The sequence below is a fragment of the Pinus tabuliformis genome, chromosome 3_2, assembly GCF_031772625.1.
Source record: "Pinus tabuliformis cultivar Carrire ecotype Pingquan chromosome 3_2, CPIR1, whole genome shotgun sequence".
Taxonomy (NCBI): Eukaryota; Viridiplantae; Streptophyta; class Pinopsida; order Pinales; family Pinaceae; genus Pinus; species Pinus tabuliformis.
Window position 1 is genome coordinate 8825205 of NC_142302.1, and position 72089 is coordinate 8897293.

The window sequence follows — 72089 nt, forward strand, 5'->3', positions numbered from 1 at the left end:
GCTTTTTCCCTCTGCGTCAGTTTTCCCGCCTGTTCTGGCAGTTTTGGCAATTCCAGCTATTCCCTACAGTTTCGACAATTTCGGCTATTCCCGACAGTTCCCGCAATTTCGGCAATTCCGACAATTCCAGCTATTCCCAGAAATTTGGACAGTTTCGGCAGTTCCGGCTATTCCCGGCAATTCCGGCTTTTCCCGACAGTTCTGGCAATTTCGGTTATTCCCAGTAGTTCTAGTAGTTCTCGGCAGTTCCAGCAATTCCGGCTATTCTCGACAGTTCCAGACAGCGTTATCCATTAGGATCTCTCCTCCTACTAAAACCCAAAGACAAGTAGAGAGGAAGAGATCCCAAGTGTGTTGAAATTACTTGAAGGCCACCTCTATTTATACTAAAACGTTGAGCAAAAGTGGGGTTATTTGGTTGCTGGCCAACCTTGACGAATTGTCCCATAACACAAATAAATTCATATGTCCATGAATACTTATCGAAATTGGATGATATTTAGATCAATCCTACACCTCTCAATGAGAGGGATCCAAGAAAAATATCAACTTCCATTAATAAGATGACCCACATGGAGTTTGGCCCTAGTTTCCAATTTTAACATTAACACTAGATTGGCTGAGAAATATAGCGGGAAGGATGATCAACATGATCACCTAACGAAATGGACTAAAGCTTATGGAACGGAGCCGCATCCGGAGTGGGTACACCTGTTTTTCCATACTTTGGATACAATTCCCATGAACTGGTACCTAGAAACGGAGCTCCACAATGGCATCGCAGAGTGGGATATATTGAGGGAAGGGTTCTTTTTTACCTTTACTTTTGCAGACAGCTTTGCGAGCATCGATGAAGCCCTATAGGAGATTAAGGAATTTATCTTCAGAATGCCGCAAGAACCATTGGAGTGGGTCCAACCTGATTGGAGCACCTAGCTCCACCATGCGTTGGAATGTTATAATGTGACTGCCAAAGAAGATGATGAGGATCCAAGGAACATTAATATCCCATAGGTAGAAGGGCATCGCGAAGTTGAAGGTCCACAAATAGAGAACTCAAACATCAGCCCGTCGTTGAAGAGAAAGCAAGTAAACATTGGTACTGAAGCAGAATCGAAGTTTGCAAAGGTTGGGGATTATTGGCACGATGCCACTGTGGATAAAGTTGCTGAGCTACTCTGCGAGTACTGGGATATTTTTCCTACCAAGTTTTCAAACCTGAAGGGCATAATAGGAAACTTAGGTGTCATGAAGATTACTCTGAATTCAGATGTGAAGCTTATTAAGCAGAGGCCATATCATCTTAATCCTAAATACAGGGAAAAGGTTCATCAAGAGTTGGATAAGATGTTGGAGGTGGGCATCATAGAACCTGTGGAGGAATCTAATTGGGTGAGCCCGATGGTGGTTTAGGAGAAGAAACAAAAGGGTGAAATAAGGATTTGCATAGATCTGAGGAAGCTTAATGATGCCTGTGTCCATGATCCATTCCCGACGTCATTTACTGATGAAGTATTAGACAATGTTGGAGGGCAGGAGGCCTACTCATTCACTGATGGGTTTTCAGGGTATCATCAAATCAAGATCGCACCAGAGGATAGGAGAAAAACAACCTTCGCGATGGAATGGGGTTGTTTCCAGTATACTGTGATGCTGTTTGGACTCAAGAATGTGCCTGCAATATTCTCTCACGTAGTTATAACAACGTTTAAGGAGTTCATCCATAAGTTCTTGGAAGTATACTTTGATGATTGGACGATGTTCGGTTTAGTGAAGCGCCATGTAGCAAGTTTGTGCCTGATGTTGGATACGTGTCACAGATATCAGATCGCGTTAAATTTGAAGAAATTTTTATTCTGTGTCCCCTTTGGAATTTTGTTGGTTCATGTGGTGTGCAAGCAAGGGTTGATGGTGGACCCTGCCAAGATTTTCTTGATAGTGAATCTAGAGGCCCTGAGAAGTGTTAAGCAGTTGCACATGACGCTAGGACATACGGGATATTACAAAAAATTTATCAAAGCATATGCTCAGATTACTGCGCCTATGGAGAAAATATTGAAGAAGGACTCAACATTTTGTCGGGATGAAGAATGTCAGTGCAGCTTAGATGTCTTGAAAGAAAAGACAATCACTGCGTCGATCTTAGTATTCCTGGATTGGAAGATGAAATTTCATGTCCATGTGGATGCCTCCTACATTGCGTTGGGTGCAATGTTAATGCAAGCCAGTGAAGGAGAAATGGACCATCCTATAGCCTTTGTGAGTAGTAAATTATCTAAGGCCAAGAAGAATTACTCAACAACTGAGCACGAAGGATTGACCATGGTTTACGCGCTACAGAAGTTCGGGCATTATCTATTAGGAGGGAATTTCAAGATGTACACAACTTGAAATACCTGTTCAATAAGCCTGTGTTGGGGGGAAAGATCTACATATGGTTTCCACTATTCCAGGAATACGACTTTTAAGTAATTGTAAAACCAGGAAGGTTAAATGCGGGACCTGATCATCTATCATGGATCGAAACAGGGGAGGAACCTAATAATTTGGAGGAAGGATTTCCAGATGCACAGCTCTTCGTGGTGGGCATAGCAGATAATCACTTTGCAGAAATTATTCATTTTTTTACTACGGGGATGGCACTGGAAGGGTATACAATTCAGCAAAAGAAGGAACACATAGTGCACGCGGCAGACATTTAAGTGATTGCGATACATTTGCACAAGATGGGTGCCGATGAAATATTGCAAAGATATGTGCCAGATTTTGAGAGAAATAGCATTCCCACTGAAGCTCGTGGAGGGGCTGCAGGAAGACATTATGCAAGAAAGGCGACTACGTAGAAGATTTTGCGTGCAGGTTTATGGTGGAAAACACTGCACAAAGATTCCAAAGCGTATTGTAAGGCATGTGATGCATGTCAAAGAATGGGTAGACCATTGCGAAGGGATGAATTTTCATTACAACCTCAAGTATCGTTGCAACCATTTGAAAAATGTGCGATTGATTTTTTTGGGCCAATTCAACCCCCAAGGAAGAAAACTAGTGCGCACTATATCATCACCACGACAGAGTATCTAACCAGATGGGCAGAGGCACAACAGGTTAAGGATTGTATAGGGGCTGCAACAACGAAGTTTTTGTTTGAGTATGTCTTAACCAGATTTGGTTGTCCGAAAGTGTTCATGAGCGACAGAGGTACACACTTTCTGAATGAAACAATCAAAACTTTAACAAAGGAATTCTATGTCTACGATCATAAGAGTACACCATATCACCCACAGGTCAATGGAACTATTGAGGCCTTCAACAAGATTTTGGAGAAGACGCTGACCAAGATCTGCAACACGCAAGGAAATGATTAGGATGTGCACGTACCTGCAGTACTATGGGTGTATAGGACTGCTTGCGAGAAGCTAACAGGACAAACACCATTCAGGTTGGTCTATGGGGTAGAAGTTGTAATGCCAATGGAGTATATTTTTCCTAGTCTGTGCATAGCAGCTCTCATAGGTATGGAAGATTGCGAAGCCTTAGAGGAACGGCTCGCACAGATGATGGAGCTTGAAGAGGACCGATTCTTGGCTGGATTCCATCAATAAGTACAGAAGTAACGTGAAAAGGCTTGGCACGATCACCACATCAAGCTCCGCATGTTCAAGGTAAATGATCTTGTCTTGTTATACAATAGTAAATTCACTAAGTTTTCAAGGAAATTTCATATGCATTGGCTACGACCATATATCTTCAAAAAATTACAGATGGAGGCACAGTTCAGCTCGCAAAGCTAAATGGAGAACCTTTTCCGGGAAGAGTGAATGGTAGTCGATTGAAGCTATATACAGGAGATCCTGCGCAATGACTATATGGCGGTAGGACAGTCTTAGTGCTCTAGGCAATTGCAATGGAGCATGGAACTATAAACTACACTGCCAGGGTTGGAGGACTACGCAACAGGTGGGCTACATGGAAGATGATGAAGATGCAACCTTTGAAGCCGCGCGTAGGAAGTTGCACTAGGGAGGGAAGTGTCGCGCAACACAGTGCAGCAGAAAAGTGACCGTTGGAGTCATTATTCATGACTTGACAACCATAAGATAGTTAAGAGGAGCAGGCTAGTGACATTTAAGGAACAAATATTTGAATATCTACTGCTAAAAAAACATTAATTGTTAGTATATGGGGGGAACGGCCACATTCAAATTCAAAAACCCCTATAAATTACGTATGTCGGTCCAACAGAGAACACTTTGCGCCCTTAGAGTTTTTGTTGAGTTGTGCTGTCTGTCGCCTATGAACTGGTCGTATTGGGAGGATTTAGTTGTGAGCCCTGTGTTTACTAAGTTGTTTGAGTTGAATCAGAAGCTCATTATGGAAAAGATGCTTGGACCAAGCCCTACAGAAACCATGAGTACTGGTGGCGATGTTGCCTTTGAGGGAGCTGCCCTAGAAGTTGTGAGTATGGAAGCTCCAGCTCTTGTGCCTACCGTGCCGAGGATGCCTAGGCCGAAGCCTACCCCTGCCAAAGAAACCCAGATAGATAAACCAAATAAGGATAAGTAGAAAAATATGGTACCAGTGCTCGAATCCCCTAGGAAGCATTTTGTAGCACAAAAACAAAAGAAAGACAAGCAGCCCAAGAAGGTAGTTGACTTGGAGGCGAAGGAAGGCCAGGGCACATAAGACATAGATGCTGAGGCAGTGGAGCCCATCACAAAGCTACCTGAATATATATATCTGTGCAAGGGGAAGGCGAAGGTCAAAAAGGACCCAGATTCAAACAAGTTTTCCATTTCTACGCCCCTGCTACCTGAGCAGGTTCCCTTTGAAGATCCACAGCTTGCGCGGATCCCACTTGCTAAAGATGGAATATTGGGAACTCACAGATCATGCTAGGTTTCCACACTTAGCAACAGATAAATATATGAAGTGTGTCTACTACGCGAAGTCAGGTGTTACCGCACTAGAGACGGTGGAATGGATCCGCGATGTGGAGAATTCGGGGTTAGTTAATCGATTGTGGGTGCCCCACTGTCACCGCACCCCTATCAACACAATTTATGTGTGCCAGCTGCTCACTTTGGTGCACGATGGGTGCTTATGGCTAGAGGGCCTATACCCATCACTAACATGTTCATTAACTATATCACACACCTGCCATATGGGGGACTGAATCCAGCCAAGTATTTTGGCGGAAAGAGAGGAGAAAAGGATCTAGCCGAAAAATGAAGAAAGAGTTCGACCTTGTGAAGAAGGCACGAGGATATTCCATCACCTCAATAAACGACCCAACAGTGCAAATTGCCACACAAATCTTAGTAGGGAAGGTAATGAGAAAGTGTCATGCAGATGAACTTCCGGTGCCTGTAGTGCCCTTAGCTACTCAGTGCGCAAAAGGCGTACAATTCAACTAGTTCAGGTACTTGTGCTAGGAATTCCTCGCGAATTGTCGCGAGGCTCGGGATGAAACCAAGTCATTTCATTGCACCTGGTTACTGCTTTCTATTATGTTGGTTATGTGGGAACTGCCCAAGGATAGCCAGTTTCCTCCACTTGAAGAAGGATTACTAGACGCAGCGCAGTTTGTATCTCTATGGGCTACAAAGGACCCCGCGCAGATCACAAAGACAAAGATATTTTGGGTCCTGATGGAAATGAGTCTCAGCATGGCCATCAATCAGCGGCCAAGGTTGTCCCCGATATTGTACACACAATTGTTAGCCTATGCAACATTGATGGTTAACTTCCACCGAGTTTACATTCAAGCATGGAAGGCAATAGAAATGGCATGACTTTCAATATCTGGTGATGGCAACAGATGTGAAGGAGGTGATCTCGCGATGGTCGGTAGAGTGGTGCGCCCCCTTAGACATAGATGTTGGAACAAGAAAGGGCATAGGACGTTCGATAGCGCAGAAGAGAAAGGAAGCAACTAGGCAGGCTCTACAGAACTTGGCTACACAGAGAAAGAAGGAAGTCGTCGAGAAGCCTCGAATGGAGACACAGCATGCTGCCAAGAAGCAGGCAAAACAAGAGTAGCGTGAGTCAGAAAGAAGTGACAAATCACCTTCGCTAGAGACCGAGGAGGAAGAAATGTCTGAATAAGGTGGTAGAGGAGATGAGGGGCAGAGCACCCCCTTCATTTTGAAGAAGTGCAGAAAGGGGCAACAGGAAGGTCCTTGGAAAAAGAAAAAATTGGACAAGTCGTAGAGTGATCCCATGGTCTTGCTGGAGGGCGATCTTGATGAGATTGAGGATAAAATAAGGGACACTATGTCTGAAGTGTTGTAGGAATTCGAGCAACAATATATGTAGACAATGGGGAGCTTCCAAAAGGATATGCGCAAGCTGCAAATCCAGGCAAATAGGATATAGGTGGGCACTAGTCAAGCGAGCACAGAACAGGCGAGCCTGGCACCTGGGACAAGTCAAGTAGCGAAATTGGTAAGGACCCTAGATCTTAGGACTGTTGCATTGCTAGTTGGGTCCCTTTGTGTGGAATCATCTGATGATCGCATCATCTTAAGCACACTCAAGAACATCAGGCTGAACATAGTAGCGCTCCCTAACGACATCCTCCATGCGCTGCATGCAGGAGTGACAGAGGAATTGAGAGCTCGAGAGCAGCGCGCTCTCAACCTCATCAGCGAATACAGGGTGAACAATGAGCATATGTTCGCTGAGAAGATGCAGGCCTTGAAAGAAAAGGAGATGTTGTAGGCACAGAGTTCCCAACTTGAGTCTACAGTCACAGAGGCATGCAGAACAATGCCTGAGCTTCACATCCTTGAAGATGCATAGCCAAAAGCGAAGATCCAGAAGTTAGTTGCTAGTGTGCATGAAGCCAAGGCATAGGTTGGATGATTTCAATTTGAACTCAATTTGAAAATTACCAAGTTGCAGTTAAAATTGCAGGCCACAACTCCACTTGAGGTCTGGGAGCAGCGCAGAGCCGCCATCAGAGAAGGAATTGCCACCCTGGATGCCACAATCGCTGACTATTCGACATTATTTGAGTAAGAAATGGAGTTGGTGACAACTCTGCAGGAAGATCCAAACCTACAGACACTGAATACAGATATTAGGGAGCTACAAAGGCAGTATGACGAAGTCAGGGCAACAGAACACTCCATTGCACCAGGGAAACGCCTAGCCAAATTGCAGGAGGGGAAGCAGCTCCTTGCACAGGTAGAGGTGGCACAGAAGAAGGAGGCCTTGCTTAAGGCCAGGTTGTAGCCTTGGTTAGAGGAGGCTTACCAGGTCATGACCAATATTCAGGAGAAGCTAACGGGCTTACAGCAGACACAACATACAATGAGGTTGGTCGCAGAAGGACCAGATACGGAGAAGTTAGTTAAGGAGGTTTAGCAGGAAGCCACTCAAAGCAATGCCAAAGTTGTCATGATCCAGGTAGAGCTAGGGGATCTTCGTAGCAAGATCACAGCACCAGGCGAGTGACTCGAGGGCAATTTGTGATCTTTGTGTTGGGGGCTTGTTGGGATGTGGTCGCCTCAGTCATTTTTTTGTTAAAATAACCCAACTTTTGATGTATTTTTGGTAAATGATGTAAAGTCTCCATGATTTGTGGATGTGGAGTGCGTAGATGGCTAGGATTCAAAGGGATATTAGCCCCTTTTTTATGTAAAGTTAGAGTTGACTTTGAGACCCACCCATGGTCCGCAGACCATGGGATTGTATGAAAAAGGACATAAATAGGTGCATCTTAGAGAGTCTAAGGCAGATGTACATGTCTTAAGAGAAGAGAAGGGCAAGTAAGAAGTAGGTAGCTAGAAGGAAGAAGGCTCTGCAGCTGAGTGCGCAGAGGTCTAAAGTAGAGTCCGCACCTGAGTGCGCGAACCCCTGCAGCTAAGTGCGCAAGGTAGTTTTGAGTCTGTAAAGTTGAACTGAAGATCAATAAATAAAGTTACTGAAGGAATATTGTGCATATATGTTTATCTTTGTTTACTTGTATTTACGATATACGTTGTGGATGAATAATGTGTTTATGAAATATTGATCTAATGATGCGCAATCCTAGTGAATAAATGTTAAATGATGTACACAAGTATGTCTATGTAATTTCGCGAAGACTCTCATGAATTATTTGATGTTTATTAATAACGTAAGCTTATGTGCATGAACACTAATTTAGGATTGTTCTCTAATGCGCATAAGTGGATAAATCGACAGTTAAAGGTCCATAAAGGTTGATCGTAGACCTTCACGAAGGTCTAAAGGTTGTCATAGTAGAGTTGCACTACCGAGCCCTAGGGGCTTATAGATCTGCAAAGAGGCAAATCTAGGGCACTAAAAGACATCGCACTCCTCTCTGGATGCAGAAACTTGGTTCTAACATCCCCCCATACTGCTACGGTTGAGAGTGCAGCCTGCGCTACACGAGTTGTTTCCGAAAGGGCCAGTAGTGTAGGGATTTGTTGGTTGGTGCAATTAACTCTCAACCTGGGTCAGGACCCCCTAAGAAAACAATATTTGTATGTTGGATCACATCAAAGAAGATTCATATGGCTAACATTCCACGGTGGCTTCAAGAGATAGTTGAGATTGTTTGTATGTTTAAGAAGGAGTTTTCAACGAGTTTCATGGACTTCCAAGTTCATTTTTTAATTCACCTAGTATATGAGGTTGAACTAGTTGGGGTTGTTTCTTGTCGTTGGATGTTCTTCTTAGAGAAATACATGAAGAAATTGAAAGGTTTTATTTGACAAAGAGAAAAACACGAGGGGTATATATCATATGAGTCTTTCTATTATGCCAGCAAGTACATCAAGAAGATCGAAAACACACTAGGCATAGTGATTTGGGACAATGAAAGGGATGAAGACAAAAGAGAAGGGGAGCTTCACGAAATGAATGGAAAGAGGCACATGATAAAGAGTAAGTGCGCGCTTATCATTTTTCAAATTACTCCACAGTAACTATTCACATTGAACTTCATATTAATGCATATTTTGATCTCATATGTACTATATATATATATATATATATATATATATATATATATATATATATATATATCATTTGGTTTGATTTCATCAACGAATTCAGAAACTGAAGCCACCAACAAATTCATTCTTTACAATATGGAAGAGACACAATTGTGGGACAGTGACAAGAAAGAATTCGAACGATTGAATGGTAGAAGTGTGCCTTATCATTATCATTTCAAAGAAAATATGCTAATGACATGCTCTAACAGTTGGGTTGTTGATCAAGTCAGAGAGAAATACGATGCATCTGGTAGTTACCCGTGTGATGAAGAAGATGCGCTAAACATATGGATTGGGTGCAGCAACTTGGTAATTATAATCTCTTTATGTACATTTTTAACTTCATACTACACCTTTGAATTGTAACATTTATATATATTTATACTTTTAATTGTGCTTGGGTTATTAGACACGACATTGTGAATTTTTCATTTTTTTTATAGGCACATTTGTTCCCATCTATGTGGGCATATGGATATTATTTTCACACAGAGGATGTCGACGATGGATACATGACGCAAGGCTATGGAGTGGAAGTCAAGTTCGGCCAATCTAGTCGTACTGGTAACCGCGATCAAAACCTCATGTCAGGGACATTAGGTTACGTTGGAAATATACAATATATCATTCAAGTGGGCTTCTCTTCTTTCCAATGTGTTATTTTTAGGTGCAAGTGGTGGGACACGTTTGAGCGGAATAATGGAAAGGAAGATCACGATAGTGGGGTGATATCTATCAACTCTAGAAAGATGTGGCATGAAGCTAGGGAGTTGTTACACAAAAATATCGTCACCATGATTATTCGCAATCAGTATGGGTCTATCATCACTTGTACTGTCCTCCTAGGCAATTCTCAGACCTCAGCTCTTCAAGTCAAGCTTTGAAAATAAGAGAAAGACATTAAAAATCAATGAAACTCTGGTTCCGCACTTTCTCTCACTGTTACCTGCGGTCCCGCACCTTCTGTTTACAAAAACTGCGGACCTGGCCGCTCTGTCCCTAAAGGTGTGGGTGCGGATCCCTGTGAAAGTCAAAAAGGCGCAAGTTTATTCTAAAAAACTCACTCTGGGTTAATTCTAGATGATTCTAGAAGGAATTTTGACGTGGATTTGCCGCTATTAGGTGGTTCATGCACCCCAAAAGAGAAGGAGCTAATCCCTTGATGAGAGGAGCTATCCCTTTGAAGGAGGGCTTTATCCCTTTGAAGGAGGACCTAGTAACCTCCCTCCATTGCACTATAAATTCAGGCATTGGGCTGGTTGCTGAGGAGGTTAGAAGCTGAACATTTTTGAGGGTAAATGCTAGTGAAATTAAGACTTCCTAGTTGAGCTTAAGAGGAGAGATCACATACCTTTTTGGCTTCATTGGGGAGTGAGTGAAACTTGTCAAAGTAGAGGAGACTTCTTGCTGGACCCTGGGAGGAGCTTGTACAGTGTCAAGGCACAGGTTGTAAAGTTCTTCTTCTTTTGAATTAATACAATCAAACTCATTTTTCTCAACAAGTATCTCATGTTATTTGTTTCATGAACTCCTTGACTTTCATGTTAAATATGTTTTATGATATTGGCTTTTCAGGTGCTATTTAATTTGTTTGCTTGTTTGTGTTTTCAGATTCGTGACAAAGGAGCTCATTTGGATCGAAGGAGCGAGGGCATCCACAAACTTGCGTTGGACCTAAGGTAGGCCCTAAAAACACTTGTTTGCCTTTATTTATTAAAGCATATTTAGAGAAAGATAGTGTCTGGTTGGTTTGCTTGTCATTAGGTCTTCTTTAGATTCTAGGAAGGTCTATCTTGTCCGCAAGATCGACTTATTCCGTGTGACAAAATGGCGACTCCACTGGGGAACTTGATTGTTTTCCTTGTTTTTACTTTGACCTGAGAAACTGTGTTTTTGTTTCTGTTTTTGGCTTGTTGTGTGTAAAATTGGGTAGAGTTTGTAGATCCAGGGTTATTTTTCGTTTTTCATAGCTTTGGGAGAGGACCGCACCCTAGCCTTTTGACACAGTGCGTACCTATCCACACCTTTGCTTTTAGCACAGAGCAGGACCGCACCTGTGTTAACTGTGGGCCTACGGACCCTGTCAAAATTTTGAAAAACCTAAGATTTCTTCTGTTAGTCAGCTTAGTTTTTGTTTAGAAATTGTTATCCACTACCCAAACCTGCATATAACTTGTCAGAAGCTTTCCTTAGGTTGATTTCATTAGTGTTAGGGTTTTAGGTGAAATTCCTAGGAGTTTTGCTTGTTGGGCTTGTTTTTCATTTTGGTTGTGTAGTGGCTCTGAGCTTAGAAGTTGTAGGGACTTCAGATCACCTTGGTGTCTACCAGCCTTCTTATGAGTCTGACCATTTATGAAATCTCCCCTTGTTGAGGAATCCGCTTTGAGTTTTCTCTTTACAAAACTTCGAAAAGCTTGTGTTTAAAAGTTTGGATTTTCATTTTCAAAAAGAAAACAAAATTGGTTGTTCTTGACTGATTTGTGATTCTGCATAAATTGGTCCTTAGCTTACATCTAGCTAAGTAAAACATCCTTAAAAAAGACATCTTGTAGGCTTTGACTTCAAATAGGTTTTTATAGTTTATAGATCTCAAAGTTAGTCATTTCCATAGTTTTGAGTGTTTTATAAAAAATATAAAAAATCTCTTTTGAAAAAAGTTTGTTTTTGTAGTGGTTGAGTGCTTTGAAACGAAAAAGGGAAATTTTTGTGAAATAACTAGTTGTCTCGTTTTGAGTGCATTGGAAAGGACAAAAGCTCTTCTTTTAATTTGTTTCTTAAGAAGGATTTGTGTTTACAAAATATTTGCATTCTCAAACTCTTTCTTAGTTTAGAAGTTCATCGAAGAGAAAAAGATTGTTTAAATCATCTTAGGTGCATTTTTAGTGATTTTGAGTCGAGTCTTCATACCACGAGTTTCATCTCCGCACCTTTTGACTTAAACAAAAACCAATAAAAATAAACGCTTAAAGTAAAATTCATCTAGTAACATTTTTATTTCTAGGGCTCTGATACACCAACTTAGCTTAGGCTAGTGTCTTGGAGTAGGAGAGTAATTAACTCTCCAAGACAGTAAAAAACAAACAAGTAGTTGTATCTTGTGGTAGGGAAGAAATCCAATTGTTGCATTTATGCTCTGGGAAAGCTCCTCTTAAAGGAGAAGCACGAGATCGTGTCCGAACCAGTGTGGGAATCAATCCTTCCTCATTGGGAACGACACCAGATATTCACGTATTAAAAACGGTTAACCTTGGATTAACCATTGTCGAGGAGCCTGGGGTCACTTGTTGGTAAACCTTGGATTATGTCAAGGAGCCTTCAAGGGGATTGAGCTTGCTACTCTGCCCTTGCATGCGTATCGGATCGTAGACTGTTTCCCCAAGTATAATTGTTTCAGTTGGTAACCTTAGTAGCCATATTCTTTAGGATTCTTCCTGAGGTGACAATGGTGGGAAGATCCCACTGTACCTGGAGCAGACGTCAGCTAGACTCACTTGGATTTTCTGGGGGGTTCCCTTCACTCGAGACGGTTAAGTGGAGGAACTTGTGCCAGTGTATTCATTAAGCAGGTTGTCGAGGTAACTGTTCCAACCGCCATTTCTGTATTGAACTTTGCGACGTTGGATTTTATCACCAACTAGTGTTTTCGGTACGGAAAGTTATTGTTTTTGTGTGTTTGATCTCCTAAATTCTTTAGGCGTGTGATTCAAATTTGTTTGGTTCTTTAGAGACTTTAGGTGGTTTTCATTGAGATTTTACTTTGTTTGCGTGTGAAGTAGTTAAAAGTTTTTAACCATGGCTGAATTACCGAGGAAGTCCCGTAGACTTCGGGGCCAACCTCCTGAGTTTTCACCGAGCCAGCTTGAAGGCTTGAAAGTCCTCGTAACTCCTAGAGACAGTAGAGTTGGGTCACCTGAAGAAGGAGAATCTTCTTTGATAGTACACCCTGATTTTCAAGCGTTAGTAGCAAATTATAATCCACGGTCAGTGTCTGTTTCTGAAGTTACTGGTAGCTTTTCATCTACTAGTGATATAGGTGAGGAACCTGAAATATCCGAGCCTGAAAGTGAATTTGCTGCTACTCCAACATCGGGGTTTGCTTCTCCAGCTTCTAGTGGTCCTGGTTCACCTAGGGTAGAAAGAGTAATCACCCAAGATCTTCCTTCTGGACTTATTGCTATTGAAGAACTTGCTACTCCGGAAGAAGAAGTAGGCATCCCTATCCCTGAAAATCAACCTGTTATTGAACTAAGGGAGCGTGAATCAATTTTTTACAGTCCACCTAGGAGCAGTACTTGGTATCTTTCTTTGACTAATTTCTTAGAAAACCCAGGGTTAAGTTTTTCACCACCTCGCGTTCCTTATCACCCAACACCTAGAGGTTATTATCCTCCGTTAAATATGTCAAGGCAGTCGTCCACGTTTACTCAATCGCCCGAATCCTTATTGTACGGCAGTCCTTCTATTCCCTTTGGGTATCAGTCACTTTCTGGTACTTTTTCGGGAGCATCTCCTCAACCCATTGAGCAAGGGTTATTAACTGGAAGCAATGGTACTAAGCCATTGAGCGTAGAAGACATTCTCATGATGTCAGGTTCTATTCCCAATCCTCAACCTCAAGGTGGCCAGTTACCGCCTGGGGGGCAGCCTCAATTATCACCTGGGGGGCAACCTCAAGGTACCCAATTTGCATTTGGGGGGCAACCTCAAGGACAGTACATACCTACGGGACAGTACGTTCCTCAAGGTCAACCCCAAACTCAATATGTACCCCAAGGTCAACCCCAGTATCAATTTATACCTCAAGGTCAACCCCAGTATCAGTACGTGCCTCAAGGGTATCAACCCCAAGGTCAGTACTCGAACCAAGGTTTCCAACCACCCTCCGGTCAAACGTATGTTCAAGGAACTAGAAATGTACCTTTAAATTATCAATCTTACCCTCAACCCGGTTATGGTCCTCAATATTCTCAACCTGTTATGGGTCAGTACCCCAGAATGAATATAGTGTGGGATCCATCGCAAACTCAACAGGTGTTGCAGCCAAATGTACAGTTGTCATCTCAAACTGGACAATCCTTAGTTTCTGATACACCCCAGCAACCAGTCCAGTCTAACATTCAAACTTCTGTACCTTCGGTAGTTTCTCAGCCTAGGCCTATTACACCTCGTACTTCGCCTCAAACGACTGCTACAACTGCCGCAACATCTGTTCAATCTACCCCACCTACTTCTGGAATATCGACAGCTCCGATTTCTACTATTCCTGTATCTATTCCTCAGATATCTTTGCCACCGTCTGGATCTACGATTCAAACTTCGGTTCAGATGCCTATAGGACAACCTGGTTCAAGTACGGTTGTCACAAGTCAACCACAATTTACTTATCAACCGTACCAGGGACAATACCAATTCGGTCCTACTGTGCAGCAGCCAGCCTATCAGTATCAACCATACCCTGGGTACACTTATCAACAACCTCAACAACCCTAGTACAGTCCGGTTAATCCTGGTTTTCTGGGAGGATACAATATCCCAAATGCAATTCCTATTCCTAGTTATCCTGGATATCCTCCTCTTGTGGCTGGTCTCATGACCCAGAGTTTTAGGGACCCTAATCGTCAGTTACCGTTTATCGCAACTTTGGATTTACCTGACTTGTCGCGCCTAACGAACAATCCCATTAATTATCTTCCGTTTTGGCTGCCAATGCCAAATAAGTTGCCCAGTGACATTCCTAAGTTCGAAGGTAAATCAGGAGAGGACCCGTCGAACCATGTGATGACTTACCACCTCTGGTGTGCGTCTAACTCCATTTCAAATGATTCAATCCGTCTTAGACTTTTCCAGCACACTCTAATTGGTCTCGCGGCCAAGTGGTACATTGAGTTACCGCGAGGCACTTTTTATAATTTTAGTCAGTTGGCTACCTCGTTTTTAACTCATTTTCAGTTACCAATCCGATATGACAATGGCACGGAATTGTTAACTTCGTTAAAACAATCGACATCCACTTACATTTCAGATCATATTCATGAGTGGAGATGTCGACGGCGTTTAGTGAAGGTGTTTATTCTGGATCAGATCTTGGCCGAGTGGTTTGTAAAATGTTTGTTGCCAAAGATCACTGAAGATGTAGCTAAAGCCGGAGTTGTTACTGAGGAGCAAGTAATTTCTCAAGCACAGTACCTTGACTTGGTCTATACTCAGTCAGGTACGTTACACGAGAAAATCCCCGATCTTCCCAAGCAAAATCAAATTGCTGCAGCTCCTTCGGGATCTCATGTCGCCGATGGTATGATTGGTACGGTTAACACTAAAAGTAAGAATAAATCTTCCAAGAATTCTTCTCCTATCATAACCTTGCCTGATTCCCCAACAGGAGATTCTTCTGTAGAGATTTCCGCTGATATTCACGTTGTAGAGTCATCTACAGCCAAATCAAAATCCGGTGGGAAGAAGAAAGGAAAGAAGAAGAATAAAACGGACAAAAATTCAAAGGAGAAACCTGAAAAATCGAAATCCAATGATGAAAAGCGCAAACCTCGTTATCCTTGTCTCATTTGTGACGATGAACATTTTACAAGAGACTGCCATCATCGTGCAGAGGTTGCGAAGATTGTCAAAGGTTCCCAAACTCTTGCTGTTTTGAAGGATCCTTTTCCAGCTCAAGACAGTAAGATGATAGGTTCGTCCTCGAGCGCCAATGAAGAACCCATACTGATGATGTCCCATGTTCGGATTGCGACTCGATCGCAAGATTATGGTAGTAAAAGTCCTGTTGATGGTAAAGAAGCAGAATCTTCTCATTCTAATCCATCAACCTCAGCTCCCGGTTCCGATCCACTACAGATCGAGAAACCTATTCCAGACTTGGTAATCAAACCACCCGCCAAGGGTATACTTCGAAATTCAACTTTCAATCCACATGCGAGAGTGGCTCAGAACGATAACATTGTTGAGGATTTAGCTGTTTCACCCTCAGCAATGTCGGCTTTGGAAGTGCTGTAATCATGTCCAGCACAACGTAAATTACTTTTGTCGGCTATAGGAGTTGTTGATGTTCAGGACTCGAACCTAATAATTTTCGATCTAGAAAATAGTACACCATGTTTGCCTCATCAAATGGCTTTCCAGATCCCAGTGATAGTCAAAAATCGGCCTATTCATCGGACTGTGATTGATGAGGGAGCCACAACGTGTATTATGTCGATACGGTGTTGGAGATCGCTTGGTTCTCCTTCGCTAAACCAATCCCCGACGATTCTAAAGGCCTTTGATGGACGTGGGTTTCATCCTTTTGGCATTCTACAGGATTTGCCTATAGGGGTTGAAGGAAAAACCGTTAATCTAGATGTGGAGGTGGTTGATGCTCCTCTAGATTACAACCTTCTCTTAGGTCGAAGTTGGTCTTACGCTATGACAGCGGTCGTTTCATCGGTCTTTCGGATTATAAAGTTTCCTCATAAAGGAAAGATCGTAACAATAGACCTGCTAGCTTACTTTTCATCCGACCCAGCCTCTTCGGAAAGTATTCAGCATGTCGGTAAAACGACCATCCCGTATAAGGATGTTGGAGTAGGACTAGTTAGAGATGCCAGTTTACTGGGAACTTTTCCTTTTCCTTCGATCAACGCATCATCTTCATTTGCAACCATTCATATGATTACATCAGACACCATTGTTTATGATGATCCTTGGATCATTCCTTCTGAATCTGAGATAGACTCATTTGGTGCTGTCATGCCTTTGAGTCCATATGAAATTGCGTATGGGGCCGTGCAATCATTTACCGACCCATTTTCAACCGAAAATGACTTCATGAATGTGGTCAGTGAGGAATCACTTTTCACATCAAGCTCGGATTTAATCATGTTTTCTGAACTTGTTCACTCTGATGAGCAAATTCATGAAATCCTATGTATAGATGATTTACCATGGGAAGATCTCCATCACAGATCTTCGTTTTTACCCGAGAATGATCGTTTTGAAACTGATTTCTCGTCAATTTTTACGACTGAATATGTCAAGGAACCTCAGAATCCAATGAAACATCTCGATTCAGAGTTAAATTTGGGAAACATCTCTCGAACTATTCCTATTGACATTTCGGTTAGGCCCGGAATTGTTGAGAACATTCATATAGGCGCCTCATGTACAGATGACGAAATTCAGATATATAAGGCCCTATTTCAAGAATTTCGTGACGTGTTTGCTTGGTCCTATGAGGAAATGCCAGGAATTGATCCCGCGATTGTTGTTCATGAGATCAAGACTTACCCGAACGCTAAACCCGTCTAGCAACATTTGCGTCAGATTCACCCAAGAAAAGCTGCTGCAATTAAAGCAGAAGTTGAAAAATTACTCAAAGTAGGTTTCATTTATCCGATCCCGTTAACGGATTGAGTATCGAATATTGTTCCGGTTAACAAAAAGCAAGGAACAATAAGAATATGCATCGATTATAGGGACATTAATTGAGCCTGTCCAAAGGACAATTACCCAACTCCCTATATCGATCAAATTATTGATGATTGTGCCGGCAGCGAAATATTCTCCTTCATGGATGGTTTTTCCGGATACAATCAAATCAATATTCTACCTGCCGATCAACCAAAAATGGCTTTCATTTGTCCATGGGGGACATTTGCTTATTGCAAGTTACCTTTTGGGCTCAAGAATGTCGGAGCAACTTTTCAAAGGGCCATGTCTTATGCGTTTCATGACATCAAGCACATTGTACAACCGTATCTCGATGACTTTCCTGCTCATTCATTACATCGAGCTGATCACCTCGTCCATTTACGAGCAATCTTTATGAGGTGTAGGCATTATCAGATTCGGTTGAACCCACACAAATGTGTCTTCTATATAGAAACGGGTCGATTGCTGGGATTTGTAGTTTCGAAAGCCGGCATTCTCGTCAATCCCTCGAAGGTCGAAACTATCGTCAAATTGCCTCCTCCTTCGAGTCTTCGCCAACTCCAAAGTTTGCAAGGGAAAGCAAACTTTTTACGACGATTCATTCCTAACTACGCCAAGGTTACAAAGGGTTTTACCCGATTGTTGAAACAGAATACTCCATTCTATTGGGACGAGATAGCTCAGAAATCTTTTGATGCACTCAAACACGCGTTGACCCATGCACCGTTATTGCATCCTCCCAACTACAACCAGGATTACTTCTTGTATCTCGCCGCCTCTCATTCCACCATTGGAATGATCTTAGTTCAGGAAGATGAATTCGGAAATGAACATGTGATATATTACCTTAGTCGAACTTTAAATCCAACTGAGCTAAAATACTCACATGTGGAGAAATTGGCATTGGCAGCTGTTCAAGCTGTCCAACGTTTTCGTCACTACATTTTACTATGTAAAACTACAGTAATTTCGGATTGCAACCCTATGATCTACATTTTGACCAAGCAATTGCTAGGGGGCAAGTACTCTAAATGGATTATTATCCTACAGGAGTTCGACTTGGAATTTGAGAAATCTAAGTCTAAGAAATCTTTAGTCTTTGCGGAGTTAATGTGTGATTTCTCGCGTACTGATTCGGAAACTGTGGCGGAGGAGCCCATTGCGGACGAATCCTTGTTTCTTATCATTACTTTAGATCCGTGGTATGGGGATATCATCGTTTATCTCTAGACCCAATCCTTTCGGCCAGAAATTTCAAGATCAGAATGTCGGAAAATTCGGTTCCAGTCCCAACAATATAGGATTATTAGAGATACTCTTTATCGCCGTGGGGCGGACTCTGTTTTTCGACGTTGCATAACTCATGAAGAAGCTGAAAGGGTTCTAAATGACTGTCACTCTGGAGCATGTGGCGGTCATATGTCTGGGTATGCCACAGCCCAAAAGATATTGCGCGCTGGCTACTTCTGGCCGTCTTTATTTAAAGATTGTATTACGGCGGTCCAAAAATGCCACAACTGCCAAATTTTTTATCGAAAGATGCGCACTCCACTTGCTCCTCTCCACCCTATAATTGCCATTGGTCCTTTTGCCAAATGGGGTATCGATTTTATTACATGTAACCATCACTCGGCCAGGGGGCATGCGTATATCATCCTTGCGGTAGATTATTTTACCAAGTGGGCCGAGGCGATGCCTACATTTGAGGCAGACGGCAAGACAGCTGCAATTTTCATGTTCAATCATATAATTGCTAGGTTTGGTGTCCCGCAAGCGATAATCACTGATCATGGGTGTCATTTTCGAAACGTTATGATGACTGAACTTACAGGCCAGCTTGGTTTACGTCACGATAGTTCAACTCCTTATTATCCACAAGCTAATGGTCTGGTTGAATCCATCAACAAAGTTTTAGTCATCATGATCCGACGAATCATTGGGATTCATCGGTCGAATTGGCATAACATGCTATTTTCAGCGCTTTGGGCGTACTGAACTTCAGTAAAAACATCAACAGGGTTCACTCCTTTCCAACTAGTCTATGGTTTGGAAGTTGTGTTACCCATTGAATGCGAAATCCCGTCACTGCAAATGGCCATCGAGTTACTTCCATCCACTTCCGAAGAGGAAAAGCGTTTGTTATACTTGGCTCAATTAGATGAGAATCGATGTGATGCTGCATTGGCGATCGAGACTCATGCAAAACGCATGAAAGCTCAGTATGATCGAAATGTGACCCCTCGAAATTTTTCGGAAGGAGATCTAGTCTTAGTTTACGATCAAGCTAATGATAAATTAGGCGCTAGAAAATTCATTCCTATGTGGCATGGTCCCTATGTTGTCAAGCGAAAGCTAGCAAAAGGGGCCTATGAATTGGTAGACTTTGACGGGGACTCTTTGGGTAAACCCAGAAATGGTCTTTACTTGAAGAGGTATTATGCTTAAAGAATGGGTATGGAGATTTTTTAGTTAGGATAGTTTTTCTCTCTAGCTGGTGTGTTTTATTTTAAACAGTGTGCTTAGCTTAGAGAGTGTTTTTTTCGTCATTATTCCTGCTTATCTTGGTTTTACTCTTGATATTGCAGATTTCGATGCCTCTCCAAACATACATTGGTTTCGCTGATGGTGCTTGTCGTAATACACGGAACATTTTTTCCGCAGCTTGGGTTATCTATTCGCCCTCTGACTAGTTAGTATCTATGCATGGGGTAAGCCTCGGTCAAACAACGAACAACATTTCTGAGTATAGTGCAGTGATTGAGTTATTATCTGAATCTATTTCATTTGGGATTCGGAGTTTGATAGTGAGGTTAGATTCTGAACTCGTTGTATTACAGCTTAATAGAGTGTATGCCATTAGAAATCCAGTGTTATTAAGATTATTTTTTAGAGTGCGTCTCTTGGAACGTGAATTTGATTATATTGAATATCAGCATATTCCAAGATCTTTAAATACATTAGCAGATGCAATTGCTTCTCGAATGTTAAAGAGGCATTTGCAATAATCATACATGTAAATTTAAAACCATTCCATAACATGATTTACAAGGTAAGCCGGTAATAGTGATATATATATATATAGGAGTGTGTCAAAAAATACATCGTCCTCGATCATAGGTTGAAAAACACCTTATGATCGGCAAAAATGATAAGTACAAAAAACAAAAATGTCATATGTGCCCACAATAGGCGATCATCCTATCACTAGTGATGATCTTAATAAGAAACCACTGCACGGGCCACCTTGCAAAGGAACCTCCTAAAAGGTCCCGGGACCCCAATCACATAGCGCTGAAGTCGACGAAGAATGTCATCTATAGTGGTCTCCGGAATATCTCCTGTCAAGTGCTCGAGATGACCCTCCAACTCGGCCAAAACCTCTGTTGATTCATCCTATGGGGCTGGCGCGGTTGCAACTGGTTATTTCCTCTTGTAAGGCCGGAGAGCGGCTGGTCACTGTGGACCCACATCTGCATTTGAAACTTTTGCTATTAGTTTTGAGACGATGGAAAAATAATAAAAAAGTTAAAATAGGAAAAATGTTGAGAATGATTTTACCTGAGTCATCCCACTGCTCTCTTGGTGGAAGAGCCATGTCTGGGTCACCACGAAAATCTACCCCAGCGTAAGGGAAGTACTGAATAGAAAAGACCTGGTTTTCCAACCATTGGAAATACTCAGGTTTGAATCGAGCAACCTATGTCCTCTCGTCCGGGTGACGGGCCATAACTGCGACCCATCGCATCAGTTTGGGCTCTCGAGGAAGCCCAGCTCCAACAGTAAGGTGCTGCGGGATCAACATGGGAACCCTCTCCAGGCCAAAACTCACAACCAAAGCCCCATAACCAAAGGTCTTTAGTTGTCCATTTTTGGCCTTGGTCAGTTGGCCTTTTAGATTGGCCAACACAGCATTGCACCAGTTGAAGATGGTGCCTCGAAAGCAATCAACTGCCATACGCATCTGGGATCTAGTGGCAATATGTAATGTGGCAGCCCCGCAAAGTCTGGTGACAGTAAACACAATCACCATGAGTTCAGGACGGGATATGGTCTTTATGTATATCCCTTTGTCTCTAGCCTGGCTGTTGCAGAACTCTAGCTGGAGGCTATCGACAGACTGGCCACCTGGCCTAGCCCCAAACAGAGTCAAGTCTTCACCTCTCTTAGGCAAACCAGTCAAGAAATATATGTCCGCCGGCTCGATTTCGAGCTGGTGGCCACCAATGAAGAAGCACTGGTCCTGTATGCTCCATCTGTCAACCAGCCACTGTAAGAAATCCACCTGAGCCCTCATGCCAGGAATGGCCCAGAATTTGTACAAGTCGCACGCCCTCAAAGCATCAAGTAAAGGCTAATGATTCCATGCGGCAGCATCCACATCCTCATGCTCTCGTTCACGCCAATCTAGCATGATGTACTCTCTGCATCAAGTAAAAAGATAAATTAAAATGCTAGAAATTATTTTATTTGGTCCAATTTTGAGAATTTTTGGGTTAAAAACCCTTGCGACGGGGACCGCACCCTCCGGGTTAGACATAGTGCGTGGGACCGCACCTTATCTACATGGAAGGTGTGGACTCCTGACTTTTTCCCAATGGAGAAAAAGTCGGGGTCCGCGGGCCAGCAATGGAAAACCTGCGGGCCCCCGCGCGCGGGTTTTAAGCCTAAAAACCCTCCCAAAAAATGAAATGAATGACTAAAACAAAAATTGAAACGGTTAAAAATGAAGAGTAAGATGATGTGGATTACCTGGAGAAGACGACGTTCGATTCCGACGGTTGGATTTTCTGCAATCTTCACGGGAAGTTTTCTGAACGAAAGCACTATTTTCTCACCCAAAACTCAAACGGTAAAAATGAATTGACGAAGGCCCTTTTTATAAGTTTTTTGAGTAAATAAATTGCAAATTTGTTTATGTTTCACTTTGGAAAGGTATTTTTGCGACATTTTTATCCATTTCAAACAGGTATGAGTAATGTTTGTGTTTTTGTTCAGGATAACGGATTATTCAGGCGAAATCTATCGTTTTCGACGGAAAAACATTTAGAGTCACCTTTAAGCTCTTTTCTGACTCCTAAAACATGAAAAGATCGCTGAGTTTTTCTTTTAAACTCGTTAAAACGGAATTAAAATACGGTCCACTTATAGCTCTTTTCCGACCATAAAAACATAAAAAGATTGCCGGATTTTTGTCGTTTCAAATTCGATATTGGTTATAAAACGACGTGTCGTTGATCGCTTTTTTACTTTTTCGGATCAAGGGCACTAATGACGAAAAGTACTCCTTGATCGTAAAAGATAAAGCGGTTCTCTCAAGTATTATTTTATACTTTTTCGGGCTTGGGAGACACAAATTTACGAAAAAGGTCAATCCTGGAGTTTTCTTAAGTTTTTTCAGACTCTCTAAAATTGAAAAACGCCGAGTTTCTCCTATACTGGACTCGTTAAAAATTCACAGTAAAGGACCTATTCAATTACAAACAGGAACGAACCACTCCTTCTTAGGGTTCGAATTTAAACTAAGTTGCACTCATCCGAAGGATGAGCTTACAATCAAGCAAATGTTATCCTCCTCAAGCTTGTCAAAAATAAAGAGGTACTTGCCAAAAATGGTGGGGGAAAAGAGAGAAAAATGGGCCTGTTTGTCATACTTTGTAACCGCTCTTGAACACGACACTTTTATTCACCTGGGTTGGGAAATCCTTTGCCTAACAGTTGATCAAACCACATTGAAAGTCTTCAGCCGGTTTCTGGGTATTAACTTTGGGTCAATTGTCACCAAGCCATCTGTCGTGTCGTTATGTGTTCAAGAGGTCACTGCCAATAAGCCATTCATCTGCAAAATATTTGTCATCCATCTTGACCATCCCTGAGTCAGTCCTTGCAACTAAATTTCTTCGACTTGATCTATGATTTCGTGTTGTGGGCTTGCCTACGACGGATCGCTTTCTATCGACTTCAGCTCATTATCTAGAAATATGATCTAGAAATCGTCAGTACCTTGGGATCTGCATGCCTCAATGGCAGGTTTCTCGCCTTTGACGACAGGTTGCATCATTGACCTTCGATCTAAGGATTCCGTGACATGTTCGACACCAACACATTTATTCGTATCTCATGGATTGTACTGGGTACTTTGAGAGCCATTGACATCACTGGTGGTTTCTCTCACACTTGTTAACAGTTTACATCATTGACTGGTAATCAAGTGGTTTCTACCATGTTCGACATCAACACATTCATTCGCATGGATAGAATCGTACTGTTTCGGGAAGTAGAAATGAAGACCCTGGATCTAGTTTCCACAATCCAGGCTGCGAGGAATTTTGTATTCATTATATAATGGACTATTCATAAACAGATGACTGCGTCCATACTGTGTCCACATGAGTCTATACTTGTGATGTTTTACAAGATCATTCCTGTATCAGAGCAGTAGTTAGTTTTCTAAGTTAGTTTTGATCTGAGTATGGGAATGCCTACCTCAGCGATGATATGATCTCATATATATATCTTGCATTGAATGTTTTTACAGGTTCCAACCAGGCTCTCCACAAGATGATCCTCGAAATGATAAAGTACTTCACTCTTCCTAAATGATAAATGAAATCCTCATCTACTACAGACTTCGCACTTTAGGGGGCAATCTGTTACACAAAAATATCGTCACCATGATTATTCGTAGTCAGTATGGGTCTATCATCACTTGTACTTTCCTCCTAGGCAAGTCTCAGACCTCAGCTCTTCAAGTCAAGCTTTGAAAATAAGAGAAAGACATTAAAAATCAATGAAACTCTAGTTTCGCACTTTCTCTCACTGTTACCTGCGGTCCCGCACCTTTTGTTTACAAAAACTGCGGACCTGCCCGCTCTATCCCTAAAGGTGTGGGTGCGGACCCCTGTGAAAGTCAAAAAGGCGCAAGTTTATTCTAAAAAACTCACTTTGGGTTAATTCTAGATGATTCTAGAAGGAATTTTGACGTGGATTTGCCGCTCTTAGGTGGTTCATGCACCCCAAAAGAGAAGGAGCTAATCCCTTGATGAGAGGAGCTATCCCTTTGAAGGAGGGCTTTATCCCTTTGAAGGAGGACCTAGTAACCTCCCTCCATTGCACTATAAATTCAGGCATTGAGCTGGTTGCTGAGGAGGTTAGAAGCTGAACATTTTTGAGGGTAAATGCTAGTGAAATTAAGACTTCCTAGTTGAGCTTAAGAGGAGAGATCACATACCTTTTTGGCTTCATTGGGGAGTGAGTGAAACTTGTCAAAGTAGGGGAGACTTCTTGCTGGACCCTGGGAGGAGCTTGTACAGCGTCAAGGCACAGATTGTAAAGTTATTCTTCTTTTGAATTAATACAATCAAACTCATTTTTCTCAACAAGTATCTCATGTTATTTGTTTCATGAACTCCTTGACTTTCATGTTAAATATGTTTTATGATATTGGCTTTTCAGGTGCTATTTAATTTGTTTGCTTATTTGTGTTTGCAGATTCGCGACAAAGGAGCTCATTTGGATCGAAGGAGCGAGGGCATCCAAAAACTTGCGTTGGACCTAAGGTAGGCCCTAAAAACACTTGTTTGCCTTTGTTTATTAAAGCATATTTAGAGAAAGATAGTGTCTGGTTGGTTTGCTTGTCATTAGGTCTTCTTTAGATTCTAGGAAGGTCTATCTTGTCCACAAGATTGACTTATTCCGTGTGACAGGAGCCTTAAGTTTTCCCAAAACACTGCAACCAAGTGCTTTTTTACCCAGATGTGCTGGATAGGGATTGGTGATTCGTATTAAGACATGACCATGGATCAAAACATATTTTTGAGAATAATAGTGTTATCATGCCAAGCAAGGAAGATAATCAGGGTGATGACAATGGAAAGTAATATGTACTTGTGTTATTTCTTTTTTCTCTAATTATATTGTTTTTTTATTCGTCTTGTTGGCAATTTTTATTATAATTAGTAATATTCACAAATGTTTTTACACGTTTTTTTGCAGTGGAAATATTTTTACACTTAATACTAAGTATTTCCAATTATGTATATTATCTATGATAATAAGGATTCAAGGTCACAACCCTTATCAAATATGGAAATGAGAACAAAATAATGAATTTAGAAATAAAATTGAAGATTTAGTCTCGATTTAGATACTTATTGGTTTATTAATCAATTCACAAGTTTTTTATTCTTGTTTAGTTCAAAATCAATAAGAGATATTTGTGGCATGAAAGACTATGGCGTGAAATGCACACCTACAATTTTTCATGATGTTTGGTGTGTGATTGATAAGACCCATGAAACCCTAATCTGATATATTTTCTCCATACCACTTCCTTCTTATTTCACTCTTATTTTACAATTTGAACCAACAATGTTTAAGAAAGTATATACTTTTCACAGTTCCATTTCTAAAATCCATGGCGGTTTGTAGCAGGGACCTCTGAGATCCACGTAAGACACCTGGAGTGTGTATTGTAGGAAAAATTAGGTGTTCTTCCTCTCTCTTTCCTCCCATGGTCAGATCATATTGTATGGGTCTACGATTTACTCTCGCTTTTGTTGTCGCTCCCTCTATTGACATCTCTGCTACATGATTGACACATAAAATACATCAATCTCGTATATAACATACAATTTTTTTTATTAAATGAAAAATGTATTATTAATATAGAAACATAACTTTCAATTTTAAAAAAACAAACAAATCATCAATGCACCAAAAACACAGTCATGCACCATCTCTGGTGTGCTATAAAAAATAATAGCACATGCATCTATGTGCACATACGTATGATGCACCGCTATCGGTTCACAAATTTAATTTTTCATAGCAGTGTGTCACACTTATGCATCGGGGCACACATATATCCTTTGTGCACCGATATGGAACGTTCAAGTTATTGAATGCACCGAGCTATAGCTATATTTTTAAATATTATTTTTACGGTGTGTTTCGTAAATATGATCGTTGGGGTACATGTAGAACATATCAAGTGCACCGCATTTGTGATGGTGATTAAGAGGCATTTGTTTGACTTTCAATTAGAATTGGTGATGCATTTTTGTTTCCAATTTATATTATGTAAAACAAGTATCTTTTCTTATGTATTTATGACTAAATTATTTAAAGAAGAAGTATTAGGTGCTATAGATCACAATACACACAGGGGTCCAAAAATAGTACTCGGCCCAATCCTTCAGGGCACTAACTAAGGAGGATCGACTGTACCCTTAGCCGTACTACCCGACTACCCTATCGTACGCGTGAGTAATATCCTTGAGTGTTGTTCTTAGTGCAATGTAGCAACAAGATGGCCGATGGCTTATCTAAGGCTAGGTTTCAGGTGAGCCTAGGGAGTTTCCGATATACCCAAGGGTATGTGGAAGTGAAATCTATGCGCAGTTCTATCTAATGCACTACTACTTGAAGGGGTACCCACAAGGGTTACAAGGGAGTTCAACAAGCGTGACCAACTCTTGTAGTTCCTGTGTGCATGCCTCCCCAAATCTGCATGCTTATGCACTCAACAACAGATCATGTGGCTTAAAGACGTCGGAACATGTCTCTAGCCTAAAAAAAAAAATCTGCGAAAATTGGAGGTACAACCGGCCCTGGAAAGTTCTCTAATACCACTTGTTATGCTATCGACTTGCGAGAAATCCTAGAATACCAGAAATGCGAAGAAATATAGCCCAGAACACAGAATAAAATGAGAAAAATAGCAAGTATTTTATTATTCATAATTAGATTCAATGTTCACTTGCCTCTTTGAGGGGGCAACCTCCAGCAGAGCAGAGCTCGATTACAATAAGACTCGATGATATTTCCTTTACTAACTAAGACTATTTATAGCTAAATGACATCCAAAACCCTAACTACTAGTGGTCCCTTGCATAACACGAGTTAACCACTTTATTTATTAACTATGGCCTGTTTACAACTAATTGTGGTCCCTTTTCTCTAATACGGGTCAACCACCTACAATTATTAATGCGGGTTGTATTTACTCTCTAACTAACTATGAATATGACTCGGCCCATTGGGCTTATTACATAAATAAATGGGTTAGGGTTGGACCCTAACAATTAACGTGAAATAATTTACATAAACAATGATGGAACTGACAGTACGTTATTTTACAATTCAGCGTAAATAAATTAAGCACTAATAGTTTTTAAATAAAGATTGAGGTTAATATTTAAATATACATACACTAATAAAAAGAGAGGCTCAAAATTTCATCTACAAAGGAAACCCTAGGCTAAAAGTCTAGTCTAGTTGCATTTTCTTTTGGGAAACTAGTAATGTGGGTGACCATACATATCTTTAAACATTACAATGTAATATAACAAAAAGCTAATAAAGAAGTGATCGAGGAGCTTGTTAAAAATATTGCCAAGGAAGAGGCTTGAACTTCACAAGATAAAATAACCTTAAACATTTAAACCCTAGTGCACATCGTAAACCCAAACAGGGTCTTGGACGCATGGTCAAAGAACCTTAGTCAAGAAAAAAATTTAAGACTCTAAGAACCTAGAGCCAGATAGGTCGATGAGTTTCTCCAAGAGATAAAAATTTCATTGAATTGAACGAAAGAGAGTTGTAACCATTCCAAGAAGAGAGTTGAACTCGTAATAAAAACAATAATAAATTTTCTAAATGAGATTCGGGATAAATGACATCGATTATTGGAAAAGAGAACACAAATATACCTAGAAGAAAAGTTCAGCATGGGTTCGGTTCTCAATTCATATCTTACCTTGAAACTAGAAGAAACGCATCTGCAGTCTAACACCTGTAAGCACTGAAATAACATTAATACAATATTGAAACATGAGACAACAAGAAAGCGAAAAAAAAAACCCTTACAAGAGTTGGCATTAGGGTTTTACCTAAAAGGGAACCGGGTAGAGGGATAAGAGTCATGGTAAAATCCTCAATATAGTGGTGGATGAACTACCTTAGAAATTTGTGTTGTTTTAACCATCATGTTAAAATATTTGTTTAGAAACTTAAATGATAAAGTGGGAGCAGAGCACCAACTTGTGCATGATTCAACAATTACTAACAAACATGTCTTTTTCTTCACTTAATTTTATATAGACTAAATGCTAGGTAGATGGCTCACCACAAATGTTCTCATTATTCTACTACCAAGTGAAGTTCAAATCATGTAACTGCATAGTAGCAATGTCTAGTTTCTTTGACTTAGAGAGGTTCATGTGGTTTTTGAAGTAGATTGTAAATGTATGAATCCAGTAATTTAAGGCATTGTTATCCAAAATGCCTAAAGAATTAGGATTTGGATATCCTAACATCCATTTTATTCTTGTGCGGATGGTGCGAATGTGAGTTCGAGTATAGATTGGAAGGTTTGCGTAATCTCATGCATGATAACTTTTTTATTGAAAATTCTGATAAAAAAAATTAATTTACATTCGTGTTGTCTTGGTTTTCTAATCTAGGAGGTGATCCCATTTTGGATCCATGGAGATAAAGGAATCAACAATGACGAAAACCATATAGAGGATCTAATAATAAGAATAACAATAAATAAATAAATAATAGCCTACCAACAAGGGTAAAGGTGACCCTCAAGTTGAGGAAGTGAAACCTTAAGTGTCTAACAAGGATGATGAAAACCCTTAATGAGTTCTAGCATGCCAATATGTTCAACGAAATCTATTGTGAACAAGGTAAAGTTCTCAAATGAGTATAGATCTCGTACTTTGATACCATTGATATGAATGCACTATGAGTGTTCAATAAGTTAAAGAAATAGTCACATAAAATAATGAAACACAAGATTAGATTGCAAAGAATATCATGGGTGTCTTAGAGCTCACTTTTATATATATTAAAACCAAAATTAGAAAAATATGATCAAATTTGATTCATTTTTATTACCTTGACATGTTGATTATAACAGTTTTGGAGGTTGATAAATGAGGATAGCTCTTGCAACTAAGGTTAGTAGCGAAGGTGATGAGAAAGTGAGCGACATTTTTCTAAATATAGAAGGTGGTTAGAACCCCTCTAGCTAATCAGCAGAAGTTGTTTCGTAGTGGGTGGGAGTTTTTCTGATGGTCTGAAGACATAATGGAAAATATTTTTGCCTTTGTTGGAGGAGTAGGTAGTTTATGAGATCTAATGGGGTAATATATTCCAGTTATTTTTAGTAAATTACATAAATAAGAGGAATGGAGTGAGTCGAGTGCTTTAGGCATCAGTGATGATAAAGTGGTAGGATTGTTGGTTGGACGATAGTTTAATGGTTGGAATGGTTCTTTTCTTTCCTAAATCTACTTGTGGTCCAGGGTTCAATGGTTGGGAAGAAAATTAGTATGGAATAAGAGGTTGGCTATTCCATCGATCCCACTAAGATTACCTCCATCTAGCAAGAATCGTCACCTCAGCTTCTTGAAATGGAGGATAGGGCTACACCTAGCACACCAAAGTTTGGGATCTTTTCCTCTCTCCTGACCTTGGATCACTACAGGACCAAAAATATTTCCCCCCTTTCATTAGTTTCGCAATATGAATTAAACGATGCTTTATCAATAGGGTTTTAGGGCTTGTTGTTAGGGTTTCCAAACCAATTTTTGCAAGGGATTGAAGCTCAAGCTCCAAGAGATCCTATGGAAACCCTGCTAGAGAGTATATCGCAAATAAATTCAACTTCTGCTGATTAGGTTGATCGTGAGATCCATGGGATCTCTTAGGGTTATCAGCTGGAATATGAAGGTTTAGGGTTTTCAAATTTTGGAGGTTCTTGTCAAATTCTTAATGAAGGTACAATTCCTGTGAAGGGTTGTAGTGTGTTTCTTATATTGCCTTAGAGACTTCCTGTGGTGTGTTTTCCATGGGGAGTTCTGCTCCTAGAAGCTTAGGATTATGGGGTTTATCCTCTGGAACGTTCGTCACAAATGTTACTCATCATATTGGGTAGCTAGGGTTGGACGTGTGAGCTCCTCTAAACTGTGGAATTGATGTCAGTTATGTGTGGTCTGGGGCTAACATCCAATAGGAGGATCCCCCTTCAGAGTTACTAGATGTAAGTGTGGCATATGTTCCAAAGAGTTGGAAAGAAGGAAAGAAAATAAAATGTACTAACCTCAAAGGAGAAGAGGAGAATCTCGAGCTTGGAGATGGGGTTTAGTTTGAGGAGGTTATGGACATAGTTGAGTGAGTTTTATTCAACCGGGTCCGAGGCAGAAATTACTCGGTGGTTAAGTTGTGGGAAGGGGAAAACATTGTTTAGGGATAGAACATGTTTGATCTATCGCGGTTCACACACTTACACAAGGATAGTTTTCTTTCAAATTCAAGTTGGAAGTAGACATAAGCTCAGCGTTGTATAGGGTTTGGTGCATTGAATCAACTCTGATTTTTCTTAAGAGATGGTCTCCCCTCTTTAATCCTAATAGGGAGAAGTTGGGGTTTGGGTCGATTTGGGTTCATCTTCCAAGATTTCCCATGCAATTTTGGTCTCAGAATATTTTTTGCCTAATTGGAGATAAGTTGGGAACTTTCCTGGAAGCTGACAGATCTTTTGAAGAACCTGGAAAAATAGAATATGCTCGATTATTGGTAAATATGAACACTTGGGAGGGTTTAGTTTCTACCCTAAACATCTTTTATAGGGGTATGTCTCACAAAAAAATGTTCGACTATGAAGGTGTGTCATTTAGATGTCGAAGATGTCATGATGAAGGCCATGTGCTAAAGGATTTCCCGTTGCTTGGGCATAAAGGGGAAGAAGGCCCAAGGTGAAGGTTTATCATAAGCGAAAAAGGGGGCATCCTCTCCATTTCGAGGAAGTTTATAGTGAATGATCGAGTCGATGACCTTGAAGTCAACCCAATGGAGGAAGATAAGAAGTTGAATCATGTCAAGGAGCTCATTTCATTTCACTAGGACTGAATGTGTCCTCATCGGAAGCGCTGGGGATAGGTACCGTCTCATTTTTCCATCCTGTTTCAAATCCAATAATTTATTTTTCTCATTCATTATGGATTTCTCCTCCTCATATTGCCCTTGTTCATCTTTGGGACAAATTGTCTCTGATCCTAGCCTTATCCCAATCCCTTGTTCCATTCCTTTGTATATGCATGTTGCCTGACCCCTACTCCATCCCTTTCAATTCCAGGGTATACGTCATTGATCTATGACATGGGCTCTCGATATAATTTTTGCTCGAAATCAAAGCTATCTACTCCCCTAGAATCTTTGGTACCTCTCTCTCCCATTAAACTCTTTAGGAACCCCAAGAGGTCGAAAATATTATATCTCAAAGGCTAAGGTACAAACGAACCATTGTGTCCTGGAAAGGGAAGGATCATTCTTGGCCTAATTTGCATATGACCTTGAGATATTGAAAAAGGATTCTATGGATTGGTCAAAGGAGAAATCTTGAAAGGGAGGAGATCTTCAAAAAAACTGATCAAGAACTGGAGCAGTTAGAAGATCCTACTGGGTGAGGCTACCTGTTAGTGGACTCAAAGAAGCATATTATTTAGCTAGAGGCTTCCAAGTAGAGAAATTTGGATGAAAGGGAGGAAACCTAGAGGCTAAAGAACAAGGTAGTGTGGTTACAGAGTTGGGATGAAAACACAGAGTTTTTTCGACACTTTGTGAAGGGGCGACGTGTTATTAATACTATTTGGGAATCAATCATTTTAGATCTCTTTTCAGGGCACCTTGAGATGCCTCACTTAGAGAGGTGATTGATCTTGCTTGACACTTCCTCAAATATGTTGGTGAAAATATAAATCGCTCTCTCATGGAGCCTGTCTTCGAAGAGGAGCTAGGAAAAGTATTCCATGGATTCCACAGGGACAAAAGCTCGGGGCCTTATGGGTGGATGGTCACCAAATTTTATGATATATTAGGAGGAGACATTTTGAAATTTGTAGAGGAAATTAGGATATCTAGTAGGATGTATGATGCATTTAACACGACTTTCATCACTCTTATCCTGAAGGCATGCCCTTTGCATTCTTTTGATAAGTCCATGCCTATCTCTTTGCACAATAACATCTACAATATCATTGCAAAGATTATTGAAAATAGGTTGAAACTAGTGTTGTTACAAAATATTTCTAAGGAGTAATTTGCCTTTTTGGAAGGCAGACAAAGTCACGAGGCAATTGGGGTTGCTCAAGAGGGGCTTCATAGCTTAAAAACTAAGAAGCTTAAAATAACGGTGCTTAAAATTGACCTTTCCAAGGCATACCACAGAGTTAGTTGGACTATATCAGAATGTTGCTTACACATCTTGGTTTTGAAGTGAGTTTCATTAATTCGATTATGTGTTGCATCACATCAATTTTTTTTGTTTTTTGAATAAATGGATCAACATCTGAATTTTTCATGTTGAAAGAGGCTTACGCCAGGGATGTCCTTTATCTCCCTTGTTGTTTATTCTAGTGGTTGAAGGTTTAAGTCGACTGTTGGTGGAGGCAAAAGGAAGAGGATACTTAAAAGGTGCCACATTGATTGGTGGTTTGGCCATCACTCATCTCCTTTTTTTTGACGATGTACTTTTGTTCAATGATGGGTCCAGGGGGGATCTAAATGAAATCAAAGTTGCTCTCTCTCTATTTGAAAAATCTATTTGGATGTTGATCAATTTACCAAAATATTCCTTCTCTGAAGTAAGCCTCTCTAGGTAGGATACTACTATTGCCCAAAATCATTTTCCTTTCCAGTCTGGCTTTCGATGAGGGTGTGAAACCTAAAGCCAAATGACTATAAAAAGGCATATTGGCACTGGTTCCTTGCTAAGATTGTGAAGCATCTCAAGGCATGGAGTTTTTATTGTCTTTCTCGTGTTGGTAGGCTCATCCTCAGGCCCTTGAGGCCATCTCGGTCTTTTGGATGTCTTTGTCTTAGATTCCAAAAGGGATCCTTAATTTTGTTCCAAAAGTTGTTGCATATTTCTTTGGTTGGGTTCCAAGGATGGGCATATCTTCCCCTGGGTAAAATGGGATAAAATTGTAGTTCCAAAGAAATGGAGAGGTTGGGGCCTAAAGAACCTGGTATGTTTCTCAAAGGCTTTAGTAGCCAACGTTGGATGGAGGATGATCTCCACTGAAAGTCTATGGAAAGAGGTGGTCCATAGAAAATATATCTTCCAAAATTTTGTGGAGCACTGGGTCAGATCCCCAAATAAGAATTAATTAAATGTATCGGTAGTCCAGAAAGTAGTTCTAAATTCTTTTTATGTCACTGAAAAAGGATTGGCTTGGAAAGTGGGATCAGGAGAATGTGTGAGAATAGGACATGACCTATGGTCTGGTTGTGGAGACAATTATCTTCTTCCTTAGGAAATGGTGGATTTCCTTGAGGAAAGTGGAAGAATAACCTTAAATTAGGTGGCAGACCCAGATGACACATCCATTTGGGCTTAGGGATGGCTAGATTCTCAGCAATTAAATTTACCAAATGTTTGGCATCACCTATGGCGGAATTACACCATGTATTTAAATTTTTTTCATGTTCGGCTTCAAAACAGGGAAGATGAGCTACAGTGGATTCATTCCCCTTTTGGGGATTCTGAAATTGGGCTACCTGTTAATCATCGCTGATAAAAAACCTGATCCCCCTTCCTGGTGGTGGAAGCCGATTTGGAAACTAAAATGCCCTGCAAAATCTAGATTGTTCCTATGGTGTCTTCTTGAAAATAAAATTCCTTTTATGTGAAAATATCATAAAGAGGGCATTTGCAAGCCCAAGTTGGTGTCCCTTATACAAAATTGCTAAAGAATCTTTTGATCACCTATTTTTGTCATGCTCTTATGCCAACCAAATTTAGTATTTTGTCTGATCTGCCCTCTCTATGGACCTAATCTGGCAGGGTTTATCTTATAAGGTCGCATGGAAAGCCTGGTGGAATTCGGAAAATCCAAAAAAATTGAGAAATATTCCTCCGATTATCAACAGGGGAATTTGTCTCGCGCATAACAAAGTTATTTTTCAAGGCAATGAAATGAGCCTTGACAGAGTTGTTGTGCAGGTGATTTCTATCTATGAACTCATCGTTGATGAAGCCCCAAGCCATAAGCCAAAAATTGTTTCAAAGGAACAAGTGCACAGAATGTGGCCCTGGGCGTATTTTGATGGTTCTTCCCAAGTGGGACGCCTTAGCGGGGACGGTGCAATTTTATTCATAAATGAAAATCACTCTTTCAAGCTCAAAAGCGGTTTGGGACAAGGTTCAAATAACTATGTTGAGATTCTAAGCCTCAACTTATTACTTCTATTTTCTTTAGAAAAAGGGTGCCAACAGTTGTAGATCTTTGGTGATTCACTCATTGTTGTCAACTAGTTTAATGGCATTTCTAAATGACACATGCATAAACTCAGGCCTATCTTGGAGGAGGTTCTTTGTTAAAAAAAAAAATCAATCATATCACATGTCATATATACATGGAGCGAATGTCATTATTAATGAACTATCCAAGGCAAGTGTGCAACAAGCTTGGGGCTCCTCGCAGATCACAGAGCAAATTGGAAATGAGCACTATGAGTACTTCCATAGCCCATTTATAGATGGTTTGCAAATGGAAGAAGCATGAGCCTCTTTTTTGCATGGTTTCGATGTTCATGATTTTTTCTCTTCTTTTTTCATCAACTAATTGTAAGATCTACTTTTTGTTTCAATATGGCTTTTCAAGTTGATCTCTATATACATGTAAATTAAATTGTAAGCAAGGTTGTTCTATAAAGCTTTCGTTTTTGTTGATGTCTAGACAGTTATGGCAAAGGTCGTAGTCTCATTAACCCTGAACCTTTATTCTCATCTTTTTACTTATCAGTGTGGTTATTTATATAGTCAGTTTACTTTTTGATATGCCCACAAAGGCATTTACAACATATAATTTTCACCTCTATCAATGAAACTTATGATTTTTCCTTAGGAAAAAAAGAAAACTATAATTAAAATTAACCATATCTTCTCTAAATAATAACAATCATTATTGATTAACTTGCCACCATAAATTAACTCACTTGATCTCACTACATTAGTTGATCAAGGATAAGAGCCTCTAAGGGGAAATAAGTAAGGAAGGCATATCATGTTACCAAATGTTTCTCCAAGATATGTTTATATCCTCCAAAAACATTATATTGAACGATAATTTTTTATGTTAGACATTAATGTATGTTGTTACAAGTTGGTCGAACATTCATGCATCATTTCTCGTGAGCAGTGACAAAAATTTAATTTTTTTATGTTAGACATTAATGTATGTTGTTACAAGTTGGTCGAACATTCATGCATCATTATTCATGCATCATTCCTCGTGAGCAGTGACAAAAATTTAATTGGAAAGCTTGTGCTACTCTAAGATTCCATGACATTCATAAAACTATTATTATCTACTTGTATTGGTGAAACCTTGACCATGATGTAAAGAGTCCTAAAGGGTTACGTTTACATTTGAATAATTTATGTCATTTGTAAGCCCACAAACAAGGAGTATAAAGCCCAATCATGAGATTCCGTTTTGACTAGACTTTTTCCAAAACACCAATTATACAGCGAAACTTTGGTGTTGTTTATCTTGGTTAAGAGACTCCCTAAAATAACAATACATACGCCATGTTACAATACAAATTATGTCTATGTCTCTTATCAAGAATCTATATGTCCTGGTCATTTATGAAAGCTATAGTGAGAAATGTGTGAATACATAAATTTTAATGTCAACCTTTAACCAAACAGTACGGCCGAACAAAATTGTTTAATGGAATCATTGTATATTTGTTAGGCATGTATAACCATAAAGATTCCCATACTTGGATTTACCATAACCACATTTCTATAATACACATTGTTGGACACACCTAATCATTCATGGGTGGGTTTGTTAGATTCCATGCCAATTAAATTAAAGGGCTAATCTGAAAATGTATATACATATATATATATAGATGGGAGTGAGGAACAATTCCTTTGACACTTTATCATATATAATGGACGAAACTAAAAGATGCCATGATTGCCTAAATAAGAAGGAAATGAATAAGAGAATATTTTGGCAAACTGCTGTTTATATTTTCAGATGACTTTATTAAAAATCGCTTTCACTAATACTTTTAAGATTCTTGCAATAAAGAGTAGAAGGCACGGAAAGATAATATAATACGTAGATATATAAAGGGAAAGTAGATAAGAATATTCCTTGAGCTAATGGATTGCTAAATGCACGTGTGTGACTTCATATATATACTCGTGTTTTGCAATTAATATATTGGAATCTTATATGGATTTCCACCTGGTCATGCCCATAATGTAACCACACGATTAGCAATAATGCACATAATTTATACCTGTAAAAAGCACAATAATACATATAATAGTCATTATCTGAATGAAGTCCAACAAGCCCTCCTCAGATTTGTTTCAATCACTACAAACAAAGTAGGGCATCAGATGCCCTCTACCCTGCTTTCACATTTTGCTTTCAATGCCTCCATCACTCAATGTATAAATTATAGCCAACCACGCAACTACCTCTTACCTAAGTAGTTGACTTCACTACGGACACCCAGGAAAATATAGTTGAGACTCATGGATGGATAGTACCCTTGATAGTGATCCCATTGTATGGATTTTGGGGATTCATGTGACCAGGTGGGTATCAGAGCTACGGGGGCTACGGACCATGGGCGAAAGTTGTACCTGATTTTTTACACTCTAGATTCCTGGCTCGCTTGTTTGCACTTGGCCTTCCCGGAAATACGTGTCACGGACTCCGAGTCCGTTCGCTTCTCGATAACATTTGTTAGGGTTTTTCATTAAACAGTCCTACGTGGACTCGGATAGTTCAGGGTGAGGATTACTCTGACGGGGACTCCGGGGATTACCGCTTTCCGGCCAATGACTTCACTGCCACGTACTAAAAGGAGAAGCTGGGAAATTATTATAGTTAATTATTAGCTTGCGATTGCAAACACGGAACGAACTGCCGCTCCCTTTGGCCCCGGGGCAGCGTGTTGCTTTCGTTCTCTGCGTGGCGAATGGGTGACCATGTGGGACACCTGGACACGTGACCGGTGAATAGGTGGACGAGAAACCGCCTGCCACATGTGCTCACGTCAGCCAAGAAAGTCGGTTTTTGCAATGACCTCTGTGCCCTCGAAGAAACAGAGGACGTTAACCAACTTATGAGGTTCTTTTTCCTTTTTCGTTCCAAATTAGAGACAGTGATAGAAAGGGATAGAGCCCCTAAGTTAGGGAATTCTTCCAAAGTTGCGACTGAAAATTCCCAGTGACCCACCTCATGGAATAGATAATCACGCAAGTTTAAGCCCGTCCCTAACTTAGCCGCTTCTTCCCAAATCGCGAGTGAAAATAATTCCCGGTGACCCACCCATGCACCAGATAGGAAGTTTCGCTCCAGGTTAGCGTTACATAAATATTTTGACTTTTCTAAACCCCGTTCAAAGGTGTAGCGTGAACGCCGAGCGAGGCGGTGCTGGTGGGGCTTGTCTCTTTCCCAACTCTAAAGTCGTTCTCTCACAATCGCAAAATATAAAAGAAACAAATTATTGGAGGTCAGTATTTCACTGCGGCGTTCGATGTTGAAGACGGTTTGGAATCAAAAAAAAAAAATCAATTGAATGGAAGGTTGGTGTTGAGTAATACAAATGCTGGGTCGTAATTGAAGCCTCCCAAATTGACTAAATTAAATGGAGTACAAATTTTTGGAAATATTAAATGAGAACAGAGTCGTAGGCCAATGAAACGTTTAGGCCGAAAAATATTTTAATTCAATGTAAACCACTCAGGATCCTAACACCTTTGGTAGATGAACAAACCAGCCAGCTTAATCTATCAAAATACCAGGTGTTCGTATTTGTGGACTGGGAATTGTTACAATATTAAGTCAAAATGACCTTCACAGGGGCGTTGAAGCCGGAAAAACTTGAAACTCGGGCTATGAAAGCAATTGATTGAACTTGTATCATATAAAAATGTTTATCATTATCACATATTGTAGGGTTTAGGTATTATTGTAATAGGTTGGAGCATTTTATAAAATTTTGGAGATATGTACAATGAATTTCCATGGACAGTTTGGCTTCAGAGATTTTCTATTGCCCTCAATGGCGGCCAGAGAAGAGAGGTCATAATGTTTTCCCAAATCCACCTTGAAAAGTTCTAAAAACAAATTAATGGCTCTGTTCGCGGAATCTTTCAGCGTGGTGCTTCACGGTCAAAAAGGCCGGTCAGCCCTGCTCTTCCATAAACACAAATGTGAAAACAAGCTTATTTATTGAAGTTTGAAAGAGACGAATATTTGGTCATCATATTTATTAATTCTACTGTTCCTTGCAGAGAGCAAGGATAGCATTATTGAACATTGGACCCAGAAGCTGCAGGAAGGAAGGAATACACTTCACTTGCTTTGATTTATTTATAGTATATACATTTATAACAAATCCACCTTCAAAAGTTTCTACAAGTTCTGACTACACTACTTTTCCTCCCTGAGGATATTTAATAATGAAAGAATACCTACACTTATACAGGACATTTGCAGCAGGGTCTTCTTCTAGACATGGTAATAATTATAATAAGATAACTACTTATCTTTCCTGTGAGGTGTGGAAAACATGTACAATGGCCTGGCTGCGTTGCAGATGAAAGAAAATTTGAAACTGAAATGTTCTCCAAATATGCTTTTAAACCTGCAATATATGCTTTCTATAGATTATCCCTGTAGTCGCTGCAAATGAATCTACCATATATCATATTAGATGGTAATTCTCTTAAAGTTTTGCCTGTAATACTTCTTAGGATATTGCTCGAGGGCTGGACACTGGTTCGTTGTATCAAATGGCATATAATGTCCCCAGTGGTGCTCTGTGTGGAATCCCCTTTCGCCTCCTGGCGTTTCTGTGGATTGATACAATCGGTGGCGTAGGAGGGTTAATAACTTGGGGATTGCCATTCGGGCTGTAACGAAATCTGACGGTCTCGAGATTATTGGCGTCATCTTCTGCCTTGAAGGACGTGATGCCATCGATGGACGTGCTCTCTGCGCCATTCTCTTCCGAGAAATACTCAAAACTCCTGTTTGATATTCTGACTCTTTTCTGAGAAGAAGAGTCTTCGGATTCGTCCCTCTGGTGCTTTGAAGGCAAGATGAATGTCATGTCCCGGTGGCGCTTTATTCCTTGCAGCTATTGATCAACAGAGATCGTCATTGAACAGAATAACAATAGCGTTCGAGTTTTTTGTAAATAACGTAAGAGATGGAATAAAAAACGGTAGAAATGGCAGAGATATTCTGAAAGGAATTTATGGATTTATACCTTGCATCCGAGGGAGCAAAACCTAAATGTATCCACAAGGCTTCGCTCGCAAATCTCGCAAGTATTGGTAACGCCCTTGCCCGGCCTTGGCTGAGGTCTTTCGTTGAGGAAAACGACTCTTGCACTGTTGATAATGTAGGTCTGCACGCCTGTGATGTCCAAGACTTTCTGTATCTCTGAAACCCGTATCACGTCATGGTAGGAGGACCGTCTTATCTGTAAATGCATTCATAATAACAAATGTCAGAGACCTCCGTAAATTAATATTTTAGACCAGAATCTTTTAAGAAAATCGACAAGAAGGCTATACCTGAACAGAATTTCATAAAAAGACGACATTAAAGGCGGTCTATACCTGAATAAAATTTATAAAAGACGACATTCAAGGCGGCCTATACTAAACAGAATTTAAAAGAATCGACATTCAAAGCGGCCTATACCTGAACGGAATTTAACAGAATCGACATTCAAGGCAGCCCATACCTGCACAATGTGATGGTCCTTGTGGCGTGCTCGGCAATAAGTGCACAACGCCTCTCCCCTGCAGTTTAGACAGAACATATTGCCATCGCTTTTGCTTGAATCTCCATGGAACTGGCACGGCTGGAAGAAATGTGTTTTCAGCAGAGGTTCCAGCCACGGAGGGCCGAATTCTTCGTCACGCAGAGGTAACATTGTTCCAACCTGCGGACCGACAGTACAGAGAGGTCATTTAATGGAAAGATTAAATACATTAACGAAAAGACACAGAAAATCATGAAGGAGCACAGGATTAACCAGCAGCCATTGAATTTTCCCAAACTTCTAAAGACTTTGCACGAATATTGAGACAGGAACATCTTTTTCTGGCCTCGGGCGGGCCGAAAAGGAGAACTTACCATGATTCTTTTGTCTCTCGTCTTGAAAATATGAGCTTTCGGCCGATTCTCTATCGCCAGCTTGCTCTTCCTCTGTTGCACCGACAAAAGGTAACGACCGCCTTCCTCAAACCACTGCAGCCATGAAAAATCAGAAAAGCTTCATTGTCAATTAGCTTCAGTATCAATTTTTCCCGCCACATTCGCAGAAATTAGACCTAACAGAGAATTTCCTACAAGGAGCTACCTCGTCTAACAATTTTCCTTCACTGCATTTCGTCTAAGGAACAGCAGGCGGCTTAAAAAATTTACCTTTATGATTGGCTTCTTGAATGCATTCAATGGCCAAATTCGTGGACGAATTTACCTTAAAGTCCCTGCAACCACCAAACACATGGACTTATTTAGAATACAAGAGCAAATTCGGTAAATGTCAATTCCTAGTTGCGTTCGCCTGCCTTATTGACATCTTTACAATAGCTTAAAGAAAAGCAGCGCACGAAAGGAAAATTCCCGGGAACGGGCCATTGCCGATTCTCACAAGGAATTCTTCAATCTTAAGACAAAATTAGTACATAATTCTAACAGCCTCGAAACAAACCGAGAAAACCTCGATGATGCCTTCACGACGGCAGCAAATGCGCACAGAACGGTAGACTCACGCAACAGAAAAACAGGGGAAAACTTCGTTTAGCGAATAAAAGTACAGCAAAACCACAATCAACACAAAACACAATGCATTGGAAGGTATGAATTAATCCACAGATTCCCTACAAAGAAACAAACGCCCATGGCTCACAGAATCACAATATTCTACAAAACAAAGCCAAAACATGGGTTTTTACCTGGTAATTGAGGTTTCTATAAGCAAGCCTAACAAAACGCTAGAATCTGTCGATCACAACAATGAAAACTCTAACCCTTGATTCTGCACCGTCCCTTACAACAAAACCCCTGCACAGCGCCGAATCAATTCAGCCTCTGCTCTGAGCTGTGCATTATGCAGAGTCTTGATTTCTCCAAAATAACCTAACTGGAATCATCCACCGACATTCAACTTGCACAATATACAAACACAAGCACAAAACTAATGCTTCCCAATGAAAACAAAAGCCTGAAAGCAGCAGCGCTAAAAAGGCTATGGTCGGATCAAAAATAGAGCGAAAACTACAAAGCCCACCCCAGCCACAACGGATCTCGCACCTCTTCCCCTAGACTCCCCCAAATCGAGCGGCTGCCAGAGCATCCCGGAAGCCCCGGGAGTCGATTACCACCGTCCGATCCTCGAGAACCGCGCGATCCTTAGGCCTGCCCAAAGCGTCAAGGGCCTACAGAGAGTTGTTGACTCTTAATTCGTCCACAGAACTCGGCGGTAAACGGCGAGGGGATTTTTCATAGGTCCGCACTACCGCCGGCGAGGCACTCTCCACCCGCCGCCTTTTAACGAAGCCCTCTTGGCAAGACACGTGTGCAGCCCAGACTCCCACCCGGCTACAACCTGTTCTTCCCGTTGCCAATCCGGTTTCACCGCCCTTGCAATGCTAGGGAGAGTCGCGACCACCGGCTAGGCCGCCGCCCCCCGATCTGACGCGGCAGGCTCAGAGGACATTCATATTTATCCATGAATACATAAATTAATGAAGTTACATAGCATTTTGCATTCGAGAAGAGAACTCGTGCGCACGGACGTCAAAACCCATATGCCCTTTTACTGTTCTCTACGCAAAGCTAAAAAATGTTCCGGAGCTGACGGCAAAAACCAAACACAATTTCTGACATATTGTCAGACAAATCTTCGCCAAAAGACGCGAACTGGAATTTTACATTAAATGCCACCAACGTTGACCAGACAAAACAAAAGGGCAAACCAGGGTCCTTCTATGCACCAGGGATCGAATCCGGCTAACACTCAAAAAAGCGGACACACCGGGGTCTGTAAAAGATAAGCGTTGCAAGAAATCACAAAAGCAAGCAATTATTATAATAAAAAATAATACGCACCCTATGATGAACCAATCATGTGCCGCCAAGTCAGATTGGGTTATGTATTGGATATGGACGGAACCCAATATTTTAAGGCCGATTTTTGCAAATCAGATTTGCAGTGATGCAGCGGTCCAGACAAAGTTGTTACCTCCGTCACATGTCATACCTCACTTCTTGCTGGGCGCGTCATAAGTGCCCAATCGGTGAGCAGGAGAATGGGTTTTATGGAGCGGCTGGGCGTGGCTCTCATTCCACGATTGCAGTAAAAGGATCCCACTTTTGCCGCGTGCGACTCTTCCTTCATATCTATATATTCCCCTCTCCTCATTAGGCATGTAAAGTTCGCTGTATAAATATTACTTTTTGCGCCATAATTATTTAGCTTAGAAAATTCATCCATGGTTAACTTACACACTGAAGGCCATGCAAATACTTTTGAAAAATCTTAGTTTTTTGGGAAGCTCGCCGGATAAATATAGCACCTTAAATTTATGCATGAGAATTTTTTGTCCAACATATAAGGCCATGCAAATATTTTAAGTACACCAAGCAGAAGTTAAAATATTTTTAGTATCCCAAAGAGAAGTTAAGAGCTGGATAAGTTTGTATTTTATTTTTTAAAGCTGCGGAAGAAATATATTACTTTATACAATTATTTATGTTAGAAAATTGATAAGTGAAGTATTTTGTGTTTAACATTTAGTTCAAATACATAAAGTCATGTAAATACAATTATTTATGTTAAAAAATTGATAAGTAAAGTATTTTGTGTTTAACATTTAGTTCAAATACATAAAGTCATGTAAATATTGTTAGTAAGTTGGTTTAAAAATGGATAAATTTACAAATTTTAGATAAAAATCAGACTTAATTGAAAAAGGAGTTACAGGTTACAGGTGAGTACTGTATCTGGAGACTGCACTCAAACAAAGAGAACTCTCTACGTACACAGAAGTTAAAATATTTTTAGTATCCCAAAGAGAAGTTAATAGCTGGATAAGTTTGTATTTTATTTTTTAAAGCTGCTGAAGAAATATATTACTTTATACAATTATTTATGTTAGAAAATTGACAAGTAAAGTATTTTGTGTTTAACATTTAGTTCAAATACATAAAGCCATGTAAATATTGTTAGTAAGTTGATTTAAAAATGGATAAATTCACAAATTTTAGATAAAAATCAGACTTAATTGAAAAAGAAGGAGTTACAGCTCACAGGTGAGTACTACACCTGGAGACTGCACTCAAATAAAGAGAACTCTCTCCATACACTCTACTTTCCATCCAATGAGCAATTACATCATTAATTACATTACTAGAACTCAGGAAGTTGCAACCAAACACCTAAACTCTAGGAACAAATCCTAAACTAAGGAGATACGTTACAACTTGTGTAACCATTTCTCCATTAATACAAAATAATATTAATTATTTTCAACTCCCCCCATTAATGGAGAAAGGATTATCCTGAACTCCTAGCATCCCTCTAAACAATTCAAACTTTACACGCCCAAGAGGCTTAGTAAAAATATCAGCCATGTTATCACAAGTTTTACAATATTCAACACATATCTCTTTTGACTGTTGTTTCTCTCGAACAAAATGAACCTGAGTATCGATATGCTTGGTATTTTTATGAAAGACTAGATTGTATGCAAGCTTGATGGTACTCTGGTTGTCGGTTTTGATAATAGTTGATTCTTTCTTCTCTTCTCCTGCATCATTGAGAAGTCTTCTCAACCAGATAGCTTCACATGTGGCTGCACACAATGCTTGGTACTCAGCTTCACATGAAGATAGAGCTACAGTGTGCTGCTTTTTGCTGCTCCATGCTATGACCCCGGATCCAATGCTGAATGTGTAACCTGTGATAGATCTTCGATCATCCAAGTTACCTGCCCAATCGGAATCTGAAAAACCTGCTAGAATAACATCAGAAGTGTCAGTGTACAAAATGCCATAATTACTAGTACCACTAAGATACCTCAACACACTTTTTGCTGCGACCCAGTGACTTTCGAGTGGTTTTGACATGAACTGGCTCAACACACTAACAGAATATGCCAAATCTGGTCTAGTTGTAGTCAGATATATCAAACTGCCAACTAGCTGTCTGTACATGGTAGCATCCACCTCTTTAGTACCATCGTCACTGCTCAACTTTAAGTTCTGTTGTAATGGTGTTGCTGCTGATCTGCACTACTCCATTTTGAACCTTTCTAGCAAGCTTCTGGCATACTTCCCTTGAGTAAGAAAAGTTTGTCCAGAGTCTTTCCATACCTCCAATCCCAAGAAATAATGAAGGTTTTCGAGATCTTTCATCTCAAACACTTGTGACATCTGCTATTTGATTTCTTTGATCAGATTGTTAGCATTCCCTATTATGATCATATCATCTACATACAAAGAAATCAAAATAATTTGCCTCTGTTTATTAAACTTGGTATACAGATTTGGATCATTCAAGCTCCTATGAAAGCCATGCTGAACAAAAAATGAGTCAAATTTCTCATACCACGACTTGGGTGCCTGTTTTAAACCATAAAGTGCCTTTTTCAATTTACACACAAGATGTTCCTGCCCCTTTTTCACAAAACCTTCAAGCTGTACTAAATAAATTTCTTCCTTCAAGTCACCATTCTGAAATGCAGACTTGACATCTAGCTAGTGTAGCTGCCATTTGTGTTTTTTTGCTAAGGAAATTAGCATTCTAATGGTGTTTAATTTGGCTACAGGAGCAAAGGTGTCATCGAAATCTATTCCCTCTTTCTGTGAGTAACCCTTTGCTACCAGTCTAGCTTTCAATTTCTCTATACTCCCATCTGCATTTATTTTTTGTTTATACAGCCATTTGCATCCTATGGGGGTTTTACCTTCAGGAAATTCAACCAAATCCCAAGTATGGTTTCTGTTTATTGATTCTATTTCCTCATACATTGCAGCCCTCCATGCATCAGATTTACTCGCTTCCTCATAATTTGCAGGTTCTACAATGTTTACAATCTTTGACATTAATGCATAGTCTTTCAATTTAGATGATAATCGAGTCTTCCTACCTGATCTCCTTGGTGGGGGTCTTACCTCAAATCTGTCTATTTCAGCCTTTTCTGGGCTTGCATCATCATTGATTACATTGTCTGTTACTTCTTCTTCTTGTTTCTCCTCCTGCTCTTCATCTTCCTCACTGTTTTCTTCTATTAGCAATGGAATGTGTCAATCACTGTTAGAGTCATTCTTTCCTTCTTCAACCTGTTCATGAAATATGACATCTCTACTTGCAAAAACCTTGTGAGTCACAGGATTAAATAACTTATAAGCCTTGAATTCAGTGCCATATCCAACAAATATACATTTCAGGGCTTTAGGATCTAACTTCTTCCTATCAGCCTTAGGTATATGAGCATAAGCTTTTTACCCAAATATTCTTAAGTGACTCACTGTTGGTTTGAATCCAAACAATGCTTCAAAAGGGGTTTTGAAGCCTAGACATCTAGTAGGACTCCTATTCTTTAAATACACAGCAGTGTTAATAGCTTTTGCCCAAAGACCATTTGATAGACCCTTACCTTGAAGCATGCTCCTTACGCACTCCACAAGAGTTCTGTTCTTCCGTTCTGCCACTCCATTCTGTTGTGGAGTGTGGGGCACTGTAAACTGTTGCACAATCCCATGATGCTTGCAAAAATCCATGAACTCTCCCAACCTGTATTCTCCCCCTTGATCTGAGTGGAGAATTTTTATCCTTTTTCCTGTCTGGTTTTCTACCATGGATTTAAACTCTTTAAAATAATGAAAGGCTTGACTCTTTTTGCTCAGAAAGTATATCCATGAAAATCTAGTGCAATCATCTGTAAATAAGAGAAAGTAATATGCTCCTCCTAATGACCTGGTTTGCATAGGTCCACAGATGTCTGTATGCACCAGTTCTAAAATGTCTCTTTCCTTTCTATTAACATGCAAAGGGAACTCTTCTCTATGCATTTTCCCTAATGCACATCCATCACAATCCAGCTTAACATTATGGAAAACAGGGAGTCCATCGACCATACCTTTTCTCTGAAGTAGGATGAGGTCTTGCAGATTAAGATGGCCGAATCTCTGATGCCAGAGATTTTCGGCTGTCGATCCAGCTGCAACCATTGCTTGTTGTGGCATACTCTTCACATCTAGTCTGTACAGGCTCCCCACGCGCACTCCTGTTGCAACTGTTTCCATCTGGCTATCCTTAATGACACAGTTAGTCTTAAAGAATTGAACTTGCATGTCCTGATCAGTAATCATTGAGACAAAGACCAAATTTTTCTTAATTCCTGGAACATACAATACATTTTTAAGGTGTCTAATGTCACCACTAGGTAATTTTACAGGAATGTCACCATATCCTTTGATCTCATGTCCACTATCATCTCCTAAATAGATTTTCAACCCACATGAAGTTTCTTCAAGGAATTCAAACCAATCCTTCTTACCAGTCATATGTGAGGATGCGCCCGAGTCAACATACCATATATTGTCCTCATCTCCCTTTGAAGCTGAAAGGGCACAATCGACTATAAATAATCAAAGTTCGTGGCTATGATCCTCTTTAACAAAGTAACCCTTATGTTTTCTCTGTTTGTTTCTTCCTTCGTCTGCCTGCCTCTTATAACAATCTTTAATCTGATGTCCAGGTTTTCCACAATAAAAACATTTTTTGCTGGGAAAATTATTAGCAAATATACCTTTGGACGGTCTCTTCTGAAATGTGTTGGCTCCTTTCTGCTGCTGCTGCTACGGTTGCTGATGCTGCTTCCCTCTATATTGTCTCCTTTTTGCCATCAGAGCAAGGTCATTGCTTTGTGATTTCAAATTTTTTCGTCGCTCTTCTTCCTGTATCAGAATCCCTGTCAACTCTTCAAATGAAGGGGCTTTCTCCCTTGCTGACAGCCCTGTGATAAACATCTGGTATTCATCAGTCATTCCGTTCAACGTGATCATGACCAGATCTGAATCGGAAACTTTCTCTCCGATATCTCCCAATCTGTCTTTAGTCATGAGAAATTAGTCACTTACAACTACCTCTCATGGAAATGGTCATAAATGAATGATTTACATAATGCACTTGAATCCCAAAAAGTGATATCTAATATAATGCACTACGAAAACCCCTAATACTTAATTTTATCTTATGTTTTTTTTGTCATTGCGTAAAACAAAATTAAGAAATTAATTGTTTATATTTTAGCTTATTTTAAGAAGATATATATCATTAAAATTTCAAAAATTGAGTGAATATTAATAAATTAATTGTTTATATTTTAACTTATTTTAAGAAGATATATATCATTAAAATTTCAAAAATTGAGTGAATAGGGTGATTTTTTTTTGTTAAAATATAACTAAATTATCAAACAATGTTGAATTTGTCTACCTTTTAACTTATTCAATAGGTTAATAGGAGTGAGAATTAATTGCAATGGGAGTTATCTATGTATCTTATGCACATAAAAAGATCAATTTGCATGGGCATGGGAATAGTTATTAACAATGACATTGAAGACTTCGTAATCTTTTAAATATTAAAAATCATCGCTAAGATAACTAGAAATGGCATAACAATGATTGGAGATTCTTCCCATGTCACTTTGAGATCAAAGAGGGACCTTGTTGCTCCACCCTAGCTAGTGTAATCTTTAGAACAAAAGTAAGGAAAACTTTAGAGGCTATTATTCTTAGGTGGGCTAATTTTCCATGTTTTTTTTTTAAATGGTTCCCAAATTCCCCTTTTTTCTAAAAATGATTGCCCATATTTTATATCATAAAATTATTTTTCCTTAAAAGTTGCCAAAATTTTATATAGACCATACAAAATCATTAGAAGTTTGAATATTTTTACAAAGATATTGTCAAGTAGTTTACATTTTGTATATTAGGGACTAGTAAGATTCCCCCTGATTTTTGAACTTTAAAATAATTTTCATCCTTAAAATTTTCCTTGTACAAATGTGTTAACTCCTCATTTCATTGAGATTTATGTACATCATGATCACCAACCAAACAATGAATGTTATGAAAAAGAAGGGGCGTCTTTTACCAAAGCCATGTCCAAAGAATGGGTACAAAAGTGTTAACTCCTCATTTCATTGAAGTTCATGTAGATGGTGATCACCAACCAAACAATGAATGTTATGGCAAAGAAGGGGCATCTTTTATCAAAGCCATCTCCAAAGAATGGGTTACAAAGGATTAATATTTTGTTCCATAATGCATTCCCTTTTGAAGTTTGTGAGTTGGGGTGAGAGGAAGAGGGAGAGGTGCAAATCTTATTTAAGCTCCCATGTCCTCACATGTCTAGTTCATTTATTATAGTATAGTAGGAAAAGCACTCAAGGATCATCCATCTCACACTCTCCTATGCACATACCAAGGTAGGGGGCTTTAAATTTACCCTATTGATCTTACTACTCTCCTTCTAACCTTTGTAATCAATAATAAGGCTTCTCCCTTCCTCCTCCTTTGCTCAATTTTTATAGAAGCCAACATGGTTGTCTAGAATCCCTTTCACTAGTAGAACCTATCATTATGACTTGGTCACATAACCTACTTATCATGTGAATTAGTCTACTTGGTGGTTTGGTTAGCTCAGTCCTCTTAGCTTTCTGGTAGCTAATTCTACTCCCTATGGCAATGCCTTCTTAGTGTGTGGAATCACATCTCCTCTAATTTGTTTCAAATCACATCTCCTCTAATTTGTTTCAAGTATGACCTCTAGCTATTTTAAGTATAAGTTGGAGGTGGAATGAAAAGCTTTATAGTGGTGTAACTTGTCACAATGAAATAGAGAAGAGGTTCCCTTGACCTTGATAGTTTAGACAACTCTTTGGTTGAATTACAAGGGGTTCAAACTTGCATCCAACATTTAATACAGTGAGAGATAAACATGCAATTCTCCAATACCCAGGTGTGTGTGTATATATAAAACAAATGTGTTGAAAGAACTCAAGAATTCAGAATCTGCCTATTTATTTTTGTTAGTTTACAACTTAACTTTTAATCCCATGGCTAAAAAATCTAACCCCTTAACAAAAGCAAGATAACTCTCATGTTCTACCTTAAAACTAAAATACATAACCAATACATAGCATGAGATTAAGAATGATTTAAACTATATTAATGTTTTATTTATATTTAATATTTTTAAAAGAATTTACTCAATACTATATCATATCACTAAATTATAATTCTCCAAAATTTCATAAAAACTTCTAAATTCAAATAATAAATCTACAAAATACCAAATTTTCAATTGTGTCATATTTCAATTGTGTCATCCTATTTTGACTTTGTACAAATTATATATATATCTATATATTAAATATTTAATTTAAAATAAATTATTGATTTCAAGATATATATATAATTATAATTATTAATATATGTTTTTTCATTATAAAATTAAATCGAAAAAAAAAAAAATTTATAAATCACTTTGTAAAAATTATTTATAGATATTAAATATTTAATTTAAAATAAATTATTGATTTCAAGATATATATAATTATAATTATTAATATATGTTTTTTCATTATAAAATTAATTCGAAAAAAATTATTTTTATAAATAACATTAAAAGTTTTAATGATATATTAGCATATTCTAGAAAATTGGATTTTTAATAGTTTTAATGATATATTAACGGTACAGATTATCCATTTTAAAATATATATATATATAAAATTATTTCACATTACAGGACGACCTCATTTTTCGGGGAAAATTGGATTTTATAGATCACTGAAACTTTCAATGATGCACTTGGTCTTTAAAAAATGTGACTTAATTTTTTAATTTGTTAAAACTCTTAACAATTAAATAATTAGTGTAACTTGACCTTAAAAAAATGATTGGTTAAAGCTTTAAACCAATAAAAAATTAGTGTTGCATTTCGGCCGTGCTTCACTTTTGCTTTCCGCATAATCACCTTTATACAAGTATATTTAATTTTTATTCAAATGGAATTGAGGTTTGTAATGATTCATCCAAAATATGGTTAAAACATGTGCAGCTTTTATGAGGAAGCATGTCCCATAGACTTTACCGATTCTTGTGGAAGTAATATAATAATAATCTACAAAAGTTTCACGCCACATTATTTTTATCAAGTGTGACGCACACAATAATCACACGAAAGCGCTTAGGACAATACATTAATGATTAAAAAAGGACAGAAAATAGTGAGGCGTGTGTGTTTATCAGTTTTACATTATCGTCCATGACGGTGCTGGAAAGAAACACTTGAATGAGTAGTGGCATGAGAAATGTCATTTAATTATTAAGTTCGCCAAGTCTACATTTTACAAGAATAATACACACACATTATGAACTTTAGTGATCAGGATAGTGATTTTTTTATTGGGAAATTATATTTTAGGGCAACTTGATGTTGTATTTATATAGTATGATTGATTATTATCTGGTGTTCTAATCACCAGTAAATGTAACTTAAGTATTGTAAAAAGTTTTACTTGTAGAATTCATCTATGTAATATGTCAATTTTCCCTTGTTATAAGTCTCTATCTTATTATCACGTTTTTATTGATGACAAAATACAGATAAATGGAAAACACACATTTTTGTATGGGATGGGATTATTTCCCATTATTATTATTATGGTTTTAATATAATGCTTATTTGTTAAAACAATATGTTTATTTTTTTGAGTTATAAATGTCTTTTCAATTAATATTGAAAAAAAGTTAGATTAGTATGAAAATGATCTCTAATAGATTTGTTTTTTTCAACTCAATATCATGATTACAAGTACCATGCAATATACATAAGGTATATTATAAGTATGTGATAATGCATAGATGTTTATTATAATTACGAGCAAATATTGTATATATTATATTGTAATAATGAGATTGTATGCTTTTGCAAAGGACATGAATTATTAAGTTTGAAATGTATTTATATACATATTCATAATCAATCTCTTTCATATATATATATTTTGAAATATTGGATTTTTTCTACGAACACTTTAAATTCAATAATAATATTTCTTAAGTTTTCCAACTCACATTTATTGAGCTAGGCACTTAAATATCTAGCCTCTATTTTAAATACATTAGGGAATTTGATTGTTATTCCCATAAAATTCTTAAAAGACTAACACAATATATATTGGGTTGTGTGTTGAAGTTGACTTTGCAAATGCTCTCCCTAAAGAAGTCAAATTCAAAATGACTAATTTAATATGGGAGTAATAAATAGACTATGATCTATCATGTTTTCCCATGGGCACCTGTCAACCTTTTATTTGAAACATTTGTGATGATTTTGTTATGGACAACAAAAACATTACATGGGGGAAGTATTTAAAAGAAAAATAACTATAGATACACTTGGTGCCAGGTTCTTAAGGAACATCACCATTTGGTGGAGATTTTGGACTCCACAAATGGTGTGGACATTCATAACCTAAAAGAATTGACTAACATCTATGAACTCATAGGGGAGGAAACTATTGCTAGTACCTCTAAGAAAAATATGCTAGTTCTCTCACATAGCATCTCCTTAGGGGTGAAAAATAGGGAAATTGATACATCAAATGGAAAGAGGGAGCAAATTAATTACTTTCACAAATTTGAATGCTGAGAAGCATTCAACATCAATGGAGGACTATGACCCAAAATATTTATGTGTGTCATTTGAAACTTCTAGTGGGTTGGAGGTTGGTGTTGTAATGCATATTTTCTCTTTTATTGTGATGACTTAAGACTTGAGAGATGAAAGCTTACCTTAAAATTAGATGCAACCAAGACATAATTTGAATGCAGCCTTAAACTCCTACCTTTATTATCATATACAACCCAAGCACTCTCGTGAGGAACAACAAGACCACTGGGGAGTATTATATTCATGAAAATGGTTACAATCTAGGAGATAACAATGGACCCAACAAAATAGTAATAGAATTATAAAGGTTTAATCTCCATCCCCCAAAACCAAAATGAAAATAGTAAGCAACATGAAGGGAGGGAACAAGTCATCGAAGTACCTTGATAAATGCCAACTCTCATATTTACATCAATAGATGAGATCAAAGAATGCTCACCCATTTTCATGCAATTTTAAATGCACATTACAATCACCAATACACTATGTGAGAAATGGTACAACCAATAACCATTACCAAGCCACCAAATTCCAAAGTGATTAATGCCAATGATGGGCAAAAATCAAAAGAAGAAAGGCTCACTTCCTAATAGTTGTAATCATTCAAATGTTGAAGAAAAATTAATTTGTAATATAACAAAATAAGTTAACATTTAGATGTAAATAAATCATTAATAAACTTGTAATATGTCAACATATGAAGTGTTACATATCTTTAAGTTTTACTCGTATAAAATGTTGGGCATGCTCCCTTGTAATGCATATTTTACAAATATATGTATATATATAATTATTGGTCCTCTCCAATTGATATTGAAGCTAATTCATTTTCTACACATTTACCTTCGTCATGTAGCTACTAAGAGTTGTGTGGTTATTGTTTCATGGCAGCATGTCTAGATGTTGTTGTATAGCCTACATGGAACCCATTCCCATGGAAATTGTCAGCAATGTGGTACATAGAGAGTGGTAGAGAGGGTACAAGATAGATAAATAGAATCAAACACTATTTTGAGATGCATCAAATGAATGATGTTGAAGAGAACTATTTTTTCATCTTTATACATTGATTGAATTAGGTTGTGATTGGTTCCTCTTTGGCACTCAAAATCCTAGGCATTGGCAAAAGATTGGGATATATTCTATAACAAATTTCAAAATATTTAAAGATACATAAACGAAGGAATTATTTTCCAAAGTCACTCAATTGCAATGATTTGTTACATTGGAGGAATACTTATGTGATTTATATGTATTGGCTACTCATGTGCTAGATCAAATGATCGCCTACTACTCACCATTTTAGAGTTGAAAGAGAATATAATATACAAACACGATTGATAAATGTCAAGGATGTAAAAAAAAAAAAAAAAAAAAACCTTGTAGAAGAGAAATTGTTGCCATATCAATAGCCTCCTTAGTCTTTTCTAAAAGAACCAAGCTTAAAAATATATTTCCCCAAATAAAAGGATTCCACAATAAGATATAAAGAATGGCAAAATTTGGTGTTTTAAATGCCATGCACCTAACTATATTCTAGGCCACAAATGCAAAGAAAATAGAAAATAGTTATACTTTTGCAAAGTACATATCAATAATAGTGATAGAGGAAGAAGGGGGTCATATACTTTCATTTGACATAGAAATAGATGATTTAAGTGAGGAATAAAAAAACCATAGAAAATATAGCAATCGAAATAGAATTTAAATACATTATTTGGTCATAATGATGGGTATTTCTCAACCCTGAACTCTTGATGTTTTGGTTACATTAAGAGACCGAGAATAATGGTACTTAAAAATAGAAGGAGTTCACATAATTTCATAGATACTAGAGTGGAAAATAAATTAAATATGTTCATCCCTACAAATGACTCTTAAGTCACGATATCAAGGGACAAAACTAAATCGTGCAATATGAAATTCCATAAGGTAGAGTTGCCCATTAACGATTAAAAATCTCTCAGTGTATGCAATGGTGATTGGGGAGATAAATGTAGTCTTGGGAACGAAATGATTGGACATGATTGGTATGGTGGGGCTAAATTAACAAAAGTAATTCCTAAGATTTTATGAAAATAGAAAAATACAAGTTTTTGGTTACATTAAGAAACCAAGAGTAATCGTACTTATAGATAGCATTAATTAGCATAATTTCATATATTACTAGAATGGAAAAGAAATTAAATAGGTTCATCTATACCTATTGTTGGTCAATTTAATTATGCTTTAAATTCCATTACATTAAATTATTAATCCAAGTAGGTAAATTTATGAAGTATACAACAAAGTATATGCTAGGAAGTTAGCTTTTAATTCTATGGGAAATAAACTGATATGGAAGAAAGTATACTCTATGAAATAAATGAAAATGTTAATCTAAGGAAGCAAATGAATACTTGTTCTATTAAAGCATTGAAACTTAACATGGAAAAATAGATAAATTTATTCGAAGAAAGCATGTAAATCTTATTCTTAGAAAGCATGGAAATTTAAACTATGAAAACATATAAATCTATTCTATGAAAGCATATAAATATGTTCTAGGAAAAGCATGAAATTTTAATCTACGGAAGCATGTAAATCTATTCTATGAAAGGGTGGAAGTTTTACTCTGAGAAAGCATAGAAATCTAATTTATGAAAGCAAGGAAATTTACTCTAAGAAAGAATTCAAAAGTTAGTCTATGAAAGAAAGTAGTCTTAATCTAGGAAGCAACTCTAGTCTAAGAAAGCGTGTAAAACTAATCTATGAAAGCATACAAGTTTATTCTAAGAAAGTAGGTAAATTTAGTCTACAAAAGCATTGAAATGTATCTACTATGAAAGCATATAAACTTATCCTATGAAAGCTTTGTAAATCCTAGCCATGAACATGAATTGAAAATCTAGTTTATTGAAACGCATGAAAGAAAATGCTCTAAATGTAACATTTTTTTATTTTTTCAAGAATTTGTTTATAATCTCGAAAGAATGGAGCAACAATTAGAAACTAAAGTAGAGTATCTAAAACAATGTTTTAACAAAATAAAGTATCAAATTTACATGAAAATAATTGAATTGTGAAACAATGAGAGATTTATACTATAGACAACATCGTACATCCACAAGGGGGCCCTCCAGGTGATTGCATGAAGCTTAGAAAATTGCAAGAGCCTACACTAAATGATATCAATTACTCATGAATGCGCAATGGAAGAAAATGATCAATTGTCTGGTATTATATCAAAGAGAATCATGCATACATTAATTCCAGTGCAGGTCTATGTCTATCTCCTTCACTCTGCCCAACGAGGTCAATTTATATTGTTTTTTAAATAAAAAACTCAAAATAATAATGCTATAGACCATAATAAGGATGATGACTAAGTGTTCAATTTCTAACTTTTAGATTTAATCCCTATGCCTCACTTGTAACTTAGCAAATTCATATGAACACATAGCCTATCAATGTGTTATTCTATAACATGCTTGATTTATGAAGATAATTTTCTTGCTTAATGTCAGTTATCTTGTCATGTAATAGTCCTAGTATACTTTGTCTCTTTTCATGTGCCACCTGATGAGTTGACCACCACTTTGACTTCACCATAGTGATGAATCAATCACTTCTTTGATGCGCCAGGTGGGCGGATCACCATCTTGTAGTCTTTTGCAACTTGTCTATGCGCTTCATTTGACTTCATTGTTTCAGGAGTTACGTTATCCTTAGATTATGTTATAGTTTAACATAGGAGCTACATAAATTGTCAATTTCTACAATACTTACATATTAATCTAATTTTTCAAAGAAAAACATATAAAATTGTAGAATAATGGAATTATTACCTTTGTGTAACCTTTTGCAACTCAGATGGAGAATTTAGATATGGAATGTGACAAAATGATGTAAAAAGGATGATTATAAAGGCTTGTATAAGTTAAAAGTGGTCAAACTAAAATAGTAGATTGACAAAAATATGTTCATTTATAGGCCCCTCATCTATGACTTTTAAGTCACAACATCAAGGGACAAAACCATTTCGTGTAATGGGAGATTGAATAAGGTAGAGTCAACCATTAATGATTACAAATTAATATCTCTTATGTATGCCATGGTAATTGGAGGAGTAGATGTAGTTTTGGGAACCCAATGGTTGGCCATGATTTGTATGGTGGGGCTAAATTAACAAAAGAAAATATTAATATTTCATGAACATATAGAAATACAATTTTAATGGAATCAAGAGCCCACTGAACCAAATAATCATGTCCAATAGAATGGAGAAAACAATTAAGAAATGAGCCCAAGCTTCTCTTATAAATTGTTATTCAATAGAGGGAGAACCTAACAAAATAGATGATCCAAAAGGGCCAAATAATATTCTTGGGAAATATAATGCTATTTTTCAAGATGTACCTCATGGTATTCCTCCATAATGATCAAAATATCATATCATAAAACTAATCCTTGGATCAACACCAGTTACCAAAAAATCTTGCAAATAGTCCCACAAACATAAAATAAAAATTAAACACTTGGTTAAAAAATTATTAGATCTTTTAACCTAAAAAAGATTCTATATTCAAAACAATTCATACTTGTAAGGAAAAAGTATGGTTCCTATAGATTGTATTGATTATAGGAAATTAAATAAAATCATCATTAAAGATAAGTTTCCAGTTCCATTCATGTATGAATTATTGGCTAAATTTCATTATTCTAAGTATTTATCTAAGCTTGATATGAAATTAGATTGTTACCAAATAATAATATGCAAAGAGGAATTTCCCAAAACCACTTTGTTATACCCATTAAGGCTTATATGTATTATGTGCAATGCCATTTGGACTATCCAACTTCCTAGCTACCTTTCAGGCAATTATGAACAACTCATTCCACCCATAATAATGAAATTTTACATTGGGGTTCTTTGGTGATATACTAGTATACAACAAAATTTGGAGTTTTCACCTCAAACACATAGAATATAGTGACAAAATTTTAAGAAGAAAATAAGTTCTATGAAAATTAATTGAAAATGTAGTTTTGGAAGGAAAGAAATATAATTTCTAGGCCATGTTGTATCGACAGAAGGAGTCAAGGTAAACCCAAAGAAGATTGTGGTGATTATTGATTGGACTATTCCCAAAATGATCACATCATTATGAGGTTTCTTAGGTCTTATTTGGTATTACAAAAGATTTGTAATAAACTATGTAAAGACCATTGCACAACTAACAATGTTATTGCAAAAAGAAGGCTTTGAATGGAATAATGTAGTTGAAGACTATTTTAGAAGGATGGAAACTTTAATGACTTCCAATCATATATTGGCTACCCCATACTTCACAAATCCATTTTTTCTCGAGTATTATGTGTTTTTCCATTATAGAAGTTGTGCTTCTATAGGGAAATCAACCCATTACTTTCAAAATTCAAATAATAAAACAAAGAGAGCAAGTGAAATCTACATATAACAAGCATATTGATATTTTTGGTTCCATATTATTGTTGCGCTACCTCTGATATTTCCATGCATTTCTTTTAGTCCTCCATGTCCCTCTGTACTAGGTACCTTTTTGGTTCCATGTTGGTCCATAACGAGTTTGTTGATGATCATGTCTTTTCCTTGATCATTGTTGTTTCTCAAGGTAGGGTGGGTGGTGATATACAACAAACTTAGCTATTTTTTCTTCCTTTTTTAACTCTTCATTCTGTGGTTCCTTTGAGGAATGAAACTCTATATATTCTTTTTTTATGCCCTCTGGGAGATGTTATTTAGGAGATTATGTGGGATTTTCTCTATTTTCTTTGGTAAGATTTTCTTCTAATTTCAATCTCAAAACCTTGATTTGAAATGTTAGTATGTACTACAATTAGTTTCCCTACAAGGGCTTCTTCATGCCACCTTGGGCCCTTCTTGTTTGTAAGAGAAATATGTTGTAGTGTAATTTTAATTTTCTTGTACCAAAACTTTATGAAATTATTTTGCACACAGTGAATGAAAATAATTGAGTCCATCTAAGGAAATCAAAGAATAATATCCCAATCATCCATATCTATAACATGAAAATATTAATCCAACACATAATTATCCATAGCAATATTTAAAAAATCAAATATTCTCACCCCTCAACTTATGTGCTTTGAATATGTTTTATGGAGACTTGCAATCTTTTAGCTAAGTTAACATTGTTGAAATTATGCCTACAACTATGGTAAATATAAACAATGAACTTCTCTTGATGAATCCATCCATGAACATGTAATAGGGAGTTATCAATAGATAATAAATCATTGATGAATCCATCCATGAACCTGTAATAGGGAGTTATCAATAGATAATAAATCATTAATGTTTTATTTATTCTTATTCATAGCATGAGACCACTCAGTTAAAAGTACATGGTCATATGTGTCATTTGGAAGTTCCTTGATCTTATGATAGTTTAGCATGTTATGCAACCAACTCACAAAATAGAAGAAAAGATAGATCATCAAATTAAAAATTAGCCTCTTCGAGGAGACAACCTCCTTTACATTACATAAATGAATAATTATTGGATGATACAAATGATAAGACCTCCTTGGTATATATAGGAGTCTAAGGGGTCACAATATAGTCAGAGCCTACAAAATAATAATAATGTAAGGGCACAACAATAACAATAGTGGGCTTCTATGGGGCACAATAATAATAACATGGGGGATACATTTGCACAACAATAACAATAGGGGGCTACACTAACAATAATAATAAGGGGAATACACTAGTATTATAGGGACCTAACATGCCCCTTTCCTTCAAAAAAGTGTTGTCCTCAAGCATGTAGACCATTGGCCCATGGTAAAGTGCAATGGCACAAAACTGGCAAAACCGGAGGCTAATTTTGGAAAAAGAGGTGGATTATGATACGTAGTTAGCATTAAGTGCTAATCGCATATCGCAGGGCGTTCCCCTCAGTGAAGGAAAGCCCCGAAGCGTCGGGACCCGAAAACGCTATAAATTTGGAAAAGTAACTATTTCAGTTCCGTAGCGCGGGATTCCCAAAAACTAGCAGAATATCTGAAGGATTTGAGGAGGTAAGAAGTTTTGACTGAGTCCCGCTCGATGCCACACATGGAGTGATACACGTCTGGTGGAAGAGAGAGAAAACCACCTGCATCGGACGGGTAAACGTCGTGCGACTTGTCCGCCCGATATGAAGGACGACCGTAGGATCTGGGGGGTCTAGTTCAATGGTGGAGATACGTCCCGATGACTGACCAGATTTGACAGGTCAAAAAGCAAGATGATAGGGGATTTGAAGTCCGACGTGGATAATGAATTGGTAAACAATTCGTGTTCGCGGGCGATCTTGAAGCAAACAGATTTAACAACCATTCAAATATGATTCAGGGAATCTAACACCCAGTTCGTTAGCAAATAGGTGGCCACCTCCTTGTGAGGCGTTACCCAGTGATGATGATGCAGAGCAGAGGAATTCGAATGGACAGAGGTAAGGAAACCAGAAGGCCAGGAAGCAGAAACGAGCAATCAAAGAATAGACTGGCTTTAAAGCCATGAACTGATAGAAGCAGAACAAAAGGGGGGCAACACATAGAGATGCAAAAAGCTAATAGCAAAGAACAAAGAGTAGGAGTCGAGTTGACCTGAAGGTGGCATCGAGCCACACAGAGCCAGAGAGAGTCAGAGAGTCTATGTACTCCATTGAAGGCTTGAGAAGTTCAAGCTAACTCCTCAGCATAGGCCTGTCATACTACTGTGACCCTCAGAGGTCGAGTTTCAGTAAGGAGAGTTTGTGCACTCCATTCCTACTGACTTCATTCTGTTAGTGAGACTCGAATTGAGCTCACTGTTGTAAAAAATCTGCTTGAAAACATAATAGAGAGGCCACCACTGAAAGGCTGGACCAGGAGACGTAGCCCAGGAGCATTGGGTGAACTCCTTATTAAACTTGTTTTGTTTACATGTTTGACTGTTATGTTTTCTCTAAATTGCCTCAATGTATATGTATTCTAGCAATCTTATCGATCCGTCACATAAGTAACATAGGCACATCCATGCACATGAGTCTGTAATACCTTTCATTCTTTATCTTGGATAAATTCCAGATCAAGTGGTATCAGAGCTCTAGGTTTGCTAAGGTTAGACAAGCTTGTGCTGGATTTTGTTGTTGAATGCTAACTAGATCAAAGCTTAAATTAGGAGAAGGAGAATTGGCTGAAACTAACCCGGAAATTGGAAGAATCTATTCTAAGAGGAAAATGTCAGAAGAAAATCCCTTGGAATCAGACCCCCAGTTCATGGATAGTTTATGACCCTGAAATCCATGGTGGAGGAAATGTATAGGGACTATAAGAAACATAGAGATGAGGATTCATCAAGCTCCAAACAAGACAAAGGAGTAGAAGAATCTCTCCTCCATGACCACTCCAAAGGCAAAGGGAAAGAAGAAAAATTTCTCACGCCTCCTAATAGCCCTGAAAATAAAAAGAAGACATCTTTGATTAAATTATATCTTAAATTTGATTTACCAATATATGATGGAGAGTTGAATGCAGAGAAGTTGGATAATTTGATCAGACAGATTGATGTTTATTGCAGAGTGTAGAGCATTGACTCAGACAAGAGTAAGATTCAGCTGGCTCGCTTACGCCTTAGAGGCATCGCCTTGGTATGGTGGGAAGGCAAGACACAAGTTGACATGAAGAAACATGGTAAGATTATTTCTGTCTGGAGTGAATTTGTTTCTGCAATTAAAAAGCAATTCTATCCACTAGCCTACATGCAGCAAGCCATGATGAGTTGGCAAACTCTGCGACAACTAAAAGGACAAAGTGTACAAGGTTACAATCAAGAATTTAGGAAAAGAGCTTTGATTCTAGGAATTTTTTTAGACTCACCTAAGACTCTGTTGAAGTATATAGGTGGTCTACACAGCTACATGAGGCACACTATCCTCATGTTTAATCCCACTAGCATAGATGAGGTATCCGTTTAGGCTACGCATCTAGAAGCTAGAGGTAAGAATTGGAACCCAAAAGTTGGGGGATCATCCCAACCCACTGCAAGCAAAAATAAGGAGAAAAGAAAGCAGAAATGGAAAGAGAGGAAGACAAACACTGTACAGAAGAGCAAGTCCTCATGCACTCACTATAAGAAGGATGGGGATGATGACGAACACTGCTGGATTCTGCATCCAGATCTAAAACCTAAGAAGTTCAAGGGCAAGAAGAAGAATACTATTGCAACTATTCAAAATGATTTGGGGTCAGACTCAGGACATGAAGCAACAATCACAGCCACAGGTATAAAAGGTTGTCCGCTTTAGAGAATGCAGAAATCAAGAAGCAGGTATAGGAGCTGCTTGAGAAGGGGTTCATCAGACCTAACACATCACCATGTGGGTCTCCAATTGTTTTGGTGAAAAAGAAAGATGGCTCGTGGAGAATGTGCATTGATTACCAAGCACTAAATAAGATAATGATCAAAAATCGTTATCCCCTTCCTCGCATAGATGATCTATTAGATCATTTAAAAGAAGCTGTTTATTTTTCCAAGTTAGACTTGCATAGTGGCTATCATCAGGTTAGAGTTGCAGAACAAGACGCATGGAAGACTGCTTTTAAAACAAAGCAGGGATTCTATGAGTGGCTGGTTATGCCTTTTGGCTTAACTAATGCTCCTGCTACTTTCATTAGAGTAATGAATGATGTACTCGGACCTTTTCTTGATGATTTTGTTATTGTATATCTAGATGACATTCTTGTATTTAGCAAAACATGGGAAGAACATTTAAAGCATGTTAAGTAGACACTAGATGTTTTGAAAGGAGAAAAACTTTATGTTAAACTCTCAAAATGTGAATTTGGCAAAACATCTTTGAATTATTTGGGACATATAGTAGGGGGTGGTGAATTGAAGATAGATCCCTCTAAGGTTGCAGTCATTGTGAACTGGCCTAAACCCAAATCTGCTACAGAAGTTAGAAGCTTCTTAGGGGCAGCACAATATTGGAGAAAGTTTATTTCTAACTTTTCCTTAATTGCAGCTCCCTTACATGCTTTAACAGGATTGAACAAGGTGTTTCAGTGGGGAGACAAACAACAGAAAGCCTTCGACACCTTGAAAGAAAAGATTAGTACAACACTAGTACTAGCACTGCCCGATCTTCAAAGACCATTTGAGATTGAAACATATGCCAGTGACTATGCCATGGGAGCAGTGTTGATGCAGCACGGTAAACCCATATGTTATCATTCTGAGACATTTAATTCTGCAGTAGTTAACTATCCCACATATGATAAAGAATTGTATGCATTAGTACAGAGTGTGAAAAAGTGGAAACATTACTTAATGGGCAATCAAGACACTATAGATGGATGGGTTCTCTACAATAGTTTCATTTAGTCATCAGATATAAAAGGGGCATACACAATAAAGTCGCAGATATGTTATCTAGACCAATTATAAATGCATCTACTATACTTAAGCATAATTCAGTATTGCATGAGAGCTACATTGAACAATATGCTCAAGATATAGATTTTAAAGATGTATATGCAACTTTAAGTCAAGGCAAACGGGTAGAAGAATTGGATTATCATATTAAGGACCAACTCTTGTATCATTGTGGGAAGCTATGCATTCCAAAAACTAAAAGAGTAAAGATAATTCGAGAAGCACACACTTCTCTAATATCAGGTCACTTTGGTGTAAGTAAAACGGTTGCACAGCTACAAAGATTTTGTTATTGGCCGAAAATGAATGAGATAGTTTCTAGATATGTAAGAGGGTGTACCATGTGTGCTAAAAGCAAGCCCAACGATAGAAAACTAAGCTTGTACACTCCACTACCAGTTCCTTCTCATCCTTGGGAAAGTGTTTCCATGGACTTTGTTGGATAACTGCCTAAATCTAGGAAAGGTCATGACAATTTATATGTTGTTGTGGATAGGTTCAGCAATATGTGTATTTTAATACCTTGTAACAAACAGATTACAGCTAAACAAACTGCAAAGTTGTTCTTTCAGCATGTATGGGTTCATTTCGGATTACCCACTTCCATAATATCTGATCAAGATACCCAATTTGTTGGGAAATTGTGGTCAGGTTTGTGGGAATTGATGGACACTAGGCTAAAGAAAAGCACAACTTTTCATTCGCAAACAGATGGCCAAACAGAAATGGTCAACAGAACAATGATCCAATTGCTCAGAGGCTATTGCAGCAAGCATCCCAAACTTTGGGATGAACAGTTATGCTATGTGTAGTAGGCTTACAACCGAGCTAAACATTCTTCTACATAGAGATCTCCTTTTGAGACCTGTTTTGGTTTCACACCAAGGTCTCCCTTGGATTTTGTCTTTGGTAAAGACATAACAGTTAATGGGATGTGGAAAAGGCAACCAAGTTCATTGAACAAATCCAAGAGATTCACCAGGAAGTACAGGAACAGCTGGAAAATAGCCAAGCCAAGTACAAGGCAAGGCATGACAAGCATCAAATGGAGCATAGTTTCCAAGTTGGTGACCAAGTCTGTGTATATATCAGCAAAGACAGAATGCAAGGAGAAGGAAAGAAGTTGAAGCCAATAAGGTATGGACCTTTCAAAATACTTGAGAAAATTGGTGAGAATGCTTTTCGCCTTGATCTACTAGCTTACATGCACATCTACTCAGTTGTTAATGCAAACAACTTGAGACTATTCGAACCTTCATTAGTTGAAGATCTCGAAGAACAGAGTCAATTGCCTTCTATTGATGATCTGTTACCTGAATATCTTAATGAGTTGTAGGAAGATACAGTTCTAGACAGGAAGGTAAGAACTACATGCAGAGGTGATGTTGAGTACCTCAGGATCAGACTCAAAGGTTCAAAGCCAAGCAGTGAAAAATGGATAGAAATTGAGCAAGTGAGGAAACAATACCCTCACTTGATTGATGCTTGAAAGAAAACCAACTTTTGGTGGTCCAAAATCTTTTTTAGTGGGAAGGTCATGATCCGAATTGGATCCTAAAAACTCTCTAATTTTTCATGACTATTTCAAATTATGCTAAAAGATTCAAGTCATAGAAAAGATCGAAGCTATCAGAAGGAATCCTCATAACAATTGCAGTTGTGGCTAGAGCGGAGCAATGAGGACCCTCGGTCAATCATGCAGACCGTTGGCCCATGGTAAAGAGCAAAGGCACAAAACTGGAAAAACCGGAGGCTAATTCGGGAAACAGAGGTGGATTCTGGCATCCCCCTTAGTGAAGGAAAGCCCCGAAGCGCCTGGACTCGAAAACGCTATAAATTCGGAAAAGTAACTCTTTCAGTTCCGTAGCGTGGGATTCCCCAAAACCGGAAAAATATCGGAAGGCTTCGAGCCAGTAAGCAATTTTGACTGAGTCCCGCCCAATGCCACACATCGAGCTACACGCGTCCGGCGGAAGAGAGAGAAAACCACCCGCATCGGACGGGTAAACGTTATGCGACTTGTCCACCCAATATGAAGGACGACCGTAGGATCTGGGAGGTCTAGTCGACGACGGAGATACGTCCTGATGACTGACCAGATTTGACAGGTCAAAAAGCAAGATGATAGCGGATTTGAAGTCTGACGTGGATAATGAATTGGCAAACGATTAGTGTTCGCGGGTGATCTTGAAGTAAACAAATTTAACGGCCATTCAAATATGATTCAGGCAATCTGACACCCAGTTCATTAGCAAACAGGTGGCCACCTCCCTGCGAGGCGTTACCCAGTGATGATGACTTGGAGCAGAGGAATTCTAATGGATAGAGGAAAGGAAACCAAAAGGCCGGGATGCGGAAATGAGCAATCAAAGAATAGACTAGCTTTAAAGCCATGAATTGATAGAAGCAGAACAAAAGGGGGAAACACATAGAGACGCAGAAAGCTAATAGCAGAGAACAAAGAGTAGGAGTCGAGCTGACCTGAAGGCGGCATCGAGCCAAACAGAACTAGAGAGAGTCAGAGAGTCTGTGTACTCCATTGAAGGCTTGAGAGGTTCAAGCTAACTCCTTGGCATAGGCTTGTCATACTACTGTGACCCTTAGAGTTCGAGTTTTAGTAAGGAGAGTCTTTGCACTCCATTCCTACCGACTTCATTCTGTTAGTGAGACTCAAACCGAGCTCACTGTTGTAAAAACTCTGCTTGAAAACATAATAGAGAGGCCACCACTGAAAGGTTGGACCAGGAGACGTAGCCCAGGAGCATTGGGTGAACTCCTTATTAAACTTTTTTTGTTTACATGTTTGACTGTTATGTTTTCTCTGAATTGCCTCAGTGTCGATGTATTCCATCAATCTTATCGATCTGTTGCATAAGTAACATAGGCACATCCATGCACATGAGTCTATAATACCTTTCATTCTTTATCCTGGATAAATTCCAGATCATTGATGCTCGATGTGCTCTTCCACTACTTGAACCTTATAATTTTCTCTTAAATATGATGTGATGAATGGTGGGTGATATCCATAAAGTACCATAAATGGGGTCATTTTTGCTGCAGTATGGAAGGAAGTGTTATACCACCATTCAACTAGAGGTAACCACTTGACCCATTATGTTTGTTTATCAGATACAAAGCAATGAAGATATCCTTCGAAACATTTGTTCATTATCTCAATTTTCCTGTCAGATTGAGGATGATACGATGATTTATGAGCTAATTTATTACCAAGACAAGAAAATAATTCCATCAAAAAATTTCCAATGAAAATGGGATCTCTGTCACTTATAATAATCTTAGGGTTTCCATGTAGCTTTTGAATTGATTCCATAAATGCAGTAGCAAATGTACTAGATTTTAAAATGATGAGATAATGCACAAAAGTGTGCATACTTGGTAAGTCTATCAACTACCACCATAATGACACTCTTTCCTTTATACTTGTGTAAACCTGTGATCAAATCCATTGATACCTCCTCCCAGTGTTGAATTAGAATGGCTATGGGTTGTACCAAATTGAGGTCTTAATTGTATCAACTTTATTTTGTTGGCAAACCAAACATTGTGCCACAAACTTTTGAATATCAGATTTAAGGTCATCCCAAAAAATTATTTCTTGACCATATGGTAAGGTTTTAAAAATATTGAGTTCCCTCCTAAGTGGGAGGTGTGCAATTCCAAAAGAATCTTTTTCTTGAGTTGGGAACTCTTACAAAGATATAAGTGATCTTTGTACCATAATGAATCATTTTTCCATCTAAATGTATTAGATTTATTGGGATCTTGTTGCGACTTTTAAGTCAGTGTCCACATCTCTTCGTCATTTTTCCATTCATCCCTTGCTTCGATTATCCAATTAGGCTGGATAATAGAAATGGAAAAAAGAAATGTTTCCACATCCTCATCCTTTCTTGAGAGTGCATCTACAACAACATTTGGCTTCCCTTTTTTGTAGTTGATTTCAAAATCATAACCCAACATCTTTGTGACCCATTTTTGCTGCTCTTCTGAAGATAATATTTGTTCCAAAAAGTATTTAAGACTATCATGATCTATTTTTACCTTGAAGTGTCTTCCCATTAGGTAAGGTCGCCATTTCTTTAGCGCATGTAGTATTTCCAAGATTTCCTTCTCATAAACAAGTTTGTGTAAATAATTTCCTTTGATTGGACGAATTTCAAAAGTAATGGGTCTTCCTTCTTGCATTAAAATAACACCAATTCCATTTCCTGAGGCATCACATTCCACAATAAAGGTTTTTGTGAAGTATGATGTAGCTAAGACCGGTGCTTGGCACATTGCCTCTTTAAGATGTTCAAAGGCCTTAGTTGCTTCTGGAGTCCAAGAAAATGCATCTTTCTTCAGTAATGTTGTTAGAGGTGCTGCTATTGTCTCATAATTCTTAACAAACTTGCGATAATACCCTGTCAACCTGAGAAATCCTCGAAGATGCTTTATGGTTGTGGGGATTTTCCATTCCTTAATGGCTTTAATTTTGTTAGGGTCTACCTTAACACCCTCATGAGATATAATATGACCCAAATATTCTACCTCTTGTACTCCAAAGAAACATTTGGAGATTTTTTCATATAATTGTTTCTCCTCCAATAGTTTTAATACCCTATGAACATGTCAAACATGATCCTTCCAAGACTTGTTGTAGATTAATATATCATCAAAAAATACTAACATATTTTTTCTAAGGAGGGGTTTAAAAATGGAATTCATCAAACCTTGAAATGTGGAAGGTGCATTAGTAAGGCCAAAAGGCATGACCAAATATTCATAATAACCCACATGATTTCTGAATGTTGTTTTGGGAATGCCTTCAGTCTTCATTATGATTTTATGATATCTTGAACGAAAATCCAGCTTGGTGAAGTAAATTTCTCCATGTAATTCATCCAATAATTCATCAATGACAAGAATGTGAAATTTATCTTTAATAGTGATCTTTTTGATATCCCTATAATATGGACACATACGCCATGATCCATCCTTCTAGTGCCATAATACTACTGGAGTAGAGAAATAACTTTGACTAGGTTGAATTATACTAGCCTCTAGCATTTTTGCAACCATACATTCAATTTCACTCTTTTGAGCATAAGGATATCTGTAAGGTCTAATGTTTGGAGAAACACTTCTCGGAATCAAATGAATAGCATGATCATGATGATGAATAGGTGGGAGGCCTTTGGAAGTCTCAAATGCCTTGTAATGATTGTCCAAGTGTTTTTGGAGATATGGAGAAATAGATGATTTCGATGTTTGAACCTTTAGTGAGCATGATTATGAAATTATGTCCTACTGTTATTTCTTCAGAAGCTTTTTCATGCCATTAGAGTTGATTATCTTTCCTAGTTTCCCTGTGATACCCCTTAATGCAACTTCCTTTCCTTCCTAAAAAAAAATTAAGAAAAGTTCTTGAAATTTAAAAGCTATCATCCCCAAAGATTGTAACCATTGGATTCCTAGTACAACATCAGCAACACCCATTGGAATGGAAAGAATTAGACTATTCAATACATATTCCCCCATGGTTAGCTTGATATTATGGCACCTTCCAGAGCAAATTATAGTTCCTCCATTTGCAACCATCACTTGACTCTCTGGTGTTGTATATAAGAAGCAATTCATTTCCTTGGCTATCTTACAATGAATAAAATTATGGGTACTACCTGAATCAATCAACAATATTGTTTTTTCTTCTTGATAAATCCTTCTATCTTGAGAGTTTGAGGAGTGGTAATTCCTACCAATGTATTAAAATATATAGTCAGATTCATTGGTTCCTTCTCTGGGGTTGCTTCCTAGTGTATATCCTCCTCTTTTAATGTTTCTTGTTCCTTTTATTCCTCCTCTTCATAATCTATGTAGAATAATTTCTTATCAACACACTTATGAGATTTAGTGTATTTCCTATCAAAATTGTAAGAAATCCCTTTTGCTCTTTTTTCCTCCAACTGATGTGGCATCAACCTTGTAGGTTGTGGAAGGCTATGAGAAACAACACTTCCATCTTTATAGTTGTGAGTGGTAGACCTCCTTGTTGCCATAATTTTGCTTTCAAATTTTCTTGCCACCTTGAATGCCTTCTCCAATGAATTAGGTTCCCAAAGGCGAACCTCATGTTGGATGTTATCCTTCAAAATCCCTATGAAAACATCAATACTATGATCCTCTGGAATATCATGTACCCTAATATTTATTTTTTGGTAGTCCTCAATGTGCTCCACCATTGAACTGTTTTGTTTGAGATTTATCAATTGGCTAAAAAAGGTGTTTCTCTTTGTATCCTCATAATGTGCTATCATTTCCTCTGTAAAAATTGACAAGTTACAAGTGCTTTATGAGAACAAATACATCAATACCATACAAACCGATTGGGTTCTAAATATAAAGATGCAATGTGTACCTTTTGTGTGTGTTGCACATCATGGAGATCAAAATATTGCTCCACCTATAATATCCATGTTATTGTATCCTTGCCATCAAACATCCTCATATTGATCTTTGGAATGTGGTGGGTCTTAAACCCAACATTGTAGTCTCTAAAATCATAATTCATAGTCCTTTTTTTCTCCTCATGAGTTTCATGGAATACCTTTTCGCCATTAGGAAGCATTTGTTGTAGCAACTTTGTCAAACATTCATTCAAACCTTCCATGTATTCTTTTAAACCATTTATGTTGCCTTTTATTTCTACTTTTAAACCATCCATGTCATCTTCTAAGCCATCCATGTCTCCTTTTAGTTCATTTTTGGTTTTTCTTTGTGAGAGCGAAATTTGTTGCACTTGGTCCCGTAATTTTGATATATCATGTTGCAATTCTTATTTTTCATGAGTCATAGTAGATATTTATGAGGGCTTAATGGGTGTAGAATTCTTTTGTTTGGGAGGAATTTTAGAACCAAATATTGATACTTATGCTTCAATACTCCCTTTGAATCACTTCAAACTATTTTTTCAAACAAAAGTTATGCAAAATTTAAAAAATACACACCTTTTTCTTGATTTTTAGGAGCTTGATATTGAAGTTGTTGTATCTCTGTAATTTAGGATCTCCAAGGTCCGAAATTTTGTCCTATGGCATCCCTCTTAGTCTTCTTTCCATTCCCACAATTCAGATCGAGATTGGATTCTTCAAGAAAGAGTTATTCCCAATCTCCCACGATGGCCTAATTATCAATTGGTTCAATAAAGAAAACTTGTATGGAGTGTCATGTGTCAACTGTTTCGACCTTTGGGCCTGAAAGTGATATACAGAAAACTATAGTTTGTGTGATTTCAGTCACTTTTTATGAAATTCAAATCCAATGCTTAGAGAGAAAGTTATGATGATTTTCCCTAAGTCACTTGTTTGAGATTGAATTATGGAGCCTGCAAAAACACTAACTTCCTCGAATCATATCTCCGAAAATATAGAGAACCAAGATCTGAAATTTGTATACAAAGTTCATCAATATTTCTGCTCCACGTGGTTGCAATTTCAGCTTTTTAAGCCTCGTAGGAAAAAAAATTATAGCGAAAATACCAAGATGTCTTGTTTGAAGAAGCGAAACCTTAGAATCCAAAGCTTTGACACCAAATGTTATGCAACCAACTCACAAAATAGAAGAACAGTTAGATCAATGACTTAAAAATTAGCCTCTTTGAGGGGGAAACATCCTTTAAATTACATAAATGAAAAATTATTGGATGATACAAATGATAAGACCTCCTTGGTATATATAGGAGCCTAAGGGGTCACAATATAATCAGAGCCTACATAAAAATAATAATGTAAGGGCACAACAATAACAATAGTGGGCTTCTATGGGGCAAAATAATAACAATATGGGGGATACATGGGCACAATAATAATAACATGGGGGATATATGGGCACAAAAATAACAATAGGGGGTTACACTAATAATAACAATAAGGGAAATACACTAGTATTGTAGGGACCTGTTGAAGCCCCGAAAATCGGGTCTACAACAAGGGGGATACCCACCCGGTCCGGACCTTGGTTAGAAGCTCCTTTTCTGTTTGGTATAGTGGGTCCAACTGGGGATATGGGACCGGTTTCCCAATTTATACGTGTGTGTGTTGAGAATTGATATTTCCTTTCTAATAATTTCTAAGTAAAATGCTTTTATTCTAAATCTAATATGATTGTATTCTGATGAGCAGAAATATCTAATTCTAAAAATAACTCGAGATTTAATCTTTCAGTTATGAGATATAAAATGATTTCAAATGGAAATTGGTAATAAAGATCATTCAACTGCTATGAGAAAAGAATTCAATAAAGATAAACTGTTTTGTATAAAAAGTTAGACAAAACAATTGTGAAAAACATATCGCATAATAAGTTACTCATATATTAAGCACAAATAGAATAGCTATCACCATACAAAAGTGCCAAATGATAACTCAAGCATTCAAGCATTCATATATAAATAACTGAACATGAATATCACCTTAACACATAAGCAAAAATAGTTAACAGATAAAAGTACCATTTATAACTAGTTCTACTCATGAGCTTCAACAATAATGATTTATCTCTTCTTAATCCAACATCTACTGAGAGTACAAAAGTGCAACATCAGTAGTAGATATTAAATGCAGATACCAATAAATCTTGTTCCATTCATTCATCAAAACCTCCTCGGAGGGTGAAAAAGTGCATGTTCTGAGGACAAGTTTTTGACAAATTTCAGGACCCTTCTCTAAATGCATGAGAATGGTTTAAATACTATTAGCTAAATCTAAAAATAATTTATTACAAAAATGTAGGATACGGTTTAAATGACCATCCTCATTTTAGGCAAAAATAAAGCAAAATTAAAACTAAAACTGACAACTAACTATCTATGTATCTGTTCCTTGTAGTCGCAAGCATTCAGCATTTGCTTGAGGAGAGTTGGTTGGCCAACCTCCGACTTTAGCTGTCATGCGAAAACGGAATCGGCAAGTGCTGGCGCCATCTTCTCGACAAAGTTAATGATACATTTGAGAGTCATGCACTAGTTGTGTGGTTTTACCAAGTACGTCCAGTAAGAATCCCAATTCAACTTGGTTAACCTTTTGATGGACTCTGTTTTTTCTTGAGCCTTCTGTCTCCAGCTTGTCTGTAGATGTTGTACATTTGGTAGAAATTTACATACCACTTGAGGATATCCCTAATAAATACCACTGGTTTTTGAGTTCAAGTTTTGTTTTTCGCCTTTAGCAGTTTTTCCTACAAATTTCCGGGCTTACAGGCGATTGAGCGATTATAGGCTTCCCTTCTCGAGGGGTTTTTCCTGGTGATGCGCGATTGCGCTAATCGCGCATCGAAAACTGCCTTCATTTCTTGATCCGGGCTTCCCTGCTGCGATTTTCGCC

The 72089-nt window shown here is 38.2% G+C and overlaps 1 protein-coding gene across 3 annotated transcripts; it reads right to left on the reverse strand.

The window, feature by feature from the left end:
• Positions 1-39141: 39141 nt before the first annotated feature.
• On the reverse strand, positions 39142-42797 carry LOC149179550 (protein RGF1 INDUCIBLE TRANSCRIPTION FACTOR 1-like). 3 transcript variants are annotated; one of them, XM_089415689.1, is made up of 6 exons: positions 42614-42797; positions 40925-40989; positions 40634-40747; positions 40239-40439; positions 39756-39971; positions 39142-39623 (listed from the first exon to the last, which is right to left on the reverse strand). In XM_089415689.1, the coding sequence occupies exons 3-6, from the start codon at positions 40634-40636 to the stop codon at positions 39273-39275; spliced, it is 771 nt and encodes a 256-aa protein (XP_089271815.1). In that variant the 5' UTR covers positions 40637-40747; positions 40925-40989; positions 42614-42797; the 3' UTR covers positions 39142-39272. The 3 variants fall into 3 exon arrangements, with proteins under 3 accessions (XP_089271815.1, XP_089271814.1, XP_089271816.1); XM_089415688.1 differs by lacking the exon at positions 42614-42797 and adding an exon at positions 41458-42433; XM_089415690.1 differs by lacking the exon at positions 42614-42797 and adding an exon at positions 41214-41394.
• Between the last annotated feature and the right edge of the window lie 29292 nt (positions 42798-72089).

Bases quoted from the DNA above. Each gene is read 5' to 3' on its own strand.
- LOC149179550 (XM_089415689.1), bottom strand. The intron at 39,972-40,238 runs GTATGGGCTGCC...ATGCATTTACAG, and splicing joins AGGACCATCACATTGTGCAG to ATAAGACGGTCCTCCTACCA. The intron at 39,624-39,755 runs GTATAAATCCAT...GTTGATCAATAG, and splicing joins TTTGCTCCCTCGGATGCAAG to CTGCAAGGAATAAAGCGCCA.